This window comes from Mercurialis annua, linkage group LG1-X, assembly GCF_937616625.2.
Source record: "Mercurialis annua linkage group LG1-X, ddMerAnnu1.2, whole genome shotgun sequence".
Taxonomy (NCBI): Eukaryota; Viridiplantae; Streptophyta; class Magnoliopsida; order Malpighiales; family Euphorbiaceae; genus Mercurialis; species Mercurialis annua.
Window position 1 is genome coordinate 11573859 of NC_065570.1, and position 60948 is coordinate 11634806.

Below are 60948 nucleotides of genomic sequence, written 5' to 3' on the forward strand. Positions count from 1 at the left end.
TTCTTATTCTTCGAGTTTTACGTGTTTTTGTATCAAATTTATATCTTTAATATTCTAGCATTTTGAATTTCAAATTTTTCTTGTTTATCTCCTTTTTCCCTTCAAAATCAAAATGGTATAAAAATTTCGGGAGGCTATATCATAGATTAAAAATGTTCAATGTAGCTCATCTATGGAGAATCTCAGGGTCATTTTCTCTAAATATATATTTTCAATAGATTATGAAATTAGGATAGCGAGCATAGCTCTTCGACATCTGGCATGCTGAACTAGGAACATAGGGTTACTTCCCTGTAAAGAGATTTTGATTATATTGAGGTTAGCAATAAGGGTTTTGAACGCTGACTAAATGATCAACATAGCTATAATAAGAGTTGTTATTATTACTCCAACTACGGGTGGTTACGCAAAAAGAAAGAGACTCATAGAATGGCAGAGGCAAATAGAGCTTTTGCACATTTTTGTTAACCCACGAACAGGGTCTAAAAAAACTAGCCACTGCTGACTCACCAGCCGAGACTCGTCCAGAAGATCTAAGAACTGCCATTTGTGCACTACTAGCACGAGATCCACATCTAGGTCATCCCTTAGAAGGCACTAGCCAAGGAAAAGGGCTTAGACGAACAATGAAGCAAACCCTAAGGAAAAAAGACCAAGAAAAATGGTACATACTTGAGGCTCAGCAGCAGCCTGCTCGATTGGGGCATCCAAAATAATAGGCACTTGACGTACCACAGCGCCTACCAGCGGCAGTCTACCCAGAAGAAGGGGTCTCACTACGTCATTTGTACAACTCTCTCGAGGAACATAAGCAAAGTTGACAGCAAGGTAACCATTCAAGTCACGGCAAAGACCAAGTGGGGCAACATCTCGACCTCTCAACATGGAAAATGGCGGCGCCCTAAGCATAAGACGTTCACGAGGTCCAGCCCGCCAGTGGAGCACTCGCTTACCCACGAACCAAGCCCAGAATTTTAGGCCATAACTCAAATAACGTATGTCAGACTAGTCGATAGCTCTTTGATGCCAACCAGGCCAATGTCTTCCTAGAGTGGTATTCCAAGACGGTTGTACCTGCAAAGTTATTTCAGGTAAGTGATAGGAGTAGAATACTCCTAGTATTTAGGTAGTTTTTTCATCGCTTTGTCATGTTTTAGCATCCGTTTATAAGTGTTTATGTGACTTATTATGTGTTATAGCACTTCAGGTAACACGGAGCGTTTGCGAGACTTTTTGGGCTTTAAAAAGTGAAGATTCAAAGTATTAGCGAAGTCGGGAATAAGAGCGAAGAGTTAAAGAGAAAATGAGATTTCAGAGCATTTTCTTTTAGACTTCCTACTTTGATGGGATGTCATTTCTATTTGGGAGATGTTTGTTAAATCAATAAAGAGAATAAGCTAAGTCAAGAGTTAAGTCATGTCCACGAATCCGAATTTTTAAATTTGATGCACGGTATCTCATCCATAAGCGCGTGAGGTTATATAGTCGGTAAAAAAGGTATTACCTAACAAAGGTAGGTGACGACTCCATTTTTCAAATTAAATCAGACCGAAGTTGCCATAAGCCTTGACGAGTTCGACTTCCGCTCCGCTCAAAACGTGGAAGTATCCAATTAATTTCACGAGTGCTTCTTCGATTATTTTATTTTTTACAAAATAAAATTTTATTGGTCTATTTATCATCACAGGATTATTATAATTACTTTAACAATCAGTTTATCTTATTAATTTATTTTTTGAAATGACATTCCCTTACCTTTTTCTTTACTTTTACAATTTTTTTTTTGTTTTTTTTTTAGAGGATTTATTTTTGTTTTTCAACTTTGCATCTCATGAGTCAACACTTTAAGGAGCACTTATAAATTAGAGAAGCTATCACCCCTTTCTTTTTGCATTTGCAAACTCCGAGGAACGCCCACAAATCCTCTTCTTCTCTGGGTTTCTTCTTCTCCTCTCCTCTCTTATTATCAACCAATCAAAACTAAACACGCCCTTCAATCTTTGTCTCGCCTACCATTGAAATTCAAATCACTTTAATACCAACAAATCAACTCATAAACGACCAAATTGTAAGTCTTTTTCGATCTTTTCTTCCTTTTTGGTTTCTTGATTTACCATCTGATTTGCCAATGTCGTTGACCTGGCTGTTTCTCTATTGTTCATATATATATTTCTCATTTTTGATAATTTTAGCGTTCGTTGGAAAAATTGAATCCACAACTTTAACAGTTTGTTATCCAATAATTATACTATTTGAGATATAACCCGTGATGTTTGATTGGGTTTTTGAGACGGGTTGTTGATTGAGATTTGATTCTTCCTTTCAAAAGTTCTTTTAAACAAAAAATATGAGAACTCAAATTTTTTTGGGTCTAGAAAATCTATGATCCACTCTGTTTATCTCTCTGTAAAGTTTAAACCAATCAAAACCTTAAAAGAAAAGATTCAAAAGTGTAAAACCAGAACTGGGCCATTTTTGTATTTCTTTACTGATCTTGAAATTTTAATTTATAAATTTATGTGTTAGTGACAAGTTTCATTATTTTTTAAAATTTTATATTTGATCTTAACTTCTACGTTTCTTGCCCTGACAAGCTGCCTCAATTTTGCCTGCAACTAGCCTTTTTCACACTTATTTTAGTCCTTTAAACAATTCATAATTCAATATATATATATATATTATATAAATCTAATCAGATAAAATACCGTCTCCGATTCTATATATTTTACTTGCAAATTGATCTTTTTAAAGAAAGTCTATTCATATATTCGTGGCATCTGAAGACTTTCTTTACTTAATATTATTTAAAAAGTAGTATCAATTAATTTCCTTAATCCAAATCTTTTCCATTTTCAAACCTTTTCAGTGATTAATTACAGAGGCTAAAACCAATGAGAACAGAGACGAAAAAAATGTCCAAGGTATAAATTATATATATTTCAGATTTCTTGATTTTGTTTAGTAATTAATATTCCGTTTTAATAATTAACATTTGGTATTTATTAGTCGGCGTGGCCTAAAATAGTTGCCCGGAAATGGCTAAATATACAAAGTGGAGCAGACGAGTTTCATTCCGATTATGTAAGAACCGGTAAGTTTCCGGTTTTTTTTGTTCATTCCGATATATAATAAACCGGAAATGTTCAGTGTGGTTGATTGGTTCGATTCAATTAATTTTTAAATAACGGCAGGTAGAACTGAGAGAAGAAAAAGCTGCTCAGATGAAGATTATTACGTCGTCGTACCGGAAGATTTTTCAGGTATATTACAGTGTAAACCGCCACTATACTACTAGTTTGTACTAATTCAGATCCATCCAATCAAACTTTTGCAGCATAGTAGTTATTGCTCTCTCAGCCGTCGATCAATTTTCGATTAATATGATTGGACATCAATCAATGATCAGTAAAAACGTAGAAAGAATTCTATTGGATATCTTTTGGGACCCACTTTAAGTTAGTTGGAAATAAGACTTGATGTGCCACGTGGATTATGGCGGTTGGTTTAAACATCCGATATGCACTTTTTATTAACGGCCCGTTTTTAATTCAAATTTGAATCATAATTTTTGTATATAAATTTAAGTGAATATTTATTTTTTATTTTTGGAATTAAGCAATAATTGGTTTACATGTTGTATAGAGGGGTGGTTGATGGAAGGTGGTAATGGAATTAAAAGGTCTAGAATGGAGACGGAGACACCAGCTGCCTGTGATTCTCTGAATCTAAGGTATTGTTTAGAATGTTAATTTTTTTATTAATTTTTTTTTAGATTTTTGACTCATGTATGAGTTTGTGTTCCTATCTGATTTGATTCCAATAGACATATATGCCCTTTTTTGTTTGGTTTTTTGGGTTGATATTGGAGAGTGGATAAAAATATATATTATTTAAATTTAAAATGTTTATATACAATTTTAATTATTATAATAAAAAGAATGAATTTTCTCAGTTTGATTTAGTAAGAACAATAAAATGTAATAAAATTGCGGGTGACGCTTACTTGAGAAAATTGTATTTCTCTCCGTTCCCTCTAAAAAAAGATAGATGAATTTTTCATCTAGATTAATAAAATATGACAATTTTTCATTTTATCTTTTTACTCATTAATTAGTGTAATCATACCTAATAAATTAAATTATATTTACCGTATATTTAAAATTATTAAATAAAAGCTCAATATAAATTGACTCTAAAAATATGATACAGACTTCTAAATTGGACATGTGAAAATAAAATAGGCAAAAATACTTAAAACCCCCCACCTTTGACTTTGTTTTCAATTGCACCACCACGTAGGAGAATTTTCAATTACACCCTATTTAGGGTTTTCAGTTTTCACCTGTACCCTAATTGACTAAAATGACCTCTTTTCATTTAGAAAAAAGTTTAAATTAATCTTTCATTTGTATTTTTTCAAATGGAAAAAATAATGATATAATCCTTCTATTTAGTTGGTTTTAATAATTTTATCCTTAAATTATCAATTTTTTTTATTTTGGGGTGCAGACGAAAACTGAAAACCCTAAATAGGGTGCAATTGAAAATTCTCCTAAGTGGTGGTGGAATTGAAAAAAAGTTCAAAGGTGGAGAGTTTTTCAGTATTTTTGCCAATAAAATATATTCTGTTTTAAACGGAAGAGAGAGTAGTTACTGAAAAGGAAATAATAGATTTAGATAAAAAAAAAGGTTTTAAGTTAGGAAGCAATTGACCATATTCTCAAAATTAAAATTGATAATTTACTTTTGAGGGTCATTTCATTATTGCTATCATTTTCATGTGTCTGGCAAATTATGGAAGAATAACATAAAGATAAAAGGCACAAAAATGGTGCAAAATGACATCTAATAGAATTTGACACTTTTAATTTGGGGAAATTAATTACGTGGTGGGTTTTAATACCATAAAGATTGAGAAGCTTGCCTGACCATGCAAGCTATCAATAATTAAAAGTGTAGTAATGATGTTTAATTATGAAATTTAGGACTAATGATTGTGTTAAAATGTTGTAAAAGGATGTTTGTGGGGACATGGAATGTTGGAGGAAAATCTCCTGATGATGCCTTCAACTTGACACAGTTGCTTAGCTCTCCTTCTCCTGCTGACATCTATGTTCTTGGGTATTTTTTCTTCTCTCTTATAGTATTTCATTTAATCTTTATAGTAAAATAAAAATTGTATCTAATATTTTTATATTTAAGTGGTTAAAATTTATGATATTTCTATATTTGATTCCTAATTTTAGCATATCTTATCCTTTTTCCTTAATATTTTTAAAAAAGAAAAGAATTTTCCCTAAATTTATCAAACTAAATGAAATCAATATTTTTAAAATAAATGGTCAGTCCAATTTCTGAACTTTTGATTTGCGGTCAAATAACTTATTTTCGGCCATGTAATCAATTAACAGCACTATTCTATATTTTAAATCAATTAGAGGCAATATTTTTTATTTTAAAACAATTAAGGACAAAATTGAATAATCATGGTTCGTGAATTCGTTCATATAATATAATTTTATTCTTAATTATTCCAAAAATATAGTATATTAATTTTAATTGATTATAATTGAGACCGTTGAGTCACAAGTTCAGAAATCGAGATCACCCTTTGTTCAAATTTAACATTGTAATTTGGTTTGATTTGTATTTCTTTTTAGTTTGAACTATGGGATCACTCAAGTAATATTGTTATTCAGGTTCCAGGAAATTGTGCCCCTGAATGCAGGGAACGTGCTAGGGGCAGAGGACAATGGCCCAGCAAAGAAGTGGCTGTCCTTAATCAGACAGACACTCAACCATGCCACTGAACACAGACATTCATCTCCACTACAGCCTGACCCACAATCTCCCATGAAACCAAGGCTCAGCTTCTCAGACTTGCTCTCATTAGAAGATGAACTCGGCAATGAGGATTTTGAAAGACTATCAAATTTACATTCTAATTTAAGCTCTGGAGAAGAATGTTCGCCTTATCGCAGTCCAGTCTCGAAACGCTATTGCTTAGCAGCTAGCAAGCAGATGGTTGGGATCTTCTTATGCGTGTGGGTTCGATCTGATCTCTTTAAACATATCACCAATTTGAAAGTCTCGTGCGTTGGTCGCGGCATTATGGGTTACCTTGGCAATAAGGTTAGCTATAAAGTTTTGATTGTTTCGGCAACGAAAAATATAGAGCTCGATAAGTTTTCGTGCTACATTGTAAATTATCTTAAAATGCATGAGGTTTATAATGATTTAATTGGATGGCCTATACAGGGGTCAATTTCGATTAGTATGACAGTGCACCGGACATCATTCTGCTTCGTTTGCACGCACTTGACTTCGGGAGAAAAAGAGGGCGATGGAGTCAGAAGAAATCTGGATGTCTCTGAAATATTAAAGAAAACTAAGTTTTCTTATTCTTATAGACAACCTGGTCAACCATTTCCTCCTGAAAGCATATTAGATCATGAGTATGTCTTCGTTCTAATAATTATATGAAACTTTTCGAGTCTTACATTTTAGCGTTTGGTTTTGTGCTAAATTGCTTATAATAACTATATTTATGAAATTATTGAGAATGATTAATTGCATTATGTGGACCTTGATTTTACTTGTTTCACCATATTCAGCAAGATTATTTGGCTCGGGGATTTGAATTATCGGCTAGCAGTCGGCTGTGGAGACACTCACGAGCTTTTAAAAAGGCATGATTGGCAAGCGCTTCTAGAGAAAGATCAGGTAATTATGATCGGATGTTTATTTTCTGAAATAAAATTGGACGAACTTTTGATTGTATATATGATGTATGTGATATTGAATGTGTTTACTTGCAGCTAAAGATAGAGCAAAGAGCCGGTCGGGTGTTCAAAGGATGGGAAGAAGGAAGGATTTACTTTGCTCCGACCTACAAGTACCTTACAAATTCCGATGATTACGTTGTCCAAACATCTAAATCTAAAGAGAAACGCCGTACTCCGGCTTGGTAAGATTTCCACGCCACAATAAAACTTAAAAAATCCAAAATTTAATAAAATCGGGTCAAAAATATCCAAATTGAGATGAAATAATGAAAAAAAGATTCATTTGACATATAATTAAAACTTTTAAGTATATTTAATCTTAGTAGATAAAATTAGATATAATTGATCATAAGACACAAATTTTGGAGTTGACTTAAATCCTACTACAGGACCCAGTTTTTGTCTTGACAAGAAAGTCATGAAATTGATTAAATACAGAGAAGCACATGTTTTTTTATCATAAATTAAGTGCTTCAACGAATAAAAGTCATGTTTTCCATGTTAATTAACATGTCCAAGCCGTCCATTTATTATAATATGTCATTCATCAGTATACTTGACCTTCTAAACACTGCACACACACACCACAGATCTCAATTCTCAAGCATTTATATTTTAATATTATACTTTGCATAATTACTATAACTCCTGATATTAGATCAAAAACTACAGTTTTCATGAGTAATTTTTTAAAAATTTAGGAGAAAAATAGCGATTTTGACACCCTTATTCTTTGGTAATGTGTAATTTTTGGACTTTTTATTGCCATTAATTTGATTTTGATGTTGTATTACAGGTGCGACCGGATACTTTGGAAAGGTGAGGGTTTAAAACAGATGTGGTATCTAAGAGGAGAGTCCAGATTTTCAGACCATAGACCTGTTTATTCACTATTCTCAGTTAAAGTCAATAAAAGCAACAAATCCAATGCTAGATCTTACCCCGCAAGATCTTCAACATACATGGCTAAAGTCCAAGCAGAGGAACTCTTAATAATTCCTAGAGTACACAGCTGCATTAACACTGCCCCGAGGTTCAAATAATCAAAATTATACAAAATTATGCATCACAATAGTAAAACAAATTGCCATCGACTCCGGCATTTTATCGGAAATGGATTGGCGTGTGGTGGAAGCAAGGTTTGTGGTTTTCATGATTGGGCTGCCTTATTGTTGGCTAAGTAGCACGGACACTGCATTCAACCAAGTTTTTCTGCTTGGAAAACTTGACGTTTGAGACATAAAACTTCGTTTTCAACATAGAAAGTCTTAAAATAATATTGTGTCTGTCCTGTTTCCATATCAGTGTCCGTGCTACGTAGATTTTTGGAGATGTGGATGAACTGATAGGACATGACAAATGTAGATATAAGTAGTGATTTTTGACAACAGAATGAAGCATGACGAAGAGAAGAAAATTCAATTTTTTTTACTTGTTCTTATTGTTAGATATTTTTAATTTTAAATGTAGAAATAAGAATGGGAAAATTGGTGTAAAATGTCTTGAGAGACTGTAAGTCTGTAAGTAAAGTTTTTTGCTCTCATGAGACGCCCCTTTGTTTTGCTCTCATTATAACCGTGCATGCATCTCATAAGGCCATATATTATTTTCCAAAAACAATTATATATATAAGATTATAATGCATGTCCATTGATGTATAATAATGTAAAAAATAACTATAAGTCAATTATTCAAATATTTATGTTTGCAGTTGTAATAAGTTTGCACTATAAACGAGTTATACCTCAAATAATAAAAACACTGGACAATAAATTATCAAGATCGTGGATTCAATTATTCACACAAGCGCTTTCCTCTCCAATTATCCAAAAAAAAAAAAAAAACAGAATTGCACTTATTAAGCCAAGTCCTTAAATGTGCATGAGGTAGGAGTTCGACTCCTGACTCTTCTCTAGGCCATTGCCTGTTTAAAATGTAAATAATAATAGTATTAAATAATCTCCCTTAACTCCCACTAACAAATAACATAGGATATATTTATTCTTGTTAAAAAAAATAAATTTAAATTATTATAAAAAGATTCAATATATTTTTCATATTAGGAGTTGCATAAACAATTAGTAAAAATAGTTAAAATTAAAAATTAATTCTTTATTTTCCATATATAAGAAGTTTCATTTACAACTAATAAAAATTTAAAATTCAAATATAATTAACCATAAATACTAGTGGAAGTTATTTAAAAAGAGTAAAAGATCAAAACCCCCCTGAACTTGACACGAAATATCAAATAAGCCCAGTTTTGTAAAAGTGGATCAGATTATCCCAAAATTCGGCAAACACATATCAAATACCCCCTTCCCGACTCTCACCCCCGAGAGTGAACACACTCTCCGGTTTTATATGGCTAAAAATTTAAAATAGTTCTTAATATTTATTTCATTCATAAAATGGATATTTAATTATTTTTAAAATATATTATTTCCTTATAATTTCAAAAGTTTAAATACCATATTAATTTTTAACTAAAAAAATAAGAACCATTTTTTATTTTAACCACTTTATATCATTTAATTAAACCCTAAACACATTAAACTAACGGCAACTCATACCAAAAAAGAATTATGACAACTGAAAAAGAAAATTCGGCAACCCCACTGCTAGAATCGATGAAGAATAGTTATGTTAGGAATTGCGAGCGGAGGGTGGCCTCTGGTTCGCTCAGTCTTATGGTAACCCGATGCTTTAACTGGAAATGAAGTCACCACCTAGCTATGTTAGAAATACTTTTTCTACCAACTTAATGTCTCACTCGTTTATGGATGTATAAGACGTCGTGCATCAAGTCAAAAGATTCGAATTTCTAGACACAATTAACTCTTGGTTTATTAGTTTTACCAATTTAGAAGGCATATTTCAAGTAGATTAAATTCAAGTTATATAGGCAATAACAATCCCATCAACTAGAACGACTATAAATAAGTGTTGGAAGGTAAATGACTGAAAATAAGTATAGAAATAAATGTAAACATGTAATGTATTCATGATTGGCATATTACTCCATTTGAACCGGCATGGGAAACAAAAAGCACATATACCGAAACAAGAGTTTAAGCCTAGAGATTTCTAAGACATAATAGACAAAAGTGGATTTTCTTCGAATTACATGCACAAAATCTAAATATGATGTAAAAGTGAGACTGGTTTTATAATTTACCATCTTAAATACCCATACAACCACTAATTACAGATTTCATGACAATCTTAAAATTTTTATATTCTTATCAGTTTTGAAATAAATTGTGATTGTCTAACTAATCCTATTAGAATTGGATCTGGATAGACATTCAAAACAATAAATATTTTTTATGTGCTCAATATAACATATAGGTTAAAAATACGTTTACACCTTATTGTAGATCATCTATACCTAATTTTTTTATTAATAAAACTATAATTTATTTGCTAAAATAAATAATTCAAGTATAATATTTAAAATAATTTTTGTTACTAATAAATAAAAAATTAGATGGCAAAAATTTTGGTAATTTAAAGACTTATGAACATGAAAAATCCTAACTGAATTAACATTAGTGATGTAATATTTTTTTGTTTTAATTACCGTAATGTAATTATTTTTATTTTAATAAGTAAACTATAATTTCATATCAATAAGAGAATTTTTTTCTCGAGATGATTTTTACTTGTTTATTTGTGTAATTTAAATAAAATTATATCTTAGTAAAAATTAATAGTATAAAAAGATGCCATTTAATCTCTTTTTTATAGAAGATGAATTTTTACTGAATCAAGATTTTGTATTTCCATATGTCCTTAAATTGATGTCATATAATATTAATTAATGAAGATTTGAAAAATATTAGAGTCATAACTGAAATTCGGAAAACATTAAGTGTTTATGTGAAACTCAGATTATACATTAGAGTCATTTTTATACTTTTTTACTAACATACATTGCCACGTTGGAGTTTTATGGCAGAAAATACATGCCATATCAGATATCCTAACGGAAATGGATGGCTCTGTTAACTCGTGTGTGTTTTTGTTGAAGGGATGAAACATGAGAGTCCAAATTGATATTGAAAAAACATAAAAGCGTCAAGTAAGATTTTGAGTAAACATAAGGTCATTGTTTATCGGTTGAATACATAATTTGACTTTTGAACTTATACTAATTTACCTATTTAACCCTAAATTTAATGTCTCACCTATCGAACCTCTGAACTTGTTAAATAATCTGATTTGACTCCTGAACTTGATAAATACGTTAACATTGAACCTCTTTATACACAATTTTTTCTAAAATGTTTCAAATGCCAGGTGTACACAGAGGAGTTCAATATTTATGTAATTATCAAGTTCAGGGGTCAAATCGGATTATTTAACAAATTCAGAGGTTTGATAGATGAGACGTTAAGTTTAGGAGTTAGATGGGTAAAAAAGTATAAGTTCAGAGGTCAAACTATATATTAAACATTTTTAATCTTATCCCAAAATTTAATGATAAAAAAAGGCCAAATGGTGTAAAAAGGCCAAATCTTTTATAAAAGTTTCACAAAAGTCTTGAACTTTGAATTTTGTCGATTTTGGTCAAAAACTGATTATTTGGTTTCACAAAAGTTCTGACCTTTTAATTTTGTCGATTTTGGCCAAAAATGAATTATTTGGTTTCACAAAAGTCCTGACCTTTTAGTATTTGGCATGCCATATAGGCGCCACATAGGCGTCACATAGGCAAATTGAAATCAAATTGAGAGTTGGCCATAATTGAAACCAAATAATTTGTTTTTGGCCAAAATCGACAAAATTAAAAGGTCAGGACTTTTATGAAACTTTTATGAAAGGTTTGGCTTTTTTAGGACATTTGGTCTGAAAAAAACAGTGAAATATTTTTGATTTTACTCTACCTTATATACGAAACACACCGTTTAATCACAGTAATTTTCTTCCTCTTCGTCCGAAGCATAGAGAAATTCTTAGGTAGACTCGGTCTACCACGTCATCCGTAGATCAAACCTATCATATTATGACACATCATTAAAATGATGGCAATCTTGTAATATTACTATTCAAAGGTGTAAATAAGTAAAAAAACGAATTTACAAGATTGCCATCATTTTAATGACGTGTCATAATATGATAGGTTAGTCTACGGATGACGTGGTAGACCGAGTCTACATAAGAATTTCTCCCGAAGCATATATTCAAAATACAAAACAAAAAATTTTCCCTCTTCCTCGACGCTGCCTGTGCTGTCTACTTTCCGCCCGCCGCCGACGCTGCTTCTGCCAGCGCTATATTCTTTCCGTCCGCTTCCGCCTCCGGTGCCGCCGATAGTTATTTTCCGGGGCTGCCGTTGCTGCTCTTTGGGAGGTAATCATTACACTTTTAATTCTTGGTTGAATTGGTAAATTTAATCAAATTTAACTCTGTGGACTTTTATTTGAGGCTGAAGATATATATTTAGATTATTATGGTCTTGGTTTGTTGGATATCCTTGGAAATTTGATGTTTTTATTAATGCTTTTAGGCAATGAATAGCTGAATTAGTTTTTTTATGTGTTTGAACAATTGATTGTTAGGTGTTATTCTTCTTCTTAATTTGTTAACAAGTTAATATGAATTTAAGTTTAGCCCATATTTTATTTATTTACGTGCTAAACGAGCCGAGCTGAAAACAAATAGAGCTTGAACTTGGCTGGCTAGTTTAGCACCTAAATGAGTTAAAGACGAAGAGCTGCTCGTTTCTTGTTCATTAGATGATAAACGAGTCGAGCTTGAGGTCGATTCTTATCTTGTTCATTAAGTGTTAAACAAACGAGACATAAGCTGAACTTGAGCAGAGCTCAAGTTTTGTAAATTCTAAATGAACCGAGCTCGAGCTCAAAACTCAAAGCTCGAACTGAACATAGACATCTCACTTCATATAACGAGCTGAACTTTAACATCTCAAAGCTCGACTCGACTTGGCTTAATTGTAGCCCTACTTCCAAGTTCCAATTACCGCCTCTATCACCTATACTGTATAAATTTCTCTAGATTATATCACTTTAAAAACCAATAATTGCCTCCATCATCAGCTCTTATCAAGCAATAACATGGCTTCCTTAGTTCCAACGAATAAATAGACCACCTCATCTCTCCCCTCGACATTCCAGCGAGCCGATCACCGCTGAAAGTCCAGTGGCAAACTGTGAGCAATGTCTCCAAGTGAGTCCGTACATTTCTAGTGTTACATGTGAATTCAATTTGAATGACATTGTAATGTACGGCTCCTGCCTCCTTGAAAGAATTTCATGCTACATCTTATGCTGCATTGATAACAATCATTGACTATTAACATCATATTCTTTATATTGATATTGCCTATACACTGAAGTATTTTTGGTAGATGCATGTATACCTTAGATTGATATAAATAATTTTGCACGTGCCATCCATTGTAACTTAATTCAAGTCAAGTGCATTCTTACTATGTTATTAATTCTTTAAGTTTCAGTCAGAACAATATAACTGAAAATCCATTACGCCAAACTAATAATATAAAGCTATGCAATAAAAAAATAAAATTAATAAGATACCATCTTGCTATCAACCTGTTTTTTTTTTCATACGTTGCAAGTCTTTCTGAATGCTACATATTGTGTATTATGAGTGTCTGCATAATCTTTGTGCATCTGTATGAAATCTTCATACATGTCTTCGGTATAATCATCTTACAGTTGTCTTACATTTAAACACTCTTCTCAGCTCTCTGGGCATTTGGAAATCCACAACCTTTTTCATGCACTCTGAATGTTGAAGATTCCCTTTTATAATCTGATTTCTTTGTGTATTGTTTTGAAATTTATCAATATGATGTTTTTTTTTCATTTGTTCAAATTGTTCCGTTGGATGGTTACATTAGTTGTGTGAATGTTATGAAATCACTTATCTTTACTATTAGTAGCTTAAACATCTAACTTTGTTGGATATAAAAAACTTTGCAGGACTCCGAATGGAAGAAAGAACTAAAGCTTACAAGTATAATGAAGTGAGGTCCAAGGGAGGGGATAAAGTGGGTGTGCCAACAAAGAATCTTCAGTTGAAAGGTTGCAAAACGAATACCATCAATACCACTGCCTATGTTCAGGTACTTTTATTTATTTATTTTGAATTTGACACTTGGTTTGCTGAATTTTTGTATAGTTACTAAGTTCACTGCTTTATGGTATATCAATTTGTCCTTATACTGACTGTTTATTTTGTCATAGATTTTGGGGACTGGAATGGATACTCATGATACATTGCCTTCAGTTTTGCTATTTTTTGACAATCAAAGGTTCATCTTCAATGTTGGGGAGGTAATCCTTAATTTGCAGTTTAAAAAGTAAACCCCGGTTATGTTTACTTCTTTTAATGGATTTGATGTTTAGTGTTTTATATATGCTTACTATTAGTATTACATTAATTTTGAAAATCTTAATGATTTCAGTATTTACTGTTGTCATAACAGGGGTTTCAAAGATACTGTTCAGAGCATAAGATTAAACTATCAAAGGTATGACTTATGAGATGTAGTGTTTAATCTCCAAATGTACTTCCATGTTATCATTATTTGATTATATACTTCCACGTTCTCATTGTTTTACATACACTTTCATGTTCTAATTGTTTTTATTCTAACAAGGCTATTAACTTTGTGAATTTACTCTCAGATTGATCATATATGTCTTTCTCGCGTTTGCTCAGAGACAGTAGGTGGACTTCCAGGTTTTTCCTATGCCTTAACTGAAACTTGGTATTGACGATGGGTCATTATCTTAAATTGTTTATTACATACTAAAGTAGTTTGATTAATTGTTACAATGGTTTCAAAATTCAGTCGTATGCTCTTTCACAATAAGAGTTACTCTGGCCATCCTCTTCTGCAGGTCTACTTTTAACTTTGGCCGGTATGGGAGAAGGGATGTCTGTGAGTGTTAGTTTGACTTCAATTTTGCGTTTTTTCTTTTAACCGTTTTATTAATAATTAAGTTTTATGTTTTTTGTTATTTGAAGTCATGTTTCTTTTATTCTCAAGGTCAATATATGGGGTCCTTCTGATCTTAAGTTATTGGTTGATGCAATGAAATCTTTCATTCCACATGCTGCCATGGTTCACACACATCTCATATCACATGCTGATATGGATCATACAGGGAGTTTTCCAGTAGCTCCCCATTCTAACGCTGTCAAAATATCAGCAATTCTCTTACAACCAAGTTGTCAAGAAGGATATGATAGAAAACCAATTGATACATCTGTGATGTATGTTTGTGAATTACCTGAAATTATGGGGAAGTTTAATGCAGAAAAAGCTAAGGCTCTTGGTCTAACAGTTAAGACAAAATATAAAGAATTGACACAGGGGAAATCTGTGAAGTCGGATTCCCTTGATATTATGGTGAGTTGCAAAAGTAATTTAAAAAAGAAAAGTTGAACAAAAATATTTTCTTATGTCTATGGAGTTAATTTGTTTCTGTATAATGACATATATGGTCTACTTGCCTTATTATTAGGTCCATCCTAGTGATGTAATAGGCCCTTCTATTCCTGGTCCAATTGTGATAATCATAGATTGTCCAACAAACTCTCATGCTGAAGAATTACTTGCTACACAGTCTCTTAGTGCTTATTATTCAGAATTAATGGGAAGCTCCTCAGAATGCACCAAAACTGTGAATTGCATCATTCACTTGACTCCTCCTTCTGTTGTAAGAAGTTCTAGTTACGAAAAATGGATGAATTTTTTTAAGTCAGCCCAACATATTATGGCTGGACATGCAACGTGAGTCGCTTTTCTTTGTTTTTCTTTCATACCTACACTTCATTATGGTTCATTTTAGTTTCATACTATCTGCAGGAAGAATATGGAAATTCCAATTCTAAAATCCAGTACAATAATGGCAGCACGACTTAATTACTTGTGTCCTCAATTCTTCCCATTTCCTGCTTTTTGGTCTCTTCAACAGAAAAATAGTTCTCCAACAGGCTCCATGGTCTCAAGTGAGGTTGGTAAAGTTTTTATGTTCTGCAAAATGTTTATTGGGAATATCCCATGGCAGTCTAAAGTTTTTGTTATATTTTTGCAGTCTCCTATTTCACCACCTTACAAAAGCACAATTTCTGAAAACCTATTGAAGGTAGAAACTTTCTTTTATTTATCCCCTCTTTGTAATTATGTTATTTTCTTAGTAATTTGGTAAGAAGTGCCTCTATCTTTTTGGTTGAGGTTATGAGAAATTAGTTAATTTCTAGCCATGGTATTTAGTTTATTACACTTATATCATTCAAATTGGTAGGGAAAAATTTAAGGGCTATAAATAAGTAAAGGAAAATAGTTCACATACAATACAATATTCAAAATGTTAACGTGAGGGAAAAAAAGATGTTCGATTGATAAGATTTTTCTCAGAAAAGTAGAAAAATAATCAGCCAATAGGTGGAAAAAAGTCCTTTGAAAATGAGTTGCCTACATTGACAAATTATAAGATTTATTTGAGGTGGATCTCCCAAGTTTGAAATGTGTGAGCATCTCCAATGGTGCTCTTTATTTTAAAGAGCATAATTGTTAATATAAAGAGTAATATATTTAGATTTACTCCAATAGACTCTAATATTTACTCTTTATTTTATTTTTATTTTTGTAAAAAATATTAAAATATTAAAAAATAAAAAATATTAATAATATTGATTTATTTATTCAGTTTTAAAATTTAAAAATTCTAAATAATACAAGTCAAATGAAAAATAACCAACTTATTTTAAAATTTGAAATTTTGTCTTTAATGAAGTATAGAGTGAAAATGACTCTCCAGAGAGTGAATTTCACTCTCTACTCTAATTTTAAATGACTCTCCACATGTAGAGTTCGTTGACTTCATTCTCCCTAAGTCAGAGAAATCTAGACCTCAAGTTTTGAAATGTCTAAGAAGCAAAACGTCAATCTGTTGCACTGCCATCTTCTATTCGTGATCATTGATAACAATTAACGTGCTTGAAATTTTTAGCAACTAAAATAATCTTCTTTGACTCATCTATATGTTGATAATCATCATGCAAAGATTTGTTCGGGTTGCTGTCAATGTAAATTTTCCTTTATTTCTACCATTCTACCAATATATTTGCAAATTGTAAGATTTTGTTGTATAAGGCTTTAAGGTTGCAGGATTTGATTTTATGCCCATTTTCATGTTGATCAGCTTGCTGTTCAGTTCCCATAGCTGTTGTCATTGTTGTTCTGCCTTTTTTTCTTGTCGGTGAAGTATTTTAAATGATTCTGTCTTGTTTGCCGCCCAGAAATTCCTGCATATAGATATACTGTTTTGTCTTGCTGTTCCTATTCTTTTTCTCCATCTTTTGGAGAATTAGACTGCATGCTTTGAAGTTTTATCTGGTTGGCATCCTTTATTAACTTCTATACTTAAAATTTAGGCTTAGTTTTGCGTGTTTTTAGTATTTAACATAATCTTTTAATTTTGGCATATTTAATATGAACTTTCAATTTTTTTGCAATTAAGACCATGAGACCGTTTTGAATGTAAAACGGCACCATTTTGGATGTAAAACAGTACAGTTTGGGTGTAAAACGGCACCATTTTTCAAAGGAAATGCAATTGTGGTCTTAATTGCAAATTTTTTGAAAGTTCATGTTAAATATGCAAAATTTAAAAGATTATGTTAAATACCAAAAACACACGAAAGTTGGCGATTTTTGGTGCATGTAGGCCTAAAATTTAAACCCTGTTTTGTTATATCTTTTGAAATCAAGACTGCTCACAGTTTCAAAACAACAATTTTCTTCCTAGTTGGGACAGAGTAAGTGTTAAATCCATTTTATTATGATGCACATCTTGATCATAGAACCAAGGTTGATCCGATTGAATGCGAGTTACTGCTCGTAGAGGAACAACATCACCATATCCACTATCACGACAAGCATCATGTTTAATACTTACAAGGGAATGATGTGTTAACCAAATAATGAACTGCTAATCCACATAATATAGTTGTGGATGTGGTTCAGCAGGAAGATTGAAAGACTCAATAGTTGATTCTTACACTGTATTCATGCAACTTTCACCATCAACAATAAGTTTATTTTATTGATTACTGATTACCATAATGAATCACGGTTTGAAATATGGAAGCACGTTGGTAATTTTATCTGTGAATTTATAGGTTGCACGAACACGTTTTACAAAGACATAAGAGGAGTATGAATACCTGGCAGATATTTTTCTTGAATCTCTATCTTCATCTCTTTCCATGATTCATTCTAGATCAAAAATCTACATTTTAAATTCTGAGTTTTGTTTTTCTTGACTAATTTCTTGCACAACCACTACAGTGATGTTTTCCAGTTATTTGTGTTAATGTAAAATCTATGTGCAAAATAAAATCAAAGAGCATTGGCCTTTTTTGTTGAATGCATGATAATCAAGTGTTTCTTTCTAAACGAGACACCTTTTAACAGTCTAAACTACTATGAAAGTAGTTTTGTTATATTGTTTATGACTTGTTTTACATGTCTAATCCTTCAAATGATAAGATTTGTTTTCTTGTATCATGTTGTGTAGTTCACTCTGCGTCCCCATAGTCAACTTGGATTAGACAAATCCAATGTTCCAAGTCTGGTTTCTCCCTCAGAAATCATTGACGAGTTACTATTGGAGGTTCCAGAGATTGTAGATGCTGTCCAGCAAGTCAGCCAAATATGGCACAAGCCTGCAGGAACAGCAGATGATTTGACTGCAATGGAAGATGGTGCAGTTGTGTTTCAGAAGCCACATATGGATAGGATCCATTCCCCTATTTTTCTGAAAAATATACGGAGAGATGACCTGGAGATTGTTTTTCTGGGTACTGGTTCATCACAGCCGTCTAAATATCGTAATGTCACTTCCATCTACATTGATCTTTTCTCCAAAGGTAGCATGCTTCTAGATTGTGGGGAGGGAACTCTGGCACAACTCAGAAGAAGGTAGCAATTGAAATTCTTATAAATCACACGTTAGATTGTTTGTAATTTGTTTCTTTTTGACAAAACAGTTGGTGTACTTTAACAGATTTGGCATGGAGGGTGCTGACAGTGCTGTGAGAAATCTAAGATGCATTTGGATTTCTCATATTCATGCAGATCACCATGCGGGTGTGGCAAGAATACTTGCTCTGCGACATGATTTGTTGAAAGGAGTGCCCCATGAACAGTTACTGGTTATAGGGCCAGTGCAGCTAGAACAGTTTCTAGATGCATATCAAAAACTAGAAGATCTAGACATGTGTTTCCTTGATTGTAGGAAGACAATGGCAGCGTCATGGGATGCTTTGGAGTGTGAGATTGACTCAAATCTGGATCAATTGTTTTCACAAGTTCCCAAAAAAGTTGAAGACGTTAACAATAAAATTATGCAGAGTATGGGTACAAGTACTTCATTTGTCGCAGAAACGTGTCTGCACAGTGGCGGTTCCAAGAAAATAAAGCTTAGTATTCCAGTTGAAAGTGAGGCTTCTCCACTACTAAAGAAATTGAAAGTGGTTCTCCGTGAAGCAGGACTGGATAGACTGATTAGTTTTCGTGTTGTGCATTGTCCTGAGGCATTTGGTGTTGTCCTGAAATCAGCAGAGAGAATCAATAGTGTTGGAGAGGTGTTGCCAGGGTGGAAACTTGTGTACTCAGGCGACACTAGACCTTGTCCAGAAGTGATTGAAGCGTCTCTTGGAGCTACCATTCTGATACATGAGGTAAGTATCATGCAAGTTCCACATGTTATAAGCTCAAACTTTGAAAATCTTGTCCTGAAGGGTTAGGTTCGCTTTTATATAGCTTAATTTTATTGCTTCTTTTCACATCAATATGGCAACTACATATATAGTTGCCTATTGGGTTTTCTTCCACCAATTTAGCATTTGGTTTAAAGCCATCTTGTCTCATTTTCCCTCTTTCCAATCAAGAAAAAGTAAATAACAAAAAAAAAATCTAGTCAAGTGAAACATAAATAAACAAATGAAGGTGGTTTTTCAGCATTCTTTTATTGGTTCCTCAGATCCTTGATGGTTGGTTGACTTGATAGGTTATTGAAGAATAGGATACAAGTATTTTCTGAATGGACTTTTTCAAGAATATTTGTTTATTTACTTGATTATGTTATCTTCTTTTAAGGCTATTTAAAATAAAATCCCATTGAGGGGTTCTTCTAAAATACAGTTTGTTATTTATTCATAAAAAATAATTTTTGATATTTAGTATTATTGATGAAAAGGGTTTGCTTTCTTAAGGGGTAGCTTAAATATTTTTACATGTAGAAAACTTCAAGGAACTAAAGAGTAATTCCTTTTTAGTGATGAAAGTTTATAATTAAGGAGTAAAGTGTACTGCTGTTAATAAAATTTAGGCTGAAGTTGCTAATACTGAAGCAATAGATATAAAAGTGTTATATTATGCTAAATAAAACTCAAGTGATGCTTGTTTTTAACTCTTTCTTTGATTGATTTTACTTCTGATTATTATTTGCAGGCAACGTTTGAGGATTGTATGGTGGGGGAGGCTATAGCAAAAAATCACAGCACAACTAAGGAAGCAATAGAAGTGGGAGATTCTGCTGATGCATATCGTACGATTCTAACCCACTTTAGCCAAAGATACCCAAAAATTCCTGTATTGGACGAGGTAAGCATGAAGAAAACATGCATTGCATTTGACCTCATGTCTATTAACATAGCCGATTTGCCGATGCTCCCTAGTGTTCTTCCCTATTTAAAATTGCTTTTCAGAAAGGATATGATACTTGACAATTTAGATGATGTTTAGATGTCATTATTATTATTGATTTTAATTTTAGAGTTGATTACATATTAAATCATTACCTTACTCTTTTTTATTTTTATCACGACCTCTAAAAGTTGTCATATTGAACGACCACCTTTCAATTTTTTTCCAAATCTATCACAGTTTTAAATCCGGTGAATTTCAAACGACATTTCGTGATAAATTTGAAAAAATAATAAAGGTCGTGATAAAATTGAAAAGGAGTGTAAATGTGGTGACTTAATATGTAATTAACCCTTTTACTATAATTGTCTGCCACATCATTTTCCGTTTGCATAGTCAACAAAAATTCGCCGGATTTTGAACGGTGATGGATTTGAATTTTTTTTGAGAGGTTGGTTTTATATTACAATTTTTAAAGAGCGTGATTAAATTGAAAATAGGTGTAAAGGTAGTGATTTATATGTAATTACAATCTCTTCTAGTTACTCTTGTTGCTTCAACATTTTTGACATTTTCGGTGATGACTTTATACGTAATTAGCAATCTTTATTAATTACTCTTGTATTACTTCAACATTTTTGACATTTTCACGATTTGATTGGCATTTATGTGGATTGGATTTAGAGATGTGACACGAGGGAGTTTATTTTCATCATCCATCTTATATTGAGTCTTCTATCTTATACTTATTTAGTGATACTGAATGCATAGAAACTTTTACTATATCAATAGCACAGATTTAGGAGGGATTCCCATTTGATCCTTCTATCAGTCGAAATGTTATGTAAAAAACCCCATTTAAACTAGGTAATATTACCACATTTTATCCAGGTAATGTGCTCATGCTTGAGGTTCTAGTTTATTCTATCCGTAGTTGTTAAAGGCGCTAGGCGCACCTAAAATGCAAAGACTTCATATCGCGCATCGCAGAAAAGAGCATGTCTGGGTGATTGTGTGTGTATATTTAATTAATATACCTATATTATATACATAAACATTTATGTAATAATAATTTTGAAAATAAAATGTATGCTTTTAAAATATAACAAGTCCATAAAAGCTATAGCGTACAACTAGTTACGACCTAGACATATTTATTAGTTTTTTTATTCTGCTTTTTATTCTGTCGAAGAGTAACCACTTCTAAAATACAAAAAAATTACTTAATTTTAAGAAATATCAAAATTTTATGTTTATTATGATAAGAAAATTAATTTTTTCTGCTCTTTAAATATAAACTAATTTATCATTAAAATAATTAAAAATATTGAATTTTCATCAATCTGATTTATTTTTTTATTTGCTTGGATATCTCAAAATGTGAAGTTATTAGATCAAAATCAAGTTTTTAAGCTAAAATATTTTTATCTATTGATAACTATAACATCCTGTCAAATATATCATGATTTTAAAACAATCACTTTAATCCATCATTTGTTCAATTTTTATCAAATATACACACAACTTGTTTAGAGATGACATGACGCAATATTATACATTTATGTGTTCATAATTTATCCTACTTGGCATATATAATATCGTGTTATGTTTGCTAAAAATTAAGCATGAATATATTTGAAAACACTCAAAAATATGATGGATAAAACTGGCCAAATTTTAAAGGCATCTTTAGATAAGTATATATAAAAGATAAATATTTTCAAAAATACGTCAATTTTTTTTAAAATATAATTTTTACTTTTTGAATATAAAAAATATGATTTTGATTAACAAATGGTATATTAAAAGGTTACTAACTGTTATTAAAAAAATTATTAATACTGTAAATGCACAATTTTGGTTTACTAAAAAATTAATTACTATATGTTAATCAGCGGTTTACTCAGTTCACTAATAGTGTACTAAAAATAAAATTAATAATTTTTTTAAAAGGTACAATTTATTTGAAATACACAATTGAAGTTTATCAGCAGTAAAATAACGATTTATTAACAATATATTTAAAATAAAATTTATTACAAGTTAACCAGTGGTTTACTCAAGGTTAATCATTGGTTAACCAACACCCAAACAATTACAGATATACAAATAAAAAAAAAGTTACATTAGAAAAATCAAAAGCATGATTGCAAAACAGCCAACGTTTATCCTAGGTTAATCATTGGTTAACCAACACCCAAAACATTATAGATATATAAGGTTAGCCATTAGTTAACCAACACCCAAATCATTATAGAAATGCCGTCGCCTCCATATTCTCATAAGCATTTCTTCAAACACTAAGAGTGCAGCACCAAAATCAGATCACCACCGACAACCATCCTCCACAACTATCAAATCAGACAACGATGCAAATCACAAAGAAATCACTACAAGATCATTGTAGAACAACCACCGCCTCCATCGGAAAAGCAGAACGCCGCCTCCATTAGTGGTGACGTTGTTGATGGCGTTGGATGAAGGTCGTGGGAAGAACGACAGCTGGAAAGAAGGATGGCCTTCATAACGGAACCCGAACCCACCACCGCGGCCTCCACCATTGATGCTTTCACTTGTAGAAGCGCCACTAATTACAGCAATCAAACCACAACGCTTTCATCTATTTTGCAAAGTTGAGTCTCGTTTCAGCGTTCTCCAGTTGCGATTCATGAAGAAGAAGAAGAAGAGGAAGGCGGTACGTTGTGGCGACAGAGGAAGAACAAAGGTGTCAACTAGTGGAAGAACGGAGGTGCAACCGGTGGATCGAAGGGTTGGGGAATATGTAAAACGGCGACAACTTTCTAATTTTGAAGAAAATGAATGAGTAGGTTGAATTCAGTTAATACATAATCTAGGAGTCCTATTTATGAAAATGAAAAGGTTAAAAATGAACAAGAAAAAGTAAACTTTGTATTCTTCAAAAATGAAACTTGACATCGTAACATTGTGTAAATTGATATATTACAGTATATAGTGTAATAAACTCAATTTTAAAATTATGATATATCTGGCAAATGATGAATAAATTTAGGTAACTAAGAATATTTTTCCCTTTTTTATTCAAGATATGTTTATCAAGTTTATCATAGTTGTGGACGTAATAGTTCATTTTCCTATAAATTATGATAGATCGTATGTAACTTTTGTTAGGAAAATATATTAACTTTTTTTTTATTCTTAGAAATCTGGCTTTCATAATAATTGATTTATTGGCTTTTAATTAGTTTATGTAATAAAATTTCTTTTGAAAATGAAAGTTTTTTTGATAAGATGAAAATGATAGTTTATTAAGTTAATAAATTTACTAAGTTACCAAATGAATTGGATCAAAGAATTATATCAGACAAACGGTTTAATATAAAAGTCTTCAACTGAAAATTTTCAGCTAATTAATTACAACAAAAAATTGATAAATAGAAAGAATGGACCTAAAACTAACGATTGTACAAAATAAATGAAGAAATATTGAAAGAATAAGAACAAAAATCCAAAAACAAAGTTAAAAAGAAGATTCAGATGAAAAGATCAACTTTAGGAGCCATCTTCCCAAACAAATACTCAAGATCATTCTCCAAAGGAGTTAGATTCAAGTCAAGTCCATACACCCTCTTGCTACTATTCGATCTTCTTAGAACCGGCAATTTCGAAGCGATATGATGATCATTTTTAGCCATGGCAGCAGCTCTATGCCTCCGCATATGACCACCCAAAGCTTGCCCTAAAGCAAACTCTACGCCACAAATAGAGCACTCGTGCATCTTCGGCTTCTTTACCGTAGCTACAACTGCAAGATCAATATCGCTACTCGCAGTTGCACCATCCACGAATAATCTGGATCTCTTATGGCTCGCTCTATGACCGCCAAGAGCTTGAAACGACGAGAATTTTTTGTTACACGTTTTGCATTCGAAAACGTGATCATTAACCATACTAGTCGGTTGTTTTGTTGGTAATTTGTTGTGCCCTAGGCTATAAGAAAGAAGCATTAGACATTTCGCCATGTCTATGTTTTCGATCTCGGAATTATCTCTAGTTCTTTTCATGGCCATTGAAGAAAATGAAAATGTTGAAAAGGTTATGAAAATGGAAGTGAGAATTAGGGTTAAGACAATGGTGTGTATATATAAGCGTTGAGTTTTGAAAATGTGAATTTGTTGTTCTTTTGACTTCACCAAATGACATATTTTGATTTTTTGGAAGAAACGTGTGGTCGTTTTAGTACAAATTGTTATAGTACTAGCTAGTAGTAGTGAGGTAATTCTTAGAATAGCAGGACTGCCTCTTTGACTTTATATCAAAAGACTATATTACCCTCAGTAGATTATGTTTTTTTTTTTATGAGAATTTAATTATGTTATAGTAATACTACTTTGTCAAAATTTCAAAGGATGCTTCTATTTTTTGAATATTCTGTTTTAGGTATTTTTTTTCTTTTTAGTAATGTTTTTGGGGTAAATAATTATTTTTATGTTTATTAGCTTTTTAAATAAATTATATTATTATTTTGAATTTGTTTATAAGATGTTATTTATGAAAATATAAAAAAAGTTTAAAATTTTCAACAAATTATGGCTTAAATAGTATAAACTTTGAGAAGTATTATGTTAATATCGCGAGTTTAATTTTTTTTTCTACAAGAACTCTCTTTTTCATTATAAAAAATATAAAATAAAACATTACGTATGTATTTTTTTTAAGTACAATGACCCTTTTTATAGGATGAGACAAGAAAATATTTTAATTGGGGAGGAGATGACATAGGGGTAATTTTGTAAGAAAAATGAAAGTTCTGTGAAAGATGTGTGTAATGGGTGAAATTAGGTGGCGAAGTCGCGTGTGGCTTGCTGCGAGTGGCGTTGCTTAGAAACTTCAGCAAAATAACTTATTCTTAGTATAGAAAGAACATAGAATAAAACGATTTTTTTTTTTAAGTTATGATTTTTTTTTTCCAAAAAGATTTGTTTTGGAAGCTTCTTATGTAAATGTAAATTTGTAATTTTGATATACATTACCGAACCACGTTTTGTTTTCTGCCGTCATGTATTAGGTCATGCTTCTTATGTAAATGTAAAGTTTCACACAAAATCTCAATTCTCCATTGAAAAAAATAATAATATTATTGACTGAGTGAAACTAATACTAATTGAATTACATTCTCCACAAAAATGGAATTTAGTTGCGAACAAGTAGACAATATGTACTTAGTGCATGATTTTAATTTTTAGATGTAATTTTATTTTTGCTTCGAGAAGAGTCTCATAAATCTTCAACCTTTTCATACATTAATAATATAATTAATGTCATAAAATTTCACCACCTTTACATGTTTTTTCAGTTTAATCACGCCGTTCAAAAATCGTCATTTTCATACATGAACTATCATTTTTTCTCAAATTCATACACCGTTCAAAAATCCGGTGAAAATTGCTTAATTGGCAACCAGATAGTGCCATTGCGATTGCCAACCGGACAGTGACACGTCAGTAATTTTTGCCGGATTTTTGAACAGTGTATGGATTTGAGAAAAATTGGTAGTTCGTGTATGAAAATGACGATTTTTAAACGGCATGATTAAAATTAAAAAAATTATAAAATTGGTGAATTTTTATAACATTACCCCTTAATAACACATTCTAAGTTTTTTCTTATGAATTCCAACAAGAATGCTATCCAACTTATGAATTCCAACAAGAATGCTATCCAAATTTGTGTGAAATTTACATAGAGTGAATATCTGTATAGAGTATTAAATCAATATTAATAATATTATAAATTAATTCTATATTGATTTAGATTATAATTAATTTAATAGACTAAATCTATCTAAAAAGAATATGTAACTTACAAATAACAAATATATATATATATATATATATATATATATATATATATATGATAAGGGTAGTGTGCGAAATTTTTGTTTTCTCAATTAAATATATTAATTTTAAAAACCAGATATTATTTGTAAAAAATTAATTAATATAATTTTTTTTAATAATATAAAAAGTATTTCATAGTAGAGACAAATTTGAGATGACTAAATTTGGATATATCCTAAAGTTGAAATTTCACTTTTTGATGGATGCTGAAATTTCTATGACTAATTTAACAAAGGAAATATGATCATTTCAGCAAAAAAAGAGAGGAAATGATAGTCATAGTCGTAACAATGTGTTTGGTGGGTTACATGTGAAATCAGCACAGCAGAACTACAGCAACCGTCATTCATAAACTGCAACCAAGAAATGTCAAATTTAAAATAGTTTGGGTCAAAACTGAAAAAAGTCACCAAGTTTGACATTTCCAGACGTAGCAAAACTGAAAAAAATTGTTCACTGGAATTTTCAATTTTATATACCTACTTTAGATTATATTAAACTGAACACAAGTCAATATAAATAAACAAGAGTCTATTAATACATCAAAAGTTGTTGCTAAGTTCGCTTAGCAAGCAAATGAGTGGAAACATTTTGTGAGCGATGCAGACGACAGAAAATTACCTCTTTAATTAAAAAAAAATGGATTCCCGTATCGGAACAACGCCTACTTACTATACTAGATTTAGCCAATTCAAGTGCGGATGGGGAGCCTCGAATTGATTCTACAGATTCGAATCAAAGAAAAGAATCGAAGACTATTAATGAGTGCCTAGATAGAATCTACTTCTTGATTCGAAAGCTCTTTTCTTTTCTTATCGATAAATTCCGAATCCCAAAGCCCTATCACTCATATCATAAAATCAAAGACAATTTACATAAATCTCCTACAAGTGTTATAGTATTATATTTTTACCTCATCAAAAAAAAATAGTTTTCAAAAATCTCCCATCATCCCAAATAAAAATAAAAGAGACAATATTATTTTTAGTATGTGTTAACATTTCATTGGTCTATATTTGAGTCGATAAAATATTGACACGTAACAAATGTGGATTTTAGTTAGACTAACCAACCACTACCGACCCCCGGCCAAGTTCCGGCCGGACCGGCCGGTCAATGGCGGTCAACTATAGTGATAGATTTTAAAAGAATTAAATGAAACACAATTTTGCTCTCAGTGGAATTTGAACCTAAAACCTCTCACTTTTTATCCATGTGTCTAACCACAAAGGCAAGACATTCTTATTGCCGTTATTTACTTTTTAATATGAATAAATGTACTCTTTAATAATGTATAAAAAAGTATGTAAACTAAATATAAACCTCTTAAAATGGTTGATTGTAAATAATATATTATTTAAAATACTAATAAGATGTTACACTTGTTAAAATTTAAATTAATTTATTCTAATTAAATTAATACTATTATAAATTAAATATTAACTTAAAATAAACTAAGTTAAAATAAATTTAATAGTAACTTAATCTTATTAAATTAATAAATAATTTAAAAAATAAATTATCTAAATATTAAAAAAATTATCTAATTTTTTTATGTGGGTCTTTTTAAAATTAATGTATTAAAAACACAATCAACTTAATGTCAACTTGATGTAAATTTAAAATAAAATATATAAAATAAATTAGTAATGAGCTAACTATAGTTTTAAAATTAAATTACCTTAATTAAATTACTTTATAAATTATTTATACTATTAAAACAAATTTATAGAGAGACGAATAAACTAATAGTAATCTAAAAGAAATAATGTACTAAAACAATTACTTCGGATTGACATTAAGTTTACATTGAGTTGATATCGAGTCGATATTGAGTTGATATTAAGTTAATTTTTAAAATTGTAATAATTTACTGAAAACTTTACTTTGGATTGACATGTAGTTTACATTAAGTTGAGATTAGGTTTATATTTAGTTGACATTGATTCGACGTTGAGTTAATATTAAGTTTATATTGAGTTGATATTAAGTTACATTTCAAAATTAAAATAATTTACTGAAAAATTACTTCGGATTGACATTAAGTTTACATTGAGTTGACATTAGGTTTAAATTTGAATTGATATTAGGTTTACATTAAGTCATCATTGAGTTGACATTGAGTCGACGTTGAGTTCATATTTAATTTACATTGATTTGATATTAAGTTAATTTTTAAAATTATAATAATTTACTTAAAAATTACTTCAGATTGACATTTATTTTACATTAAGTTTATATTGAGTTGACATTAGGTTTACATTGAGTTGACATTGACGTTAAGTTGACATTAAATTTACACAAAACACTCGAAATTTTTTAAATAATTTACTTGCAATCTACTATTAGTTTATTTTTAAAAGTATAAATTATTAAAAAATAATTTTACTATAATAATAATAAAAAAATTTCATTTTAAATTTATAATTATTTATCAAAACATTTACTTTGAGTTGACATTTAGTGAACATTAAATTTACATTAAGGTGATATTGAATTTATATTGAGTTCACATTAAGTTTACTTTGAGTTTATATTGAGTTATTGAGTTTACATTATGTTTATATTCAATTCACTTATTTTAAATATACTTTCAGTTCATTTTAATAAAACCTTAAATAATTTACTTTCAAATTACTTTTTTATTTGTCATTCTATAAATTATTTTTAATAGTATAAATAATAAAGTTGACATTAAGTTGTAGTTGAGTTTACATTGATTTTCCGCACGCCACTGCGGGTCCCACTACCACGTAATCCGACCATGACCACCTCGGATCCAACCACCAAACCATTATATTTTTCAATTTTAAACAAGTGAAATATCTTACTAGTCTTACTCTCATATTAATAAAGAGTAAAATATAAATATACATATTTTTTGTTTTATATTTTTATTGTGTTATTATATAATAAATAAATTGAATTAGACTAATTTAATCTTAAACTTATAATAAATTTAATTTAAATTGATATTTAGTTTATGTTTAATTTGCACTATAAAATTAATTTTATTTTAATAAATTAATTTAAATTTATAATTATATATATTATAAAGTAAATATTGACAGTAATGAGCCTTTGCCTTGATGACAAATCACAAGATTTTTTTCAGAAGAGGTCAAGGGTTCAAGTTTCTTTAATCACAAAATGGTGTTTTGTTTAATTTTTAACTATCTAACCAATATTGGTCCAACCATTAAAAATGGTCAGACCACATAATCATTGTTGGTTCGACCATTTGTGGTACGACCAGCCGTTGACCGGTCAATAATAATCAGACTAGTGGTTCGGTCTATAGAAAATGGAGAGAAATTATTGAATATGATAAAAACACAATAAGTAAAATACACAACAGAGATAAAATAGAAAGGGTAATTATAAAAGGGTAGACATAAAAACTTGTTTAGAAAAAAAAATGATATTTTTGATTAATTTTTTTTCTTCAGAATCACTAAAATAAATAAGTGAGATTTTGGGTGATTTTATGCAATTTTTTTTAAAATCAACTTTTGAAAAGGTTCGGGTTAAATACTAAATTTTTAAGGATCGACGCTTTTAGGCCAAATCCTTTAGAATTTCCCTTGAGATTCTTCAAATTTTTAAACTTATTTGGATAGCCTTTATCTTATACGAACCAAAGACTTCATGTTCTAATACAATTATATCTCTGTGAGCGGAGCGGGATTCGGAGGCGCTCGTCCAAACTTATGCTTGACTTCAAATCTAGTTAGATTTTGAAAATGGAGTCGCCACATAACTTAACTAGAAAATGCTTTTTATACTGACTAGATAGACCACTCACGCTTATGGGTGAGACCATCTTACATCGGACCAAGAGGCCGGGTTCGATGGTCACTACCAAAACTTTTATATTTGGCTCATCAATTAAATTCATTTACTAGGCATATGTGGAATACCCCATCTCAATCTTACAAACAGTCCACAAGATAATGGTGTTGGAAAGTAAACAAGTTTAGAAAGCTAATAAATGGAAACTGAAAAACTTGTGATACATGTATATTACTCGATCTAGTCTAACATGTGAGTATGTAGCAAATACTCATAAGCAATCATCTAATCTCAAGATTTCTATCATACAATAGACTAAAGTGGATTTTATTCCATTTGCATGCACAAAATCTAAACTGTACGTTTAAGTGAGATTGATTTTAGTAGTCATCTTGAATTCCTATACAAACTCTAATTACCTTTTCATAGCAGTCCTAAGATTTTTAGGTGATTTGCTGGACTTAGAGCTAATTAATGTGGTTATCTTATTTAGCTGTTAAATGGTGGATATGGACATGCTTGGAAAGCGATAAGCAATATAAACATTCCTATATACAGTTGATATACATATAAGGTTAAAAATACTTTTAAACCTTGAAGATCTGGGGTGTCTGGCAGTCGTATGTCGTCTTTCTGTATAGTCGAAATCTGGATCCGGGCAAATTATAGAAGTTCTTCGTTTGGTTAATACGAGTCTGCTGGTCCAATCCGGGGGTCAAACTTGAGTTCCAACGTGTAATATCTCGTAATTTTAAGTAAATGTACTACTAGAAAACATTCTTTAGCGACGGATTTTAGCGACGAATTTCAAATTCGTCGCTAAAATCAAATTTAACAACGGATTTAGCGACGGATTTTGAATCCGTCAATAAATCATAAAAAACATTGGCGGGTAGTGACAAATTTGTTTTTCACTTTTAGCGTAATCTGTCGCTTAAAAATAATACATTTAGCGACGGATTACAAAATCCGTCGCGAAATATTTATATTTTTAACCCCCTAATGTTTACCCTTTCAGGTTATCAAGTTATAAGGTCAGAGTTCCATAATAATTCCAGAAATCAATGTCAACCATACCTCTAGAGCTACAAGTAGTTGGGTACCAAGAATTTTAACTTTCTGTTTACAATAGTTCATCTTATTTTGATAAGGGTTAATTTCATAAAACGTCACGACCTTTACACGGATTTTCATTTTAATCACGTCTTTTAAAAATTTCCATATAAAACCACGACCTTTCATTTTTTTTCAAATTTATCACCAAATCAATTTTTGGTGTATATTTGATGACGTGGCCACCATAATCCGACAAATTTGAAAAGAAATGGAAGGTAAAATTCACCGGAAAAATAGTCGGTGATAGATTTGAAAAAAAAATAAAAGGTCATGGTTTTATATGGAAATTTTTAAAAGTCGTCTTGATTAAAATGAAAATTCGTGTAAAGGTCGTGACTTTTTATGGAATTAACCCTTTTGATAAACCCTGATTTGAAATACTGATATAAAGTTGCGTGTTTATCTAAAATGTTTTGACCAGTTGTTTAAAGAGTTACATTGGTTTTATGTTTTTAGCATTTTAATATTGTATTGGAAACAGAGTAGGTATGTCATAGGAGATTGATGTTCGCGCTCTGGTTTCTAAAAATACAATCACGGTTTTACGACCCAAACGGGACCGAATTCCGAGTTCAAACAAGCCCAAAAACACAAAATGACGATTACAATTGGTAATTGAAGATCTGGAGGAGGTTTGGATAAACCGGCTCATGTGTGCAAACTGAAAAAGTCACTCTATGGTCTTCGGCAAGCTCCTCGTCAATGATTTAAATGCCTCACTCAAGCTCTTGTCAACCTTGGCTTCCATCAGTCTAAGACTGTCATCAAACGCATCTTGCGGTATCTCCGCTCCTCTCTCGAGTACGGGATAACAATTCAGCCTTATAGCAACCTGAGAGTTTGTGCTTACAGCGATTCGGATTGGGCAAGTTCAGTTGATGATTGCAAATCCACATCCGGATTTTGCGTTTTTGTTGGCAGTGATCTTATTACCTTGGGTTCAAAACCAATCTCGTCAGTTTGTATACAATTATCATGCTAAGATTACTCATCTGTACTTATCTTGTAACCTGCTATCATAAAATTTACTTTCTCCTCTCTGTGTAACTGTAAAACCATCAACATAGCCTTCGAAGGGTGAATAGCCCAAACTGCATTAATAACTTCCTCTATAAAACAGGCTTATAAGAAGATCACTCATTGAGGCTGAAACCATGCTTGGAAACCCACGTAAAATTACAAGGACTCAAAGAAGTTAAGAGCTGCTAAAATAGTCCATTATATGGGCTGTTAAGAAGGTGAAATCAACCATTGCTGAGACTCAGGTTTGGAGACTCTTAATCCCATTAGTGTACCTGCATTGCTTAGTCTTAGAATGAACATACTAAAGCCACATTTGCCTAGCCTTAGAACCCAAAATAGTTCATCTTCCAAAGATCTCATCATGAGCAATCAACCGACTCCTTTTAATCAAGATACGTTGGGAAAAGAGGGTTTGACTCTTTCTCAAAGCAATTAATTTATGACAAATAAGCTTAAGCTTCGAAATTGGAATTATTAAACAGACTTTAGCCAGAGAAAGATGTCGACCAACATCGCAAAATAAAAATTTACAGGTGAAAAACACTTCATTTCAGCCATAACATAATTGCATATTGGATTTCATACATAATGTATCATACACTGCTCTCATCAGTTGATGAGCATCTGCAAAGTATAGGGTCTCTCCTAATCCTAATAATCAGCTTCAGTTGACCTGAGCAAAAGGAGATCTGGTAGGTGATGCTGCTTGCGGCATCATTTTGCTCTCGTTACGTCCCCATTTTACTCTCTTCTCCGAATTCTTCTCTTCTTTCACATTTCGGTATACAGCTGCTCTCATCTCTTCAATGGATGCTAAGCTGGGCACCGATACAGCTCGCCTTTTCGGTGTTGTGCCACTATGCTCATCAACCTGTGCATAGTTACATAAACTCTATCCATTTACAAATTGCTTGCAACAATCTCAACATTTCAGACAGACTGCTCAAGTCATGTCCTTGATGGAAGTTCTACTAGGGCTCCATTTATAAAATTCAAATTTATTGGTTGATTTCACTTTTTTTAGGGAGTTAATTTCAATTTTGTTAGAAACTGAGATGAGATATGTATTTCTGCTTACCTACCATTTCAAAATAAATTAGTAATTTATAGTTTGAAATAAAAAAAGATCTATAGTTTTTTAACTTTTTTAATGCTTTTAAACATTAAAAGTATTTATGCCTTATTGTATAAATGAGTTCAATTAGCCACAACAATGAAAGTATACTCTTCTCACTAAGTTTTACAACTAGGTAGATCATGCTAGAATTTAAAATTTTAGTCAGAATTGATGAAAACCATAACAAATTGATTTATTTTTGGCATAACACATTTTTGGTTCCATGCACTATTAGATTGTTTTGAATTGGGTCCCTCCACTATAATTTATATACATTAAGTCCTTACACTTTAAATTTTGTGAACATTAGATCCTTCCATCACAAAAAATTTAACGGTGTCAAGTCAAAACGAAAAAAACCTGATTGACAGACTTACTTTCAACGAAAATAAAAGTGTAAGGAGTAAGGACCCAATTCAGAAAAAGTTTATGTAAATACACACGCTTCATTTCCGTGATGGAGGAATCTAATGTCTAAAACATTAGTAGCATAGGGACTCAATTTTCACAAATAAAATTAGGATCCAATTCAAAAAAGTGAGATAGTGCAGGGATGCAAATATGCAATATCTATAAAGTTTAAAGAATAGGGAGTTAATTTTGACAAATAAAAATAGGACCCAATCAAAAAAGTGAGAGAGTGCAGGAATCCAAATATGCGTTTTGCATTTATTTTTAGATAAGTAGGCCTTAATCAAGTGTGGGCTCATAATTTACGTCACCAATAACTATATTCCAATTATGCATCAAAATAAACATGCATTGAGGAAGAAAAGGGCAGGCAAATCAATCATACCAAATATTCTTCTGTTAATGACTTCTCTGCTTTGGTTCTAATAGCTGCAATGCTTTGACCATGCTTCTCTTGTATAGACTTGAGTTGATCCAAACATTGTGCACTAATGGATTCAATTTCTGTCTTACTTTCTCGGTCATGCGTTAGTGAATCTACCAGGAAAATAAATTCCACAAAAAAAGGATTAAGAACAGTTAATGAATTTTGAACCAATGCAAAGAGTTTTTATCATTATAGTACCTTCAACTGCAGACATCACATCACACGTTCTAAAATCAAAATCTGCATCAATGGCAGACGACGCAGATAAATATTCTTCATGTGAAACATCATTTGCATTGATTTTTTCTCTGCAAAATAAACATAATTAGCTATGAAATGTAATAACTCAGAAAGAGGCATACAAATTCAATAGAAGGGTATAAGTAGCGCTTACTTCGTGGAAGACTTTATCTTAATAACATTGTTCTTATTGAGATTGCTTATGTATGATCGAGTATTCTCCCATTGTTGCCTCGAGTTGTCCGTCTTCTTTGTGCTACACATAATTGCAGTTTAATTTTCAATATTGTAGCAGATAAAATGACCATTTTCTGTTATAATTTGTGATTAAGCATGGTCTTCTCTGCGTTCTAAAATCAATACTTGTAACCAGATGTGTGCATTCTGTTTGATCAGAACTGTAGTTTTATTTTATTTTTTCTAAACAGAACTAAATTCATTTTATAGGAAATTATATTTCAAACAAAACCGAACTAATTTCATTTTATAGGAAATTAAATTTCAAACGAAATGGAACCAATCAGTTTGGTTGGTAATTTTGGTTCAATTTCACCAAATTTATGGATTCGGTTGGTTTGGTTTTCGCACAGGAAAACTGTGGCAGAAATCTTACTTCAGAATTCTACATTTATTCTTGACAAGGCATTTTCGCTGCTAAACAAATCAAAGTTTCTGCCACAATTTGACAAAATGATTAAGGTAAATCATTGTATTTATGTAAGTTGGAATTACCACTTCTGAAGAAAAAAAAAATACAATCTTTCTACTTAAACTCTCAAAGAGCTGAAAACGTACCATTCCTCAAGAACATTTTCCATAGCAGCCGTTGATTCAGCCGCTGAGAATGTGTCTTCCATGAAATGTCTTCCTACATTTTCGACGTATCTACTTATTTTTTCCTGAGCATTCATGGAAACCTGCTGCATACTGGACATGTCCTGCTGAAATCTCTTGTTCTCTTGTATGTTCAAGTTATTGATGTTCCTGGAAGTCTCTGAGACCTAATAATACATATAATTTGTAAACAGTAACTCTAATGTTAATAAAAAAGATAATAAAAACTAGATCCAAACAAATTAAGATAATCCTAAAAAGAAACAGATTTTTAACAGCCCGAAAAGTGCCTTAAACAATGGATTTTGCAGAAAATTAGCTGGTTACGGGTAAACTTGGAAAATCAGTTTTTGATCTGAATCAGTTTCCAATCCAATCAAAAGTTGTGGATTATCGCTCCGCAGAAGAAACAGTTCAAACTCAAGATACAACTGAAAGATTGACACTCACCATAACTGTTTTTCTAGATGTCAATGCTGATAATATTTCTGCAATATTTTCCAGTGCTTGTTTTTCCTCTCTGGCAGCTTCTTCCTGTTTAAGAAATAAAGTTCAGAACTTTTGTTGGACACTCAAAATCATGACAACACAACATATCTATTCAAAAATTGCTTACTTGAAATGTCTTCTCCAAATCAGCTAACTGGCGGGATTTTTTGATATGGCTTTCTTGAAGAGCTGTCATGACATTGGATGCCTGACAATAGAGATCTTTGAAATAGTTCACTGTTGCCTTTGAAATTACTTGGGAAGATGTCATAGTTCGCTTTAGTCCCTATTATTTTAAACCCGTTAAGAAATGTTCAATAAATGACAAGCAAACGAAGAAACCAAACACTTAGAACATAAAGAAAATTACTATTAGCCTTGATGTCAAGTAAAAATTAGTGTTTTCCCTGCATTTTGTTTCCCTGTGATAATTTGATTCTATTTAACTGAAACAGTTTTCATTCTTAATTCGGAAAACAAGATTCTAACTTAGCCTCAGGGCTGATAGTAATTATCCCTCAAAAATAACATAACCTCATGTAACCTACATCCTCCTGTTGTCGGGCGGATAGAGCTAACAGCTGTTTCTGCTCATTTAGTAAATTCTGAGTTTCTTGAATAACCTCCTTGGCCTCCAATACAGCAGTGGCAAGAAACTGTCAAGAGAAAGACATGGTCACAACTCAAGACAATCATAATCATTTTACAAAAGATAACAATTATCTTCATAAGGTGGGTTACATGCTCAACAGCCGTAGTTTGAGATGAGATTGTAGCATTTATATGCTCCAAATCAGATGACGCTTTCTTTTGCATTGTGTTGGCAAGTTCCTTTAAGGTTGCTACTCCTGAAGTGTATGTCTCGGTCAGTTTCTTAATCCTTGATTCCAAAATTTCTGTTGCCTGCAGTAATTACGGACATGAAAAAGATGAGTAAATAATAATAAACAGAGATATAATGGATATAAGGATTCTCTCTTACATCACATTTGCTAGCAAGAAATGATTGAGAATGTTCTTCCATGCATCTTATGTGTTGCTGTTGTTGAGAAACTGACATAAGGATAATCCTGTGCACATCTTTCAAACTTTGGTCAAGATGAGAACCAAATACCAAAATTTGTCGCTGGTTATCCGCTTCCATCTTGTTCTTCTGATCTGCAGGGAAAATAACTTTCTTTTAACTGGAAACTATAATGTTGGCATTTTTCATATCTTTCTTAAAACCTTGTGATTTCCAAAACTGTCAGCACTATGTAAACTTTTTCGAGTATAGTTTAGTTTGGGTACTTCGCGTGATCAAAGAGGATATATAAAAGACATTTTCTCTGACGATGTAACAACTACCAAGCATACAGGTTACGTTTTTAAAAATACATTTTATATGTTCTGAACTTAAGTATTAAAGACATTATTGATAGATTTATAGAGAGAATGAGAAAACTTAAATTGAAAAAAAGTTGCAACAAATTGTTTGTTGTTACATGCTGTTGTGATAAAATGATCAGGAAGGGGTTCTTCGTACCTAATTTTGTGAACAGAGAAGTTATGTCTTCTGATGCAGTTTGCAACTCAGTTCGTAGCTCCTTTGCCCGTTCAGTCAAGGATTTTTCTGTTTATGTAAGTAATATTTAAGAATAACAACAAGCTTAAAAGTTTTTTTAAAAATGGTTAATCACTTTAATTACCTGAGTTAAGAAGCTCAGAGATGATAAATTCCTTTTCCTTCAGTGTTGAGATAGCTACTCTATAATTCTCATGAAGATCAAGAAGTTCCTTGTTACATTTCTCAAGATTTAACTGTAAAAATATGATTTAATTATGATAAGATACATTTCCATAAGAATTTTAAATACTAAAACAATAATTTTCGAATCACGTAGTTACCTTACAATCTTTGAGATCACTTTCTATGTCAAGTTTCTGCTCCTGCTCTGTGAGATAAAGCTCACGAAACTTATCAACTTGCTGCATTAAAATGGAAGTCCACTAAGTATAATTACAAATTTACAAGACACATGAACGATAAATAATCACAATACGTCATACCTTCTCACTAAGGTTGAGATCATTTTCCAACTGTTCTATCTTCTCAATCCTTGCCTGCAGGTGGTTGTATCGTACTTATTTATTAGCAATTCAAACAAATGCAGGTATATTGATTTATGCTAGAGAGATTTATGAATTTCAGATTTGATAGTTAAAGCCAACTGGGTACATCTGCTGGTTATGATTGATAAATATTATGCAGGGTGTGAATGTGTAATGTCTACCTTCTTTTCCGTTTCATCCTGTACATATCTGTCGTGCGGAACATAAACACCATTCTTTTCCCTTGCTGCTTTAACATCTGCACAAATGAATATTGATAAGCAACCTCATTTAAATATAACTTTTTTATCGTGTGAAACAATTTGAAAATATTTGTACATGTCCTCACCTTCTTTCATTCTCTCAATTTCTAAGTACAGATCCTTGAGCAACACAGCCTTGGACATTTTTTGGTTTGCCTGCAAAAATGGATAACTTCCGTCATTATCACAAAAGCAAAGAAAGCAACCGAATGTAACATTTTAAACAATTGAAAATCCAACAAACCTCTGGTTTGTTCTTTATGTTCTTGGCTCGGTAAGCATAATCTAGTGTGCTTAATGTCTCTTCTAATGAATGAACAGAAGGAGAAATTGTAGCAATTATGCAAGTTTTTGTCTTTCCTCCCAAGGAGTCTCTTAATAGCCTTGTCAACTTACTATCCCTAAATAATACAGAAATTAAAGATTTAATTGCAAACAATAAGACCAATAAATTAGACTAGAAATAAGAGATGAAAAAAGAATGAAAATATGAACCTGTAAGGTATATGAGTTGAATGTTCCACAAGTGCATTTATAACACGGCCCAGAGTAAGTAAGCTCTTGTTTATCTCCCCTGCTTCTCTTGCACGGCCCTGCAATTTGATTAAAAGAGTTATCAACTTATTATAGCTGCTCAAAACTAAGGCCAACAACTTAAGGGTTGCGTCGAAAAAGTAAAGAAATTAACTTTTGACTTTTGAATGTCCAAGCCAACTAGAAAATATTTACAAAGTTACATAGAAAATGTGGACATCCATATAAGAAATTCAAAAGAAACTGATGTGAAAAGCAGTTAGCCAGTGGTTGTTCATTCATCAGCTTGTTTAAGTGGAACAAGAAGAATATGTTTTTGAATCAACTAAACTAATTTTACATTCAATGCCCAGATAAAAACCGGCAAGTAGGATTTGTTTGACACGTAAAACTTATGCAGAAAAGATGATAAACTGAAGGACTCTAAGTAAATTATAATTGAAGTATTAAGCTAGATAAAAATGAGACTATAGATATGAAAAAATATTATATCTCAGAACCTCTCTTGCGCCTGAGCGAGAAATGTTCTCTGATCCTGCCAGATCAACAAGATTAAGCTTGCCACATTTAATAAGTTCTTCATCTCCAATTGTAGCTTCTTTTATGTGGACAGTAATAGAAAAGACAGAATGAGATCGACTGTAGCAGGAAGAAAAACATAATTCAGCAAGATGCTATCTTTTATCCTTAATTCATTAACATTGGCAAAATTTTCAATTGTAGATGAAAACAACCTGCTATGTTTGTTCAACAAAGTATCTGCGGTGCGTCTTTTAGCCGATCCTCGCTCTAAAAGAGTGTAGATTTCATTTGCACTGTAAACAGCTTCTTCCTCAAGGCCTCTTACAACCACACAACCCTTTCCATCCTCCATCAAAGAAATAGGTTTCCTCTGCCTATCTTCTGTAGACCTCGCATTGTCTTCTGGAGCTAGTAAATCAGTTATTTCTTCATTGTACAGTTCCAAAAATGTCACTTTCATGCTATAATCTGCATTTTGGGCCTCAAGTGTGTCAAAGATTTGGCGAACTGCTCGTGGTATGACACCAGCCTCAGCAGGCAAATCTCCACCCTACATAAACATTAAGAAATGCAACATATAAACATTCACTACAGAAGATTCAAGCATCTACATATCTATACCGCAAAGAATTACAAAAAGAAAATGGAATAAGCCAAGTGTCTCCTACCTTATTTCGCATTCCACCTTCCATTGTATATGTTTTTCCAGTGCCAGTCTGCCCATATGCAAAAACTGTGCAGTTAAACCCGTCAAGAACTTCATTAACAATCGGGACAATCGCTTGATCATATATCGATCTTTGTTGCGCTTTAGGACCAAAAACCTGCATCCCCAACATTTTAAAAGGAATACAAAACTGCAGATCAATCTTGATCAGAAACTACAATTATTTTAAAAGCTGTAAAATCATTACCTTATCAAAGTTGAAGACTCTATCCAGTTGTTTATTAGCCACATTTTGCAAAACATTGACCTCTCTCTTAAGCTCATTACATAATATCACTTTTGGAACATTAGCCTTTTGCTCTTCATCACTCAATGGCCTGAAATTCAAATTGGAGCCATTAAAAAAAACATAAAATCTTAGTTCTTATTCAAGTGAAAGTGAGATATATCTAAAAATTTACCATCCACAAATTAACATCTCCTAATTTGGATCCAAACTCACAATATAATGCAATTCCTAATTTAATTTAATTTTTGACAGAAGTAGAATCTAATTACGTTAATAGTTAATGCTCTGAGACTCGAACCCGAGACCTCAGAAATGTATTGCAGCGCCTTACACACAAATACAAATATACCTGCATCTGAGAAGAACTTGAACATTAACCTCTTTATCTCTATCCTGACGGTTTGAGTTCCACTCCGCTACTCTCGAATCCTGCCGTGAGCGCCGCTCCGGCCGGGGCGTAAGAAAAGGAGACGGAGACGGCGTTACTCCTCCTAACCCTACTTTCCTGAAATGATCTGGAGTAACTGACATCATTCTGTTTTTTTTAACCTAATCCGTCGTCAAAAACAATTTGTTAGCAACTCAGTCCAAGAAAATCAAACAAATTTAATGGAAAATTTGAAAATTGGACTAACTGGTGAATCAAGTGACTATAATTTTGGGACTATAGCAGAAGAAATTTTAAAAGAGGTTATTTTATTTTATTTTTTTCAATTTTCTTGCTCTCTAACGGCTACTTGCTGTTTATATTACAGGGAAGGAGCCGAGGCCGAGGGGGGGAAAAAGACACGTTAGCGACATAGGCAAGGCGGTACTGGACGTTTTTTCAAAGAGTGGGCCCCGCGGTTAAACAAATTCAAACTAGTAGCTTTACCAAATTATTTTAAAACTTCTCATATTTATCGTAATTTACATTTTAATTCCATTTATTTAAAAATTAAATGATTGGTCCCTTACTTTTAATTCTGTCAATAATTTAGTCTCTCCATCTATTTTTGGTGCTAGTCAACCAAATTAAAGGACTTATGGATAAATTAATTTTAAACTTGAAGGATAAAATCGTAGATAAAAACAAAAATGGAGGACCAAATTGTTTTTTTATTTAGTCCTTTCACTTTTAACTAACACCAAAATAGATGGAAGGATTAAATCGTTGATGGAAGTAAAAGTAATGAACCAAATCGTTTGATTTTTAAATAAAAAAGACGAAAGTGTAAACTATAACATATGTGAGGAATTTCAGAGTAATTTACTTTTTTTTAACAAATCGTGACTGTTATTTCCATTAAGCTCAAATACTTTTTTTTTCTTTCACAGGAATATCAATAATGTTTTTTAACATTTAATTTTTTCTAAAAAATAATAATATTCTTTTACCAAACATCAAGATAGATTTTTTTGAATAAAAATTTCCTGCTGCCCTGCAACAGTGGATGTGGCAGCCTAACAAGCTGCCGCACATGCCTTCTCACATCCCCTGTAATGGTTAAATAACCATTTTAATGAAATTAAATTAACCAGTTTAATCATTATAATTATCTATTAATTATTATACTAATTTAAATATGAATGTTTTCTGAAAGAGCATTTAAGTTTTGATTGAAAATGTTTGAAATGCGTGTCTTCCAATTCAGTGGGTTATCCCGTAGTCGAAACCATTGAGTGATGAATCCAAACAGAAAACAGAAAAGACAGACATGTAATCACTTGTTTTGAAGAAGTTCTACCTATATTAGCTTAGCAGCAAATTGATTGTCAGACATTTGTACAAAATTAATTAGATTGTGCTTCTTCATCTGTAAATTTTAGAGGCTCAGGTGCCATTTGGTAGATATTTTTCAAATAGTAATCTTAATCAATGAACAAAATGATTTAAATTTATGTATAATTTAAAATGTCAAGTTCTGAATCTTGTTTCCCAGTCAATAAGAATATGGGTATTGCTTAAAACTGAATTTTGTTAAAATTGTAGTGATTAATTCTTTGATTTTAGTCCATGGGTATCCTTTAATGTATTCTACTTTGGATGGGTTTTTGGATTCAAAGATTATGAAAATAATGGGATTGTCTTGCATTATCCGTTTGATAACATGTCTAATTGATATGTGAGACTCTGATAACAGGTCTAATTGAATTCTTTGCAAAATATGGGAATGTGAATTTTGCTTAGAAGTTGTTTGCTGAAATGCCTCAAAAAGAAGTGTTTGTAGGAACGTCATGATTTATGGTGATGAAATGCACACATGGTGGTGTGGAGGGTAGACTTGAGCTATTTTTATAGATGGAGTCCGATGATGTTATATTCTTGGCTAGCATTGGAATACAAAAGGTTATAGAGTATTAGATAAGGCTTAAGGTCTGAAAAACTACTAACCTTTCAAAAAAAATTCAATAACACCCTCACCTTGCAATTTTTTCAATAGCACCCTATTTTGTATTTCTGGCTTTCAATAGCACTCTAAATTAAAAATATTAGATGATTTGATTACTATTAGGATGAAAATTTTCAAAAAAACTAAATTTAAAGGTGAAATCATACTTTTTTCTACTTGAACACTTTTAAACAAGTCCTTTTATTTTAAAAAAATTCAAATAAGTCCTCGATAAATGAGTTTAATTTGATGATTTATGGTGCTATTGAAAGTCAATAATACAAAATAGGGTAAAATTGACTATTTTATAAGGTCGGGGTGCTATTGAAAGCCAAAAATAAGAGATAGGGTGCTATTGAAGAAATTATAAGGTGAGGGTGCCATTGAAAAAAATTTGAAAGGTCGGTAGTTTTTCAGACCTTAAGCCATTAGATAATATATGCAACATGTACAGCACTGAGGGTAATTGTTCAAGAAACGAAAGAATACGTGAAAGAATGTCTATCTGTAGCAACTCTTCTAAAGAAACAGTAATTAAAAAATTAAAATTATAATACTCAAATTGGTTAATTAACCCATCATTAAAATGGTTATTTAACCATTTAACCGGAATGCAAGGAGGCATGTGTGGCAGCCTGCACGCGCCCTGTTGCAACAGGAAATTTTTGTTTGATTTTTTTTTTGCCAAAAGAAAATAGATAGATGGCAAGAACATGTATTACTAATATTAATTACATGATAAAAGAACTGGATTGCTAAACACCGCCCTTTTTACTTAGCACCGCTCAGCCACATTATATATTTGCCCTTTTCACTTTTTGAATAGAAAACCAACTAATAAACAAAAAACCTAAATCCTCTCAACTCATTCAACTTTTCACGAATTCATATTTTACGAAAATGTCGGATTCCGAACGAGATGAAAATCGACAACCTCCGGTAAGTTTTTTTTTTTAATTTCGATTTTTTTTAAAAACGCTTAATTAAAGAGACGTCGTGATTTCACGGAGGGGACGCCGGAAAACGGGGGGACGCCGAAAACAGCGTCCCCCCCTTCCGGAGGGGACGTGGAACGTCCACATCCCCTCCGGAAAAACGGCGTCCCCTCTTCTGGAGGGGACGCCGTGGGGCGTCCGGCGTCCCCTCTTCCGGAGGGGACGCCGGACGCCCGTTCCGTGACCTAAAAAAAAAAAATTTAAAAAAATAATAATTAAATAAATTTAAATTTAAATCTAATTATTATTTTTTATTTTAGAAAAGTTATAAAATAAATAATTATTTTAAATAAATTAAATAATTTTAGAAATTTATTTAATTTAATATATATTATTTCTATAACTTATATTTAAATTTTTATAATTGCAGGGCGGAAAGCGTAGGGGGAAGACGTTTTTGGCCCCAGAATTAGGGGGATCGGGAGCCCGTCACGTTACTACGCGTAAAGTTTCTGCCTCAGCTCGACGGAAGAAACAAGCGCATACTTCTCCCGATGACATGCACATTTCTGTTGAGGATCTTAGAGAGTCTGATGATTTTGAGAGCTCAGAGGACGAGCCAAGTGAAAAAATTTACATTTCTAAACAGAAAAAGGGTGCAGGTGGTCGGTTCGTTAGCGACTCGTCATCAGGTAAATATAATTAAATGATTATAATTAATTTAATAATGTTGTTAAAAAATTTAAATGTAATTTAATTATGTTTAATGTTACTTTCAGGGTCGAACAGACGACCTGAAGAGGTTGACGTGTAGACCGTTACTGGTCCAGTACCTGGTGGACCCGAGGATGACACTGTTATTCCTAGTTTTTTCGGGCATGTCGCTTCTCGGCTATGGGATGGGGCGGACAGAGGCGTGCTGAAGTGTCAGACTAGACATGGAGCTCTGAAGAAGCTGAGACAGTGGTATGAGACGGCCTCAGAGGAGGTTAAGGTGCTGATAGACGGGACTGAGATATCACATCTCCCGTTTATCATGTTTGATCATCTGGATATCCCGCTCCTTTCTGCATTTGTGGAGCGATGGCAGCCAGATACAAACTCTTTTCACATGCCATTCGGGGAGATGACCATCACATTACATGACGTGTGACATATTCTTCGGATTCCAGTTGGTGGGGCTATGGTTTCTGGTGCGATATTCTGTTATATTTTTCACATTTAATTTTTGCGTTAAAATTAAAATTTATTATTAAAATATTTAATTTGAGATTTTGTAATTTATTAGGTTTAATAATTCTTTAATTAGGTCTCATTATTATGTTAGGTAAATTTAATGTTATTTAGGATAAGTTAATTGTTTTAGGTTATTTAATAAAATATTTAGACAAATTAGTTGTTTAATGTGGATTGTGTTTTGGTTTGCAAATTGTAATTTTTTTGCAGGACTTCCCTGAAAAATGGGTGATGCTCATTTTTAGGGGAAGTGCTGCACAATTTTTTCTAGAAATTTACTGTACCTATTGCGTGATATTAATTTAAATTGCAAAATTATGTTTTCAGTTCAGCCGAATAAGGCTCAGCTGATGGCTTACTGCGTACAGATTTTAGGTATTTCACCAGAGGATCTGGTGAGTAAGACGAGCAAGCATTTTGCCTAGGGAGGTGTGCTGATTGAGTTGATCATCAGCTTATGTAGGCATGGCCGTACTGCAGAGGTGGAGGCGATAGCCTGGATCTGGTTGACGTTAGGTTGCACTCTATTCACTGACAAGAGTGGCCATCAGATTAGACCTGCAACCATATGGGAGGTGCGGGAGGGAGTCACAGATACGAGTACAGTTTCCTGGGGCTCAGCTACACTTGCTTATCTCTATCGGCAGCTTGGAATCTCATCGAGAGGAGACTGCTCGGGTTTGACTGGGTGTCTGACACTGCTGCAGACATGGATTTATGAGTACTTTCCATGCTTTCGGCCCCAGCGAGAGCGGCTGTTGATCGAGTCTCATCTTCCTCGAGCTTCTAGCTGGAGTGCTACTGCGTCAGAGTGTTCAGCCACCCGACTTCGGTCCTTGCGAGCTCGTTTGGACATGCTGACTGCTGAGGAGGTATGTAAATTTGTTAATTTATTAGTTAAATTTGATTTTATTACGATCGCTATATTTTAATTTTGGTTTTGTAATTTTTTAACAGATCACATGGCTCCCTTTTGGCGACGAGCCTGCTGCCAGCGTAGAGCACACTGCATATTATGGGTGGATAGCGTACCGGGACATTGTCGAGCCATACATGCCTTCTAGGGTGCTGCGACAGCTGGGTTATGTGCAGACTGTACTTGTGCCAATTTGTCGGCCAATAGGGGCTGTTAGGTCTTGGAAGTCACTCAAGTACTCTGTGGACATGAGTGTGACGATTGCGGTTGACATGTGGAACGCTTTTCCGATCATGTACAAGCTGCCGTTAATGGGATTTGAGGAAGCCCACGTTATTGCTGGAGGATGCCATCCAGCGTACCTGGACTGGTTCGAGCGCCATTCACACCCCCGTATCCTTCCTGGCAGAGATCTTCCACGACGACATCCTCCCCGCAGCAACAACGATTATGTAAGTTTTCATTTTATAATTTAGTGAATATTACATATATTTAACATATTGAATTTACTTGTCTATTTATGGTATTACAGTGGATGACACTGGTGACCACCGAGTTCGAGCATTTCATCGAAAAAGTCAGCACGATTACCGCCCAACATAGACAGCACTGCGAATTTGACGGCATTCCGGAGTTGGAGACTGAGGCGGAGGAGGCCAGCACTACTTTGGAGAGAGTCATTACCGCTTGGCGTAGTGCTAACTGAGTGCTGTTAGTATATGTTGTATGTTTATATTATTAGTACTTTTTTCTGATTATGGACTTGTTTTTTTTTTTAGATGTTAGTTTCTAGAGAATTTTTTTATATTATGTACGTTTTTGTTTTTATGCAATTTCATGAACATTTTTAAATATTACGTACTGTGGAGTTCAAAAATATTACACGTATAATAATTAAACACACAGTCAGCATAATTACCGAATAAACATTTTACAATCAACTCAATCTGCCATACCTATCAAACTATCTCATTGCTCTCTCCTATTAGCATATAAAGTATGCCAAGACTGAACAGTATGGTCCCTGTGCTGGAACCACAGGGTGGGAATTGGTGGGACAGGAAAATTATCCTGTAAATTCAACCTAACAAAGTGAGCGCGTCCACTAATATACAATATCACTATCTCCTTCGATGGTCGTGAGTGAACCTCAGAGGAATGCAAAGGCAGAACAGTAAACGAAGAGAACCGCGTCTGTTGTAGCGTCCCGCCTTGTATGTAAATAACAGCTGCATTGAAGATAGTGGCAATAGGGAACAAGTCATCCAATACCTGCATCCATTTAATAAGTCAGAATATAAATATCATTTTTTAGAAAAATATAATAACTTTGTGATAAATTTATATAATTCAATTAAATACCTGCATCCAGTTGCGAGGGCCACACTCTCCCCCTTCCCAACTAATACGTGTAATGGCCGCTTGCAACCCATCAATGCAAATACCCTCGTATCGATAAGGGTGGGCGGAGATTTCGTTTGCAATGTTCATTCTAGTCATTCCCCACATCTCCTCGTCACCATATATGTGGTCTGCCACCACGCGAAATCCACAGTTGCCGTCTCCACGCACGTCCACAAGCTCGTCAACGAATGGTAAAAGGAATCCTGGAATAACCTCCGCATTTTGCAAACCAGCTGCGGGAAATAAAAAAATTATTATTATAAATAACAAGGATACTACTAGAGTAGACGTACATAACGAATATTAGTGGATGATAATTACCTGACGCGGATGTACGATTTTTCTGACCTTTGGAAGATTTAGGACGACCACGTACACGGTCCTTGTACTCATGACGACTCGGATCCCGCTTTGTTGATTTGCTCCCCTTTGGTCGACCTCTGACATTTGTTTTCACTTCTGGTTCCATGTAGCCTAAGTCTTCGGGGTGAAGTCGCTCTCGAACAATACGAGAAATATCACGCAACACTGAAGGATCCTTAGTCATGACCTCCTCGGCGACCTCGTGAAAATACTGATGTTCCTCAGTCTGAAAACCAGCAAAATCGGGTTGCGCAGATGTGTCCAGCCCATCGCCGAGAATAACAAGTTTCGTCCAAAACGGGTGTATACTGTCAAGGCTGATCGGGTTACCTGCAAATAACACATATTAGCTTTCAATAACAATATTATTATTTTTAATATTAGTATTCAATGAAAGTGGTGCGTGATACCTGAATCGACCACCGCTCGCAGCTCACATGCACAGGGGATCTGATGTGTTGATCTAACCACACAACCACTGCGATCGTAGACATCGGTACTCAATTCTCGCATACGCCTTAGTTCTTTCGATATTAAATCCAGACAGTAATGCGACACTCTGCATGAGAGCTTATCAAATGGAAAACCGCGTCGATGTACGCCAATAGTCCGTCTGGAGTCCTCAAGTGTTTTGCTGCAGTAATTTTAAAACATGTATATTAATAATAATGACAACATAATTTATATAAGTACTAATATTACTCGACAAGAATGTTACCGGATATCTGTCAGCTGCGACTGTATAACTTTGTCGACCTTCGTCCAGACTGTGTCCAGAGCACCGGTGCTAGATTTGAGCCACTGCTTAAGCTAAGCATGTGCGCTCTCGACTCTACATGTGGTGGTGTTTCCAAAATGTAGGACTAAGTCCGTCCAGCAAGATACGAACTTGTCTCTGTGTCCCAGCCAAGTCCCCTCAATGTACTGTATCAACCCTGGAAAACCTTTAAACCGATCTCTGAAGTGCTCCACAACTATGTTATATTGATCAAAAGTTGGCGCTCTGATAATTTTCTTCCAAGTACTATTCTTGAATATTTCAGCAAACTCTTGGTTTTTCCCACTAATTCTGTACACTCTATCTTCTATATCCTTATTTATGTGCCACGTACATAGTAGATGAGAAGAACGTGGGAAAACCTCTGACACTGGTCTGATAAGCCCCAATTCTCGATCAGTAAGAATAGCGCTCGGATGAATATGTTCCCCAATCAAGCACCTGCATTATTGCCCGATGATTTAATAAGTAATTTGAATTTGAATATCATTAAAATATTAAATAACATAATTATAATCAAATACCTCAGTCTCTCCAATACCCATCTGTAGCTCCCTTCAGTCTCATCCTTCATAATTGCATATGCAATTATGAAGTTCTTGTTGCAAGGAGTCATTCCATTAATCTCAAAAAAAGGCAGCTTGTACTTGTTCGTCTTGTACGTGGAGTCCATGCCGATGATCCAGTAGTACGTACGAAGTAGTCTCACTGAATCAGGATGAGCCATGAAAATATGGGTCAACACACCTGTATCCTCCTCAGCAAGAGTCCAGTGTACATAATCATTTTGCTGAGCCATGTGATAAAATTGCCCAACCACATCTCTACCCTCAAAGCTAGACTTTCTCAAAGTCTTTCTATAGTTGTACACTTGCTTTATTGTAGGGTTGTCAGATGGTACTTTTTCTTTTAAAGCTGCCATGATAGAACACGGCTTCGCTTGTGTCGCACTCATATCTCGCACAATTTCTTTCGCCTCGCCACTCAGCCCACTCATCTGACGGTATCCTTCAGGATACACAGCTAGAGCATGGTTGTGTGTACTCGAAATACCAGGATCTGTAAGTATAAACCATGCAGTCTTTCCTAATTTGACAATAATTTTAAATTTGCACTTACACGCTTTTGTCTTCGTATTTTTCCGTACGAAGGAATCAGAATCTGTGAATGAACCTCTGTAACGCTCACCCCGAGCACATCGCAGAAGCTTCTTTTTCCCCTCGTTCTTATTTGACGAAATGACTAATTCAAATCCAATCTTTATAGCAGTACTCTTAGCCCAAGTAATTGCTTCAACATCACTATCAAACCCATGATCTAGCTTAAACCAATCGCTGTAATCAATTCCGTCACCGCCATAATCTTCTAAATGAACCTGCAAAATATAAATACTTACGTTTAACAAATCGTAATAATATGTAATAAAAAGTCGTAATAATATACAATAAAAAATCACTGTAATTATTAAAAAAAATCATTTTAACGTTTTTTTTATAGCAGTACTTAATTTTCGGCTGCGACGTTTCGGTCGCGGCCGGAAAAGGGGAACGCCGAAATCCACGTCCCCTCTAGAGAAGGGGACGTGGACTTGGGCGTCCCCTCTAGAGGAGAGGACGTTGATTTTCACGTCCTCTCCTCCGGAGAGGACGGCAGACTCCGGCGTCCCCTCCTCTGGAGAGGACGTGAAACGCAATCGTCCCCCTTCAAAAATTTTAAATTAAAATTTAAAATAACTAATTTTTACCTCGGAAAAGCCGGAAAAACTTGTTTCCGAACGTCGGTACTCGTTTCCCGACGAATTATACTCGTTATACGTCATTTTACTCGACTTTTTACGTATATGTTCGAATGTGTTCGAATGAGTTGAGAGAACTCATTTTTTTGAAATTTTGCTAGAGGGGCAGAAATGTCTTTCACCTGTGCGGTGTTAAGTAAAAGCGGGCGGCGAATAGAAAAACCCTAAAAGAAAGACAACAAGCTCATATTAACCCCTATAATCGGACAAAAAAAACAAATAAACCTTTAAAATTGAGGTCGGCTCACTTCACACCCTGCAACTGTCCAAAACGGCTCACATCACACCACAAACTTGACTCCATTAGTTTCCATGTCAAATGATGACGTGGCACATAGAAATAATGTTCAAAAAAATCCTTAATGTTTAAAATACTTACCAATCTTATACTCACAATTTTTTTAACAATTTTCACCCTCATCTTCATTTAAATATCAATAATTAAAAAATATTTAAAACTAAAATATTTATGAAAACAATTGAAACACAATTAAACATTTTGAAATAAAATTAAACGCTGTAAAATTCAATTAAACACCTCAAAATTTAACTAATTAAATCTAATTCACCCACCCAAAACACCCGCCGGAAACCACATCTGCAATCTCCGGTAAAAATATATCCCAACTAAAAATTAAAATAATAATAATAAATAAAAAAATTGTCTTCTCCGACCGTCACCAACGCCTCCATGTCCTCACCTCTTCCATTATTAACACCAACTACACCTCTATTATCATCACCATAGATCACACCAAATGCATATGCCATTGTTCATTGATTTAATATTGAATATATATATATACACATATATATAATAATGCATACCAAATATTATTGTCTTTTTCAAACTAATCCATATGCTCGCAGAAACTATTATATAAATTAACAATTTGTACATTTTTCATTTTAAATTAAGCCAAATGAAATTAAGCAACTTTATCAAATGCATCTAAAATAAATTTATATAAAGTATGTAGATGTAGAAAACTAAATATCAAAAGGGTGTCACTCGCTTCAAATTAAAGGTCTCTCTAACCCTAATTGTAGAAGCAAAAAATGGAGTTAGAAATTTGTTCTGAAAGCTACATTAAACCCTCTTCACCAACACCTCCATGTAATAAAACCTACAAAATTTCTCTAATGGATCAATTTCTTGTAAATTACGGAATCGACATTCCCTTGATTCTGTTCTACCCTAATTTACATCAACATCGTCTCGCCATTAATGATTTCATATCGAAGAGGTCGCAAACGCTTAAGCAATCGTTATCCGAAGCCTTAGCATATTATTACCCATTTGCCGGGAGGATTAAAGACTCTCTTTCCGTTGATTGTAACGACGAAGGTGTTTATTACGTCGAGGCTCGAGCTAATACTTCTCTATTTGAATATTGTAGCCATACCGATAATTTGACATGCGGTCAATTGTTACCTAGACAGCCCGGTTCGTATGAACCCTCGTCGGCCGGAGCATATGTTGTCATGATCAAGGAAACAACTTTTACATGCGGTGGCGTTACTATTGGTATATTTGGTTCTCACATGGTCATGGATGCAGCTCCGATGGCTTCGTTTGTAAAGGTTTGCACTTTGCACTACTACATAAACAATTTCTAGTAATGGTTAGGGATGAGCAAAAATTTACAAGGGATGTGTCCTTATAATTAATTCAAAACTAATTAATTTAGTATGAGATTATATATTTAGCTATTTTTACTAATAAATTGCACACCTTATACTTGTAACTACAGTACTACACAGAAGTGAGATTTTCGAACATGGAAATGGGAAAATGGAATAATTCGACATGGATACAACAAAAATGTGTTATTTTGAAATTTTCTTAAATTAAAAGTGAAACTCCATATTCAAAATGTCAAGATTCCAAAACAAAAACGTTAGATTGAATGAAATATATGTATTACTTAGCCTACATCTGATGACATTTTAAATTTATAATATATGAAAAGTTTGCCCTACTTTTAAATAATTTATTGCCCTCATCTTTAAAATTAACCGATCTATTTCGTTAATTTTGTTAATTTTTTAATAATAAAGTTTTTTTGATCGATCAGGTTAGTAAAAAAATTAATTCAATTACGGTTAATACTTTTAAAAATTCAGTTGACTGAATTAAATGAATATTTTGATCTTTTTTGTTAATTATTTTTCATTTTTAATGGTCTAACCAAATTAATCGACTAATTAGATCTATTATGTTTGTATTTTTCAGTTTTAGTTAATTTGATTAATTCTATCCGTTTTTAACCAAACCAACATGGTGAATCATTGATGAATGTGCTAATATCATTACCTAAATTTTTTGAATTCATTAAATATTTTTTTATAGTTTAAAAATGTAATTTTTCCGTTTTTTTTAAATTCTATAGTTTTGAAACTGCTAATGCCTCAATTTGTAGTGTTGGGCTGCGATTGCTTGCAACTCAAGCAAAGACATTACATATCCGAATTTCAATGGTCCTTCTATGTTTCCACAATACAATGCATTCCCAAGAGAGGCAACTATGGCAGCTCTCGACGAAGCCTTTATTAAAACAGGAAAACTCGCAGCAACCAGGTTTGTGTTCGACGAATCCCGTATTTCTGATCTCAGGCATCAACTTAGTGATTCAGGCACGGAAAATTTAAATCCCAATGGCGCTGAGTTGGTTTCGGCGTTTCTTTATGGATGCATCTCAGAAACTATCAGGGCAAGATCAGGTGTCGTCAAGCCGAACGCGTTCATAAATATCGTAGATTTTCGGGGAAAAGCCGAGCCTCCTCTACCCGAAAATTCATTGGGGAATTTTTTCTGGATGGCACCTGGTCTGATATCTCATAATGAAACTAAACTAGCTAGCTTAATATGCAAAATGAAGGAAGCAACAAGCAAAATTGACACTGATTTTGTCAAGAACATACAAAGCGGTCACGGTTTTTCGAAACTCTACGAGATGATGAAGGAGACAAAGAGATTATTAACGAGCAACTCAACATGTTCCGACGGAGCGGATATTGTAATGATTAGTAGTATGTGTAACTTAGGGCTATACGAAGTCGATTTTGGATGGGGAGAGCCTATTTGGGTGACTTGTGTCGATTCACCGCCCGATTCCATAACTCAGTTTGTGAATTCATTCAATATTATGGATTCAAGAGAGGGAAAAGGAATTGAAGCATGGGTTTTCCTGGATGAACAAGACCTTGTTTTGCTGGAGCAATATGAAAAGCTGCTTGAATATGCTTCAGTTTATCCAAGTCCTGTCTGAAACAACAAAATTTGTGTTTTTTTTTCCATCTATGTTCATTGCTTGAGGTATCTAGTTACTATGCTTCCATGTATGCCATATTTGTATTGATTTCTTGAAAATTACAATTATCTTAACATGTTAATTTTCATCTCACCCTTCGATTTTGTTTCTCTCCCACTATAGTCCTTCAACTTTACTTCATTAACTATATTCTCTTTTAATTTCTATTTTATATCATTATTGTCTCTTTTTTTTCTTCAGCACCATTTTATATATGAAACGTATCAAAAACTATGTTATTAAAATTCTAGTTATAATAAAAACTCATTTTTGAGACAAATAAATATATTAAAAATTTATTTACAAAACTTATAATTTTCTTATTCTTATTCTTCCAAATTAATTAATTAATTTTTTTAATTTACAATCAATTTATTTAGCAACTTTTCAAACCTTTGTATTTTATTTCACACACACGTTTTTTTATTAGAGATATGATTAGAAGGGTTAGAAAGATTAGTGGTTAACCCCAAGGCGTAGATAAGTTGGTAAGACACTCTTCTAGCTTAAGTGAGGTCGCGGGTTCGAACCGTACCCATGTATGCAGCCGTTTAAAACTTGGGGCCAGAGCTTTGCCTCCCGAAAGGGACCTACCCGGCTCGAGTGGGGATTAGTCTGAATGTGGAAGGCTTAAAGGTACCGTCTCATAGTTGAGACCCGTTCAGGACACCTCATGTACCCTGTACCAAAAAAAAAAGATTAGTGGTTAGTATTAAGGTTAATGTCCCAAAAAAACTTATGACTATTTAACCTTTTTTCAATTTCATCCCAACATTGTAAAAAATCTTCAATTGTATCCAAATTCACATCTTTGGATTTTAATTGTACCTAATTATATAAATTGAACTCTTTTTCATTTAAAAAATTCAAAATGAATAACTTATTTGTATTTTTTTCAATAAAAAAGAGATTAATTTAATATTTGTGGGAACAATTGAATGTGAAAGATGTGAATAAAGATATCATTGGCGATTTTACAACGTCAAATAAATTAAAAAAGAGTTGAAAAATCATATACTTTTAAAATATTAGGTCTAATATTAACGTTAAACCTGTATTTTTTTTTAAAACAGTGGAAACAACTTACTGCTGAGGATCTGATTGAATCTGTGAATTTGAGATGCACGTTGAACAAATCCTCAATTTTATATTTACTTAACAAGAATGATGACAAATGCCACTAAACAAAATATTGCGATAATGAATGTTTAAATCTAGTGATAACCCCCAAAAAGCAGATTATGAATTGAGTGGGTCATAAATTGTTGATTCAGATTTTATAAAAGAAAAATAGATTATTGCAACAAGCCACTGATCATTATCATTTTTTATATACTATTTCCGTTTCCTTTCAGTCGTTGTTAATTTAAGTTTTCTTTATTTTATACTCCCTCCGTCCCGTTTAAGAAGTCTGATATTCTATTTTGGAATGTCCTATTTAAAAAGTCCCATTACTATTTTTAAAATACTTTTCCATTGAATACCCCATTTTACCCTAATTTTAGTTATCTTAAAAGAGTTTTATGGAAAATTCCTCTATCATTAATAGGGGCAAAACATGAAAAAATATAAAAAGACAAGAATGATTAATGTTTTTTTAATCTGTGTGTAAAGTCAAATGGGACTTTTAAAGTGGGACGGAGGGAGTAATAGTTTTTTTTTTTCAATCCCAGGGGCGAAGCTAGAAATTTTTACCAGGGCAGGGAAATTCTATAAATCATTATAAATTTTAAAAATTAAGTGGTTAATATAGTAAAAATAGTTATAATATAGACTATTAGTAAAATATCTTCATGTAATTTCTTTTAGAATGGTGGTCAATTGACCACCATTTTTCTTTAGGGGCTTACCTTGAAATAAAAACAGTTACAGTGTAAGAAGTTGAGTACATTTGTATATCTGATAAAAAAAATGGACTATGCTACAAATATAATAAGCTATCTAGTCACAAATCTGCGTTACAAATCTATAAAAGAGGAATTAAATAACTGCGTTGGAATTGAATATAGGTTTGATTCTTTAAAAAATTTGCATCCAAAAAACGTGAATGGTTGCAAAACTGTTGAAACCAACATAAATCTGCAACAAACAAACTGAAACCATAACAAAAAATTTGAATAAATCAAAACGAATGCAAAATGTAATTCACCAAGAATCAAAACAGGTGATCGCCTAGAACAATAAAATTTTGATCGAATCCGAAAAAAACTGCAACACAAAAAATTATTTTTATATGGACAGTAAAACATTATCAAACACACCAAAAATAAACATAAACACCATAACAGGATATTTTATTGAAAGCAAAACAATAAAGAAAATATAAACGGGAGAATACGGTGATTTTCGGCTTTCACCCTACTCACCTTTAAGGGTTAGGTGGAAACAAAAACTATGAAAGTGCAAAGTTGAGAGAGCACCGGTTGATATTTAAATTTTTAAATAATTTTACTATTATTCTTCAATTTAATTAGTAGTCAAAAAATATTTATTAATTTTTAAAATATTTATATAAAATTATTTTTCATTTAAATAAAAATTTAATAATTTTTTTAATATGTGACTTTTTTTTGTTGACTAATATATGTGGATGTAGTTATGGTTAAATTCATTAGCTGATTAGTTAGCTTAGTTGGCAACACACACCTCATGTGTGTTTAGTTAGTTAGTCTAGCTGGTATTACTTTACTCTGTATATATAGCTTCTCTTGTACAGAATGGTTATAAGCATAAATATACATAAATCTTTATTTCTCAAATTCTTCTTCTCCTTCTTTCCTATTTTCTGTACCAAATTCTACATGATATCAGAGCTTTAGGAAAAAAAATCGATCCTAGAAAAAAATTCTCCAAAACGAAGAACAACAATCAACAAACAGCAGCGATCTCTTCTACTTCATAAATTATGGAGGAACACATAGTAGTGCTATGCATGCTGGATTGAATCGAAACAATGTGAGGAACTCAAACCTCTACAATGGCGATCCTCTTCTTCTACAGTCATCAGATCATCCAAACATAACACTAGTAAGTACTTTACTTACTATTAACAACTACTTCAGCAGGAGTCAATCTGTTAAGATAGTATTGGGAGCTAAAACAAAATTAGGGTTTAGAAATGGAAAATGTAAAATGCCTAGTGAAGAATCTGATGCCTATGAACAGTGGATTAAAGTGGATTGCATGGTAATCTCTTGGCTACTTACTTCAATTTCAAAAAAATTATCTGGAGCTTTTCTTTATGTTTCATCTTCTAAGGAACTTTGGGATGATTTGAAACAAAGGTTTGGTAAAGCAATGGTCCAACATTATATCAATTGAAACGAGATTTAACCCTAATTCCTCAAGGCAATGATGATATATCAGTTTACTTTACCAAGTTTAAACGATTGTGGGATGAATTAGCTTGTATGATTGTGTTACCTATTTGTACTTCACTACTAGATAGCAGCAATTTTGCGAAATCGCTCATATTCCGTCGCAAATTCAATTTTATGACGGAATTGCGACGAAATACATCCGTCGCAAATTGCCCGGTCGCTAAAAAGTTAGCGACCAGAGCGTCGCAAAACTGGCGACGGACAGGCCGTCACCTTTTTCCAAAATCTGTCGCCAGTTCGTCTCCCCCAAAAATGAAAAAGGAGACGAATTGGCGACGGATTCATTAATTCGGCGACGGATAAATATCCGTCGCAAAATCCAAGACTTTGCGACGGATGTTTGTCCGTCGCAAAATTCGAAACGTCCATCGCAAAAGCCAAGACTTTGCGACGGACATTCCGTGGCAAAATGCCATTGTTTAGAGACTAATTTAATGGAATTTGCGACGGAATATCCGTCGCAAATCCATCCCAATTTCGACAGAATATTTCTTTTTTTTTTCGTTTTCCTGTTTTATTAACGACGATTATAACCTATAAAATCTATTATTTGCAATTCACATTAAAACTTAATTTCCGAAAAAAGAACGTTGTCATATAAAAACATGTTATAGTTTACATATCATAACAAAATGTATAAAGTAAGAAAATAAAAAATGTATATAGTGACTAATACAAAATGTCAGAAATACAAACATGACACTACAAAGTCGGAGTGTCGTCATCGTCTGAAGGACCTGGGGGTGGGGGTGGGCGATACTGCGGAGGAAGAGTCTGCATCATCTTCGCTATCTCAGCCTGAATAATCTCGGCCATCCTCTCATTAGCTCTCGCCTGCTGGGCACGGAGATCCTCCACCTCGGTGGTAATCTGGCGCAGTCCATCCTGGATCCCTGCCTGCACACGCCGCTCGATCTCCTCGTCAGTTTGCTGTGACTGTGTGGACCTGATCCTCGCCCTACTAGACGTCGTCGTATCCACGTACGCACTAGTCGCTGAACCCAGCCCGTAGACACGACGCTTCTTGTTAACGCCCTCGATATCCAGAAACAACTGGGTCTCGTCGACTTCCGCTGTGCTAGAAGAACCACCATCTCCGGTCGGCGGCTGCGATGCAGCAGCAAGTCTCTGAGCAATTGCATCCTACAAAAAGATTGAAAAACATATCACATAACATCTAAAAATGTATAACATATGAAATGTAAGTTTAATTCCTAACGAATATTCGGCAGCATTTCCTCTATAATTTGATCGAATCCCATTTTTCAGGGACATCCTGCAAACATATACATTTCATATACAACCCACCGGCTGTTAACACACCTAATCTAGCATTTACAATTTAAATTAAACCACATTTTACACTAATTTAATCTAACACTTGAGTAAAGTAAAACAACTACTAAAGTTATATAAGTTCATGACTTACACTCATGTCCTGGGCCCTCTTGTCTACCATGACACCCTTGGCAGCTTTCGTGGAGTGCATCCGAGTATACAGCTCTGTTGCGGTAGGCTTGCGGCCCAGCTCTTCAGCCTAAAAGAAAAATATTATAGCTTGTTAGTTCATCAAAAAATCAGAAAATAAAAGATAGTTATAAATAAAAAAGAATTCTAGAAACAAACCAACACATCCATATGTCGGATGACGGAACGGGATCCCCCTGTATGGCGTACTGGTCCGGAGCCGGCTCCAGCAGGCTCGCTCATCCGATTAGCGCGAGCTACATCAGACTTCTTCTGCTCGTCCTCTGACGCCCAGAAGGCCTTCCAGGAATCCCAAATATCTTGGCTGATCGAGGTATGTTTTTCGTCCTTCTCTCTCATCCTGTGAATAACGTCCTTGTATCGGTTGGCAACATGCGTCATGAATACACCTTTGATGACGTCGTCGCTGTAATCCGCCGTATCCCACCAGTATTCCTTCTGCAAAACATAAACACCAAGTTTGAGTTAGTAATTTTGCGTTAGTCTAAATTCAAAGTTTAAAATTAACAATTTATTACCTTAAATTCCTCCGAATAGAAATCTGTCTGCTCTGCAGTCAGAAACTGCCAGGCTCGCCCATTCTCGAACCAGCACTTTCTAAAGATCTCCCGCATAGACCGGGAGATTGGTCCAGAGTTACCCCGACCACGACCTCTAGCTGGGTTACCCCGATGTCCCCGACCTCTAGTCGGATCACCTGAACCACCCTGCCCTCTCATACCTGCAGACATTAAAATACATTTTGTTCCACATATAACAATTTAATACATTGTTAAAAAATACATTATAACAAAACATTATAGAAAAATACATTATAAAAAAATAAATTGTTAATTGTTAACAATAATAAATGAATACAACTAAAACTGCAAAAAGTATCCAAAACGTCAGTCAAGTTGTTCTTCATCTTCGTCTGATGAGGATGGCGGATATTCTTCTTCTTCATCTTCGTCTGATGAGGATGGCGGATATTCTTCTTCTTCATCTTCAACAAGATGGATTTGCAACGCATCTTCGTCTGCCACCTCATTCAGGTCAGCTAAATTTGTGGGATTGTCGTCCGTTTCAACTATAAGGGGATTTTCTTCAATGTCCTCTTGAAAGGCCGGAATAATCGCATCGGGCATGTCAAGTTCTGATCGTGCCATAATTTTGCAAACTGCCCACCAATTTACTTTGTCCCGTCTTCTACTTGGATATGGAAGGTAATGAACTTGGTCAGCCTGTTCTGCCAAGATGAACAGTTCGTATTTATTGTACCTGCGTCTGTGATTAACATCTACCAAGTTGTATCGATTGGCAGTGTCTGTGCCTGTATCTGTAGGATCAAACCATTCGCATTTAAAAATGACGGTCTGCTGTTAGTGATATGCACTAGGTCAATCATGTTTGACCATGTTTTTACTTTATCATTTTATTATTTATTGATTGGCAGTTTTTATCATTTTATATTAATGATTAAAATACTTGAATGGTTAATTCTTTCTAAGGTCATCGAGTATGTGACTTGATAGTAGAACTCTTAGGTTTAATAAAAGAATTATATACCATCTATCCCTAGTCTTAATAGAACATTGAGACTAGTATGATGTTGACTGATGATTATGTTTTACTAATCATGTATATGAGATATTAAGTCAAATCATAGGTGCTATTTGAGAAATAAGGCACTGGATGACCCACTGAGAATACTACATAGATCACTGTCATAAGTAATTCTCATTACAGTTTTATTAGTATAATCCTTTGACCTTGAAATCATCATGGATTTCTACATAGCTATTTCATATTTTGATACAGTTTTACATTATCTTTAACAGGATAATGGAATAGATTGTCATTGGATATGAAAGTAACTATGTGAGAAATGTGAGTGACTGAGAAGGAATTTGTCCCTCATTTATTTGAGTAAGATATCTATGGGCCCCTTGAAGAAGATAGACTGAAGAAAATGCATGGCCATGCTAATTGATAAGAAGTTATCATTTTCAGTCTACTTAGAGTCAAGAAACTAATGATTGAATGTTATAAGGATGACATAACTATGCCTTATATTCAATCTGGATATCGAGAGACAAAGGGATTAAAATATTATTGTAAATGGTTAAATCGGATTATCGATATTCATATAACTTGGGTAGTCATAATGTCTTGCTAGAGGCCACTTATGACTTGTGGGCTGAAATAGGGATTTCGAGCTTACTGCCAACGTTATATGAACCTACAGGGTCGCACACTAAGAACAGGCCCAAAACAGTTATGGGTTGTACAAACCCAATGTGATTAAATGATTAATTATATATATATATATATATATATATATATATATATATATATATATATATAATTCGTAATATATATATATATTAATAAATATATATATTAATTCGAAATTTAAGGATAAGTGTTTTCCTTAATTTATTATTTTTGGAAGATAATAAATATAGTAATTAATATATATGGATAATTATCAAAAAGAAGTTTTTGATAAATATAAACTTGTAGAATTGTAATGAGATTGAAATTCGAATTTGTCTTAAACTCTAGTGTTATTTATCACTATAAATACTCATTAAGCAATTGGTTTGAGTATCACGAAATTCATTATTCACTAAATCACTAAAATTCAAAATTGCTTGTGAAGCAATAGTGCTAGCACACAAGCACTAGTTTTGGCTAAGGTCCGTTCGTGTGTATACTCGTAGAGGACGCGTTCTTTTGGAGGCGTTTCTGATCCGAGGCCAGGTATCACCAAAGTGAACCACCTCCTTCCT

The 60948-nt window shown here is 33.1% G+C and overlaps 7 protein-coding genes across 9 annotated transcripts; 3 read left to right on the forward strand and 4 right to left on the reverse strand.

Moving 5' to 3' along the window:
* The first annotated feature begins 1833 nt into the window (after positions 1 to 1833).
* LOC126665603 (type I inositol polyphosphate 5-phosphatase 8) lies at positions 1834 to 8386 on the forward strand. Of its 2 annotated transcripts, none has more exons than XM_050358448.2 (11): positions 1834 to 2068; positions 2867 to 2921; positions 3007 to 3091; positions 3196 to 3260; positions 3643 to 3730; positions 5017 to 5121; positions 5700 to 6132; positions 6259 to 6455; positions 6615 to 6723; positions 6819 to 6967; positions 7582 to 8386. In XM_050358448.2, the coding sequence occupies exons 3-11, from the start codon at positions 3036 to 3038 to the stop codon at positions 7826 to 7828; spliced, it is 1449 nt and encodes a 482-aa protein (XP_050214405.1). In that variant the 5' UTR covers positions 1834 to 2068; positions 2867 to 2921; positions 3007 to 3035; the 3' UTR covers positions 7829 to 8386. The 2 variants fall into 2 exon arrangements, with proteins under 2 accessions (XP_050214405.1, XP_050214400.1); XM_050358443.2 differs by having other exon boundaries at positions 1835 to 2068; positions 3192 to 3260.
* Positions 8387 to 11963: 3577 nt separating this feature from the next.
* LOC126665360 (tRNAse Z TRZ4, mitochondrial-like) lies at positions 11964 to 21211 on the forward strand. Its single transcript, XM_050358138.2, has 13 exons — positions 11964 to 12140; positions 13757 to 13899; positions 14021 to 14110; positions 14263 to 14307; positions 14465 to 14519; positions 14681 to 14721; positions 14830 to 15192; positions 15308 to 15576; positions 15652 to 15799; positions 15881 to 15931; positions 18368 to 18771; positions 18857 to 19532; positions 20305 to 21211. Exons 2-13 carry the CDS (start codon positions 13765 to 13767, stop codon positions 20596 to 20598), a joined length of 2571 nt encoding a protein of 856 aa, XP_050214095.1. The 5' UTR covers positions 11964 to 12140; positions 13757 to 13764; the 3' UTR covers positions 20599 to 21211.
* Positions 21212 to 23850: 2639 nt separating this feature from the next.
* Positions 23851 to 24569, reverse strand: LOC126665531 (zinc finger protein ZAT11-like). Its single transcript, XM_050358353.1, has one exon. It carries the CDS (start codon positions 24546 to 24548, stop codon positions 24012 to 24014), a length of 537 nt encoding a protein of 178 aa, XP_050214310.1. The 5' UTR covers positions 24549 to 24569; the 3' UTR covers positions 23851 to 24011.
* Positions 24570 to 32835: 8266 nt separating this feature from the next.
* On the reverse strand, positions 32836 to 40946 carry LOC126665196 (kinesin-like protein KIN-5B). Of its 2 annotated transcripts, XM_050357920.2 has the most exons (24): positions 40829 to 40946; positions 40543 to 40742; positions 40152 to 40281; positions 39906 to 40061; positions 39450 to 39787; positions 39216 to 39354; positions 38677 to 38774; positions 38426 to 38582; positions 38268 to 38337; positions 38101 to 38177; positions 37877 to 37930; positions 37715 to 37795; positions 37516 to 37627; positions 37353 to 37439; positions 36810 to 36985; positions 36569 to 36730; positions 36376 to 36483; positions 35955 to 36113; positions 35789 to 35872; positions 35300 to 35505; positions 34659 to 34760; positions 34463 to 34572; positions 34223 to 34374; positions 32836 to 33180 (listed from the first exon to the last, which is right to left on the reverse strand). In XM_050357920.2, exons 2-24 carry the CDS (start codon positions 40725 to 40727, stop codon positions 32974 to 32976), a joined length of 3150 nt encoding a protein of 1049 aa, XP_050213877.1. In that variant the 5' UTR covers positions 40728 to 40742; positions 40829 to 40946; the 3' UTR covers positions 32836 to 32973. The 2 variants fall into 2 exon arrangements, with proteins under 2 accessions (XP_050213877.1, XP_050213876.1); XM_050357919.2 differs by having other exon boundaries at positions 40543 to 40946.
* A 5617-nt stretch (positions 40947 to 46563) lies between these two features.
* Positions 46564 to 48010, reverse strand: LOC130015033 (uncharacterized). Its single transcript, XM_056104421.1, has 4 exons — positions 47830 to 48010; positions 47378 to 47749; positions 47015 to 47289; positions 46564 to 46924 (listed from the first exon to the last, which is right to left on the reverse strand). Exons 1-4 carry the CDS (start codon positions 47930 to 47932, stop codon positions 46622 to 46624), a joined length of 1053 nt encoding a protein of 350 aa, XP_055960396.1. The 5' UTR covers positions 47933 to 48010; the 3' UTR covers positions 46564 to 46621.
* A 219-nt stretch (positions 48011 to 48229) lies between these two features.
* Positions 48230 to 50763, reverse strand: LOC126664371 (protein FAR1-RELATED SEQUENCE 5-like). Its single transcript, XM_050356738.2, has 4 exons — positions 50694 to 50763; positions 49786 to 49898; positions 48722 to 49572; positions 48230 to 48638 (listed from the first exon to the last, which is right to left on the reverse strand). The coding sequence occupies exons 1-4, from the start codon at positions 50761 to 50763 to the stop codon at positions 48230 to 48232; spliced, it is 1443 nt and encodes a 480-aa protein (XP_050212695.2).
* A 178-nt stretch (positions 50764 to 50941) lies between these two features.
* LOC126679091 (stemmadenine O-acetyltransferase-like) lies at positions 50942 to 53399 on the forward strand. Its single transcript, XM_050374034.1, has 2 exons — positions 50942 to 51576; positions 52416 to 53399. Exons 1-2 carry the CDS (start codon positions 51052 to 51054, stop codon positions 53262 to 53264), a joined length of 1374 nt encoding a protein of 457 aa, XP_050229991.1. The 5' UTR covers positions 50942 to 51051; the 3' UTR covers positions 53265 to 53399.
* The last annotated feature ends 7549 nt before the right edge of the window (positions 53400 to 60948 follow it).

What these genes read in the sequence shown, in the direction of transcription:
- LOC126665360 (XM_050358138.2), top strand. Translation starts at nt 13,765, where the DNA reads ATGGAAGAAAGAACTAAAGCTTACAAGTATAATGAAGTGAGGTCCAAG. An exon ending in GTATGGGAGAAGGGATGTCT is followed by an intron (nt 14,722 to 14,829) that starts GTGAGTGTTAGT and finishes TTTATTCTCAAG; the next exon opens with GTCAATATATGGGGTCCTTC. An exon ending in GCTCCATGGTCTCAAGTGAG is followed by an intron (nt 15,800 to 15,880) that starts GTTGGTAAAGTT and finishes ATATTTTTGCAG; the next exon opens with TCTCCTATTTCACCACCTTA.
- LOC126665531 (XM_050358353.1), bottom strand. Translation starts at nt 24,548, where the DNA reads ATGGCCATGAAAAGAACTAGAGATAATTCCGAGATCGAAAACATAGAC.
- LOC126664371 (XM_050356738.2), bottom strand. Translation starts at nt 50,763, where the DNA reads ATGGCATATGCATTTGGTGTGATCTATGGTGATGATAATAGAGGTGTA. An exon ending in TGGTGTTAATAATGGAAGAG is followed by an intron (nt 49,899 to 50,693) that starts GTGAGGACATGG and finishes AAATTTTTGAAG; the next exon opens with GGGGACGATTGCGTTTCACG. An exon ending in TGGGTATTGGAGAGACTGAG is followed by an intron (nt 48,639 to 48,721) that starts GTATTTGATTAT and finishes GCAATAATGCAG; the next exon opens with GTGCTTGATTGGGGAACATA.
- LOC126665196 (XM_050357920.2), bottom strand. Translation starts at nt 40,727, where the DNA reads ATGATGTCAGTTACTCCAGATCATTTCAGGAAAGTAGGGTTAGGAGGA. An exon ending in CTCGCTCAGGCGCAAGAGAG is followed by an intron (nt 38,775 to 39,215) that starts GTTCTGAGATAT and finishes ATCAAATTGCAG; the next exon opens with GGCCGTGCAAGAGAAGCAGG. An exon ending in ACATAAAGAACAAACCAGAG is followed by an intron (nt 38,338 to 38,425) that starts GTTTGTTGGATT and finishes CCATTTTTGCAG; the next exon opens with GCAAACCAAAAAATGTCCAA.
- LOC126665603 (XM_050358443.2), top strand. Translation starts at nt 2,892, where the DNA reads ATGAGAACAGAGACGAAAAAAATGTCCAAG. An exon ending in GCTGACATCTATGTTCTTGG is followed by an intron (nt 5,122 to 5,699) that starts GTATTTTTTCTT and finishes ATTGTTATTCAG; the next exon opens with GTTCCAGGAAATTGTGCCCC. An exon ending in AAACGCCGTACTCCGGCTTG is followed by an intron (nt 6,968 to 7,581) that starts GTAAGATTTCCA and finishes GTTGTATTACAG; the next exon opens with GTGCGACCGGATACTTTGGA.
- LOC126679091 (XM_050374034.1), top strand. Translation starts at nt 51,052, where the DNA reads ATGGAGTTAGAAATTTGTTCTGAAAGCTACATTAAACCCTCTTCACCA. An exon ending in CGATGGCTTCGTTTGTAAAG is followed by an intron (nt 51,577 to 52,415) that starts GTTTGCACTTTG and finishes CTCAATTTGTAG; the next exon opens with TGTTGGGCTGCGATTGCTTG.
- LOC130015033 (XM_056104421.1), bottom strand. Translation starts at nt 47,932, where the DNA reads ATGCGAGAATTGAGTACCGATGTCTACGATCGCAGTGGTTGTGTGGTT. An exon ending in GCGAGCGGTGGTCGATTCAG is followed by an intron (nt 47,750 to 47,829) that starts GTATCACGCACC and finishes TGTTATTTGCAG; the next exon opens with GTAACCCGATCAGCCTTGAC. An exon ending in AAATCGTACATCCGCGTCAG is followed by an intron (nt 47,290 to 47,377) that starts GTAATTATCATC and finishes TATTTCCCGCAG; the next exon opens with CTGGTTTGCAAAATGCGGAG.